At 41.7% G+C, this 70,803-nt stretch overlaps 1 protein-coding gene across 1 annotated transcript; it reads right to left on the bottom strand.

The window, feature by feature from the left end:
• Window positions 1-24,052: 24,052 nt before the first annotated feature.
• Window positions 24,053-68,862, bottom strand: Psma8 (proteasome 20S subunit alpha 8). The gene is made up of 7 exons (XM_051163970.1): window positions 68,761-68,862; window positions 57,462-57,588; window positions 49,180-49,304; window positions 44,175-44,297; window positions 28,239-28,358; window positions 27,964-28,026; window positions 24,053-24,148 (listed from the first exon to the last, which is right to left on the bottom strand). Exons 1-7 carry the CDS (start codon window positions 68,860-68,862, stop codon window positions 24,053-24,055), a joined length of 756 nt encoding a protein of 251 aa, XP_051019927.1.
• Window positions 68,863-70,803: the final 1,941 nt, after the last annotated feature.

Genomic DNA, 70,803 nt, shown 5'->3' with positions numbered 1-70,803 from the left:
CTCTCGCAACAAAGCACTCTTACAACATGATGTTTTGTCATTTTCCTTCTGAAAGGAATAGGGGCTAGACATTTCTCAAAGGCTTAATTGCATAGTTCACTTTCTTTTAAAAATTTTTTATGAGATGGGTTTTTACTATATAACCCTGGGTGGCCTAAAATTCAAAATCATCTTTTCCTCAATTTCCCAAGTGCTAGAATTATAGGTGAATTTCACCATGCCAAGCTATTGCTTCCATTTTTATGGCTCCATTACGGGTTTAATAGTCTTTTTAAAAGATTTATTTCTTTTATGAGTGCTCTATCTGCATATACACCTGCATGCCAGAGAGGGCATCAGGTCACATTATAAATGGTTGGAGAGGATTCCAAGATGGCGGCACCGATCACACACTGCATCTGATTAGCAGGAAATCCAGGACTGCACAGAGACCTAAAGACCAAACTGAGAACTACAACACACAAGTGGTGCAGATTCTCAGATGAGAAGGATCCAAATTGTGTGGGGCACAGGTGGGTCCAACCCCTGGCCACCCAGATAACCCTCGGAAAAATCCCTGGGAACAGCCCACATTAGCCACTATCTTGGGAAGGGCTGTAGGAAATCCCTGCGGCTTCGAGCCCTCACTGCCAGATACTGCTTGGGGATCCTGGACAGAAAAACTGTGGGATATACTTGCAGCTCCGGGATACTCCCCACCCCACCCCACCCCTGTCTGCCGCTTACTGGATCCGGATAGGGAACCACCAAGCAGAGCTTAGTCCCAGCACAGAACACAATCCACATTAGCTGCCTCCCGAGAAAAGAGTGGTGGGCACCCAAGTACCTTTGAGCCCTGAGCTATCTCAGTCCCCGCCAGTGCCCCCAGCTGCTTGCTGGCCTAGACTGGCTGGGTCACAGAGCAGATAAATACAGCCCTGCCATCCCAAGACAACCTGTGGAACTTCTGAACAGCTTGGAGATCCGATCTCTTACAACACCCCCAACTGCTTACTAGCTGAATCCAGGCTCTGGCCATGGTCCGGTCTGCATTAGCCACCATCCTACAAACAACTTCAGGCCTTGGTCTGTATGCGCACACCCGCCTGAAGCATACCACTCAGACACAGCTAAGACACAAGGCAAGCCCACAGAACAGAGAACTGCTTGGGCCACATTACTCACTAGCTGCAATCCTGCTAGCACCTTCTGGCCCTGATCTCACCCCGCCCACCTACAGCCTATTGGCTAGATCCACCTAGGGGACAGAGTAGAGACTTGTGCAGGCCACACCCAGCATTAGCTGATGTTTCCTGAGAAGCTCGGAGCTCTAGTCTCTCTCAGTTGGCCTTACCCAAATGGGGCACAGAGAACAAACTAGAACGCAGCAGATAGACAGAGCCCTGCCATCTCAAAAAGGACTGTACAGTACCTGAGCAACTTTGGGCTTAGAAATATACCAGCTACCTCCTCCTCTGCTCGACCCAACTGGAATACAGTCAAGGAACCTACTGTCCAACATCCTAAGGAAGCCTCAGGGGAGCTCTAGCAAACAAACTTTGGCGCCTCATTGGAGGAACCCCTATGACTGCTAACACAGAGACAACAAGATGACTGGAGGACAGTGCAGGAAGGCTAGCAACAAAACTGAGAGCCATATAACAACACAGGAAACCAGTGATCCTAACACAGCAAGCCCTGGAGATATGAACAGCCACGAAATGCAAGGAGAAGACTTTAAATCTGAGATGATAAAAATGATAGAAGCCTTGAAAGAGGAAAATAAATCACTCAAAGAAACACAGGAAAATACACTCAATCAGATGAAGGAATTGAATAAGTCCTATAAAGAACTAAAGGAAAATACATCAAAAGAGATCAAAGAGATGAAGGAATTGAATAAATCCTATAAAGAATTACAGGAAAATTCAATCAAACACGAGAAAGAAATGAATAAGACTATTCAATACCTAAAGACAGAATTAGAAGCAACAAAGAAAACATCAACTGAGGCAATCTTAGAGTTGAAAACATAAGGAAGAGAACAGGAACCACAGACATAAACCACACCAACTGAGTACAAGAGATGGAAGAGAGAATCTCAAGTGTGGAAGATACGATCAAAGATATCACTACATTAGCAAAGAAAATGTTAAAACTAAAAAGTTCTTCAGCTGGGCTTGGTGGCATACACCATTAATCCCAGCACTTGGGAGGCAGAGGCAAGCGGATTGCTGTGAGTTTGAGGCCAGCCTGGTCTACAAAGCAAGTCTAGGACAGCCAAGGCTACACAGAGAAACCCTGTCTTGAAAACTCCCCCAAACAAACAAAACAAAAAAAACAAAAACAAAAACAAAACCTAAAAAGTTCCTGACACAAAACACCCAAGAAATCTAGGACACTATAACAAGGCCAAATCTAAGAATAATAGGAATAGAAGAAGGAGAAGATTCCAACCTCCAAGGCCCAGAAAACATTTTCACCAAAATCATAGAAGAAAACTTCCCCACCTAAAGAAAGAAATGCCCATTAACATACAAGAAGCCTTTTTGACCAGAAAAGAATATCCTTCCACCACGTAATAATCAAAACATTACATGTACAGAACAAAGAAAGAATACTAAAAGCTGCAAGAGAAAAAATGTCAAGTTAAAGACAAACTCATCAGAATTATACCTGACTTCTCAACATAGACTATGAAAGCTAGAAGGGCCTGGACAGAAGTCATGTAAACATTAAGAGACCACAGATGCCAACCCAGACTACTATACCCAGCAAAACTTTCAATCACCATAGATAGTGAAAACAAGATACACCATGACAAAATCAAGTTTAATCAGTACCTAACCACAAACCCTGCCATACAGATAGCAATAAAGAAAAATTCCAACCCAAGAAGGCTAACTAGGGCTGGAGAGATGGCTCAGAGGTTTAGAGTGCTGCCTGTTCTTCCAAAGGTCCTGAGTTCAATTCCCAGAAACCATATGATGGCTCACAACCATCTACAATGATGGAAATCCATCAATGTAATTCATAATATCAAGAAACTGAAAGAAAAAAAAAACCACATGATCATCTTCTTAGATGCAGAAAAAGCATTCGACAAAATACAACACCTATTCATGTTAAAAGTTCAGGAGAAAGCAGGGATACAAGGCACATACCTAAACATAATAAAGGCAATATACAAGAAGCCTATATCCAAGATAAACCCTGAAACCAGGGACAAGACAGGTTGTCCACTCTTTCCGTATCTCTTCAATATAGTACTTAAAGTCCTAGCTAGGGCAATAAGACAACTAAAGGAGATCAAGGGGATACAAATTGGAAAAGAAGAAGTCAAACTACCACTATTTGCAGATGATATGCAGATACATAAGTGACCTGAAAAATTCTATCAAGGAACTCCTACAGCTAATAAATACCTTCAGCAAAGTGGCTGGATACAAAATCAACTAAAAAAAAAAATCAGTAGACCTCCTGTATACAAGTGACAAAGAGGCTGAGAAAGAAGTTAGGGAAACAACACAATAGCCACAAATAATATAAAGTATCTTGGTGTAACTCTAGCCAAGAAAGTGAAAGATTTGTATGAAAAAAACTTCAAATCTCTGAAGAAAGAATTTGAAGAAGATTTCAGAAGATGGAAAGATCTCCCATGCTCATGGATTGGGAGAATCAACATAGTAAAAATGGTCATCTTACCAAAAGCAATCTACAGATTCAGTGCAATTCCCATCAAAATACCCACACAATTCTTTGCCAACCTTGAAAGATCAATTCTCAATTTCATATGGAAAAAGAGAAAACCAAGAATAGCTAAAACGATCCTGTACAATAAGAGATCTTCTGGAGGAATCTCCATCCCAGAGCTCAAGCTAGACTATAGAGCAAAAGTAATAGAAACAGATGGTACTGGAGTAGAAATAAGCTGGTTGATCAATGGAACCAAATTGGAGACCTAGAAATAAACCCACATACCTATGGACACTTGATTTTTGACAAAGAAGCCAAATTCATACAATGGAAAAAAGATGGCATCTTCAACAAATGGTGCTGGTCTAACTGGATGGTTACATGTAGAAAATGAAAATAGACCCATATCTATCACCCTGAACAAAACTGAAGTCCAAATGGATTAAAGACCTCAACATAAAACCAGACACACTTCTAACAAGAAGAAAAAGTGGGGAAGACCCTTGAGCTCATCAGCACAGGAGACAACTTCTTGAACAGAACACCAACAGTTCAGGCCCTAACATCAGCCATCAATAAATGGGACCTCATGAGGCTGAGAAGCTTCTGTAAGGCAGGAGACACTGTCAAGAGAACAAAGCGACAGTTTACAGACTGGGAAAACATCTTCCCAAACCCGATATCAAAGGGCTAATATCCAAAAAATATAAAGAACTCAAGAAATTAAACACCACCAAACCAAATAATTCAATTTAAAAATGGGGTACAAAACTAAACAGAGAATTCTTTACAGAGGAATACCAACTGACCAAGAAACACTTAAAGAAATGCTCAACATCCCTTGTTATCAGGGAAATGCTACTCAAAATGACTCTGAAATTCCATCTTATACCTGTCCAAATGGCTGGGATCAAAAACCCAGGTAGCAGCACATGCTGGCAAGGATGTGGAGAAATGGGAACGCTTCTTCACTGCTGGTGGGAGTGCAAACTTGTACAATTACTTTGGAAATCCATCTGGTGCTTTTTCTGGAAATTAGGAATAACTCTATCTCAAGACCCAGCCGTACCACTCCTGGGAATATATCCAAATGATGCTCCACCATACAACACGGACATTTGCTCAACAATGTTCATAGCAGCTTTATTTGTAATAGTCAGAATCTGGAAACAACCTAGATGTCCCTCAATCGAAGAATGGATAAAGAAACTGTGGTACATCTACACAATGGAATACTATTAAGCTATTAAAAGGAAAATTTGAAATTTGCAGTCAAATGGATGGAACTGGCAAAGATCATCCTGAGTGAGGTAACTCAGACCCAGAAGGACTGGCATGGTATATATTCACTCATAATCAGACATTAGCCACATAATACAGGCTAACTACACTACAACACAGAGTCAGAAACATCAACTAAGGATCATGTATGATATGGACCTAGACCCATTGCTTGGATGTAGTAGCACAGCCTCTTTGTGGATCCCACTGTGAAGATTATGAACTACTTCAGACACGCACTCTGGTCACTGACCTTTGATCACGTCCCCCTGACAAGATGGCCTTACCAGGCTACAGAGGAAGAGGTTACAGATAATACAGATGAGACTTGATAGGATGAGGTCAGATATTAGGGGAAAAGTGCTCCCCTATCTGAGTACTAAGGGAGGGAGGGAGACGGGATGAGGGAGGGAGCTACAATCAGGATGTGAAGAATTTAAACTGCAGAACAAGCAGGTAACTTATATTGCTACCATATGGGACTAGCTCTGACTGGCTGAAATGTGAATGTCTGGGCATAGACAGTGATCCTTGTTGACTACAGAACCCCTATGAAATACTATTAGATACCATTCTTTATATGGCATGAATAAAGATTTACAGGTGTCTTCCTTTCCTGTTCATACAAAGAACAGAAATCTAGCCTTAATTATTTTGTGCATCACATACACCTTATACACTTATAATTTTAGGCTTGTATAATGCTTGTGAGAAATTATATGCTTTCAGAACAAATGAATCAGACAGTGACATTACATCAGACCTGCAGGATGCATTCCCTACAGCATACTGTATGTTGACATCTTGTTTGGAGAAAGGGGTTGAAAAGAAAGAAGGGGGAATATAGAAATATATATGAAAGATAGAACAAAAAGTAGATTAGTGAATCTACTCCTCAACTTAATGCCTCAGTTGTCACTCACACGGTATTTTTAATTCAGTGGTATAGAATTTTGTATATAGATGCAAAATAAGTCTAATTATAGATACAGTGGTATAGAATTCAAATATAAGATTATTCTTCACAGACATTATATATATTTCTACTCTAACATGGGTTATTGTACCCATATAACTCAATTATAACACGAGGGTCACTTTCAATGCTTTGAAAGTGCTATAGCAAGCTGTTTATGAGAAAAAAGTTATACAAATTAAATGTTAGTAGATTAAATCGTGGTCATGTCAATTGCTAGTCTTTTATCACAAGAATATACATGTTAGGTGCAGCAGATAGATATGACTCTAAAGAAAGATAAGGTCTTCAAAACCCCAGAGACATGCAGAATATGACATTTAAATGTTTTTTATTACTTTAAAGATTCATTGACAATGAGACAGGTTAACTCCTGGCAACCCCCAGCCTACCTCAAAGAGGACGATGAGCATCAAAGAATCTCCTTATTGAGACGATTTCAAATGTGGCTAACTAGCCACTGGGCAAATGTTCTCATTTCTACCACAGACAGAATTCTGCCTGAAAAAAAGGGCAAGCTTGGATGCAGGCAGAGTCAATGGCTAAACTCTGCCAAGACAGGGTAAGCAAGTCCTCAAAAGTTCCTGCCTCACAAATATGTCTGTCAGCTATATTGGGCCAGAAGGGTGAAGAAGATGCTCCAATGTTATAGAGAATTTTTGGTGACTATTCAGGTAGAAAACTGTCTCTGTCATCTTTTCATTTGGAAAGCTACTGACCTGCACTCCCGGCATACTCAGGTAATCAAGTTTATTCCTTCTCAAGTCTCTGAGGGAGTTGAAGAACAGGTAGCTTAGTTTTACAATGAAGCTTAGTTGTTTAGGGGTTAAAGATGTTTTTAGGTCTAAATAGGTATTCTAAGTTGATAATAACGATATGTGATGGAGATTGATTTACACTCAGAAATTTAGATGCATCAAGATAGGAAAGATGTCTTCTTCAAGGCTATCAACTACAAATAGCCAGAACACTAAGAATGTAACTTTTATATAACTTCTGATTGTGTCATAGTTCTTCTTGTTATAGGTAATCTATTGTATATATGTGTAATACTATAAATGTATATATAAGACTAAAATAAATAGCTACTTAAAAAAATAAATGGCTGTGAGCAGCCATATGGTTGCTGGAATTGAACTCAGGACCTCTGGAAAGGTAGCCAGTGCTCTTAATTGCTGAGCCAGTTCTCCAGCCTGGTTTAATAGTCTTAATAACATAAGCTTTTTCAGTGTTTAAAAAGCAATCTCTTTTTAAGATTTATTTCTATGCTGGGCGGTGGTGACACACACCTTTAATCCTAGGCAGATCTCTGTAAATTCGAGGCCAGCCTAATCTACAAAGTGAGTCCAGAACAGCCAGGGCCCGATTATACAGAGAAACAACAAAGATTTATTTCTATTTATGTATATTGAATCTGTCTATGTATATATATGACATGTGTGTGCATATGCCTGCAAGGCCAGAAGAAGACACTGAATTCCCTGGAGCTGGAATTCCATGCCATTGTGAGCTGTCTGATGTGGGTGAGGAAATGGCACTTGGGTCTTCTAGAAGACCAGCATGCACTCTGACCTTTTTAGCCATCAATGCAGCCACAAATAATACCTCTTAAAGGAACAGGAATTGCCAAGCATATGGTACATGCATTTAATCACAACACTCAAGAGGCAGAGGCAGGCAGATCTCTGAATTTAAACAACAAACAAAGAATAAACAGAAACAATTAAAAAAATATTTCCTTTTTTATTCGTTTGTCTGTTTTTCCAAACAGAGTTTTTCTTTGTAACCTTCACTGTCCTAAACTTGCTTTGTAGGCCAGGCTGGCCTCGAACTCACAGAGATCCACCTGCCTCTGCCTCCTGAGTGCTGGGATTACAGTTGTGAGTCACCTCTCCAGGTTAACTGGAGATTTCTAACTGGAGTCATTCTCCATGCTAGTTTCAGCTTTCTGATATTACTACAGTAAATCCATAATAGTTGTACATTCAAAACCTAACACCAGATTTTTGTTAAATATATGCATTTTAAATGACAGTTAAAATGTATAGTGTCTCCAGTCTGTTCTTAGCCGGAGACGCTTTAGTGGACTTCTGAAGCTGGCAAATGCACAGCCTGCCGCAGTAATGCTAAGAAGGATCTCATTGCAAATATTTTTGTACTTCTCTAACCTGAGAAAACAAGTTTTTGGTTTTTTTTCTTTTTCAACAAATTTGTTTTATTTTTATTTCTGTGCATTGGTGTTTTGCCTTCATGTATGACTGTGTGAGGCTATCAGGTCCCCTAGAATTGGAGTTACAGACAATAGTGAGCCACCACGTGGCACTAAGTGGTGATGGATGGAGTGCTGGAGTCCAGAAGCCCAGAGCTTCCTGTGGCTGTAACTCTGCACTATCACTCAGCGCCCTCTATTGACAAGGAGGAACATTTCACCAACTAACACAGGAGACCACGTTCTCAAGTCTTGGCCCAGCTCCTTTATCACAGAAGAGGACACGGGGAAGGTGTCTTGTAGTAAAGCCCAGAGCTTCATAACTAGCACATGTGTTATCAGAACCTTATACCTCAAGTTCTTTTAGTCAAAATATTTTTCAAAGACTAATGAGAACAGCATTGTTTCATATTTGTTGGAAACATCTTTAATGACCTGCATAACAAGAGCTGGATCTTTGCCTCTGCATTTGTTCTGTTTCAATGTTATTTTGGTTTGAATACATGAAGAAAATCTGGCCATTAGCAGATATGTAGTGGGAAAAGAAAAGGGTATTTCAAGAGACTTTTCATATTATGGTGGACAACCAAAACTTGGCAAGTAGTATTTTTTAAAGATTGTGTGTGTGTGTATGTGTGTGTGTGTAATGAGTGCTCTATCTGCATGTATACGTGCAGGCCAGATGAGGGCATCAGATCACATTATAAATGGTTATGAGTCACCATGTGGTTGCTGGGATTTGAACTCAGAACCTCTGGTAGAGCAGACAGTGCTCTTAACCTCTGAGCCATCTCTCCAGCCCGGCAAGTAGTATTTTCAAAAAGATGAGTGGTGATTTGGAAATTGAAATATTTATCATATTTTTTTTGAAACAGGGTTTCTCTGTGTAGGCTTGGCTGTCCCGGACTCACTTTGTCGACCAGGCTGGCCTTGAACTCACAGCAATCCGCATGCCTCTGCCTCCCGAGGGCTGGGATTAAAGGCGTGCGCCACCACGCCTGGCCCTAGCATATTTTTATATTCTGATACATTACAGTTCTTTGGTTACATCTCTTTGTTGATTCTTTTGAGCCTCATCATATGGTTTTGTAGTTGCTGACTTCCTGGCTCAGGCCCCAGAGTGCTGAAACAGCAGGCATGCTATGTTACTGAGTTCATTCTTTTTGTTTGTTTTTTTGAGACACGGTTTCTCTATGTTACCTTGGTTGTCCTGGACTCTCTTTGTAGACCAGGCTGGCCCCGAACTCATATCGATCCACTTGCCTCTGCCTCCCAAGTGCTCCCAAGGATTAAAGGTGTGTGCCACCATGCCCGGCTACTGAGTCTATTTTTATTCCTGCTTGATTTCATTTTGTAAAGTATATTGGGAAAATATTGGTTCACTATCAAAGCACGTATAGCAGTCCCCTTTTGCCCAAGGTCTCTTTTCAGAGGCTTTAATTACTCAACTATAATTCAAAGAAATTACATGGAAAGTTCCAGAAATAATTCATAAGTGTTAACATGTAAGCTAGCATGAGGAAGTCTCATTCTTCGTGCTCTCCTACCTAGGATGTGAATCACCACCTTGCCTACTGGGTGTCCACACTGGGTATTCTACCTGCCCATGAGTCCCTTAGCCATCTCGGTTACCAGATGAAGTGTTGCATGTTCCCCTGTTCAGATAATCTCAATGTTGTAGCCTAGGGTACTCCAGAAGGCTGTGCCACTACCTCCACTTCAACTAATTACACATTTAATCATTTCATCATAAGGGAGGTGAATATAGTGGGGTTATAAGTGGGGATCAGTTGCTTTACTCTTTTTACTGCTGTGACTGCTTGACAGAAGCAACTTGAAGGAGTAAGGAGTGTTTTAGTTCAGTTTCAGTGGTCATAACTCATCATTGTGGAAAAGGCTAAATGGCGCTCAAGGTGCCATGTGCAGCTGATAACTATCCCTCACATATTGTTGGCCAGTAAAGAAAGCAGACTAGAACTAAGGCATGTGCAACCAATCCTGAGTGGCCTACTTCCACCCGAGCGGCCCTTGCATCCCAAAGGTTGTACAACTTCAAATACAGTGGCACAATCCAGAGGCCAAACATAGGAACCTGTGTGGTAAAGTTCACATTTCAACCATAATGTAACAGAATAAGGTACCTGAGAGGCCACATTTCATACCTTCTATTATATTGTACTGTTGTAATTGTTCTATTTTAATACTTATTATTGTTGATCTCCTAGTGTGCCTAACTCAAAATTAAGCTTTATCATCAATATAATAAATACACATTAGTCAGGGTTCTCTAAAGGAACAGAAGAGGGGAGAGAGAGAGAGAGAGAGAGAGAGAGAGAGAGAGAGAGAGAGAGAGAGAGAGAGAGAGTGTGTGTGTGTGTGTGTGTGTGTGTGTGTGTTAGTTATCAGAGAGTGGCTCATAACCTGTGGTCTGTTAGTCCAACAATTGCTGTCTCTCTTGATGGAAAGTCCAAGGACCTAGTAGCTGCTCAGTCCAGGAGACTGGATGTCCCAGGATTCCCAGTATGTGCTGGAACCCCTGGGAATTCCTAGGCAGCTGCTTTTCTTTAGGCTAAATTGGAATCATGAAGAAGCAGGCTCTAATGCTAATGAAGAAATACCTAAATAGCAGGACAGATGAACTTGCCAGAGAGAGTTGTTTACTGGAAAAACTTGTTTCTCATTGTGCTGTGGCACAGCCCTAGCACACACCTCTAATCCAAGAGCTTTCTGCTTGAGTATTGTAAACAGGACTAAATAAAGTCAACCATAGGTCAAGAAGCAGAGCAAGCAACCAGTTGGCAGGAAGTGAACTTAAGGAAAAAAAGAGTAAGAGGAAGTCAGGATGGATAGAAAGACCCACAGGAAGTAAAATGGAGGAACACTCAGTTTTGAGGGTTTTTTGATACGGCATTGAGAAGGAGCATTCCTTTTTTCCTTTTGGGCCACCGGCTGAGGAAGGTCAGATGGGTGCTGACTGTGCCTTTCTGAACTAGCAGGTTTTCACCCCAGCACCTGGGTCCTAAGTCTTTATTGGTAAAACTGAGCACCTGAGATTTGGGGTTTTGTTTTGTTTTTAGAGACAGGGTTTCTCTGTGTAGCCTTGGGTATCCTGAAACTCATGCTGTAGCTCAGGCTGGCCTCAACCTCATAGAGATTCATCTGCCTCTGCCTCCCTGAGTGCTGGGATTATAGGCATGTGCAATTAAAACAACAGGAGCAGCAGCAGCAACAACAACAACAACAACAACACACACACACACACACACTCACTCACTCACACACACATATATATTCAAGAGATAACACATGCAAAAAAATTAATTTACCAATGTTTTAGTCCAGACTACATTTATGACAAAATGAAACAAGCTAAAACCATCCATAGCAAAGCTCCAGACCCTGGGCTGGCATTACTGCCTTTTGGACTTTCACAAGAGTCTTTTATACATGTTTTTCTTGTTTCACATGAGATGGAACATTACATTCCACTGAGAGCTGGCCAAGATAAAAAGACTTCAAGACGACCTTGAAAAATAAAGCTATCAGTACAGACAAGAAAACAGAAGAGTGAGAAAACACGCAAAAGCTCCCCCACTGAATGTTTGCGTATTAACCCTGTATTTGTTCCCTGAAGACCCAGAGAGATGGCAAATAGCGACATTTGCCTGGAGGATTGGGTGGCAGGAGATGGGAGAGCTAAAGGCTGGACAAAACTTGCCATTAGACCAAGTAGAAGCAGGCTAGAGTCTGAGCTTTTCAAGATGCCTTCTTAGCCATTCCGGCTGTCAAAACTCCTGGGGGACACCCAAGTGAATCTTTCTTTGAATTGAAGCTGGCATATGAACACAGCATAGTCATCAAAATTCAAGAACCATAGCTGAACTAGGCGGCCTTGAATGGTCCCAGTGGCTAGTGCGGTATGGGAACCTTTAGCCCCAGCACTTGGGAGGCAGACACAGGTGGTGGATCACTCTAAGTTCGAGGCCAACCTGGTCTACAAAGCGAGTGCAGGACAGCCAAGGCTACACAGAGAAACCCTGTCTTGAAAAACCACAAAATAAAATAAAATGAGGCAGAACTAACAATTCTAGTGGGCAGTACAGTCAGTAAGCATACACAAACATATCTTTACAAACACATTAGTTGGGTACTATTGGGCTGGGGGGATGCAAGTACTGTCCTATCCGTGGTGACCCTATGTGTAAAGTGATAATGTGCAGCAACTAGCAAGTGGTGAGCATAGGGATACATATTGTATACCTATCACTGTGACAGGATATCTGACAGGTAACTTAAGGGAATGGGCTTATTTTGGCTCATGGTTTTAGAGGGTTCAGCTATACATGGTTACTTGACATCATATTTCTCAGACTGCTGTGAGGTAGAACATCATGGTGGCAAAAGGTTGTATGGAGAACAGTTCACCTCACATCAGACGTATCAGACAGGAAGTGTAAAGAAAGGGACAAAGGAAGGGATGAGACACTCTCAGTGACCCATCCTCAATGACATGATTCCCTTACTACATTCCCTTTCAGTACGTTTCTAGAATTCTCCAAGAGTCCTGTCAGTTGACGGCCATGACAAAGGCTGTGACAGGCATTTCACATTATTAGAACAGTTCCACAGCTCTGAGGCTAAGAGTTTGCTTAGTGTACACAAGTCAGGGAAGCTGTAGCTTTGGAAGAAGAGAGGGAGGGAGAATGGCGAGAGATGAAACAAAGATAGGTGTATGAGTGAGTTAGGCAGGATCTCAGTGCCTGTCAGACTCCTGGGCTCCACCCGAGACCTGCGGTCAGTACACTGAAACAACATCTCCAAAGCTAGGTGTGGTGGCATGGTGGCGCACACCTTTAATCCCAGCACCAGGGAGGCAGAGGCAGGTGGATCTCTGTGAGTTCTAGCCCAGCCTGGTCTACAAAGTGAGTCCGAGACAGTCAGGGCAGTTATACAGAGAAACTCTGCCTCGAAAAACCTTAAAAAAAAAAAAAAAGAAAAAGAAAAAGAAAAACAAAGCTAAGACTCTGGTTGGACACAGTGTGCAGTTTGAATCCAGAATTCCTGGCTGAGCTTGGTGGACAGTTCAGGCCCTGAGTCAATAACTGACCAAGGCACACACTTTGGGCCAAAAGCCCCTAGCTGAGCTTGGTGCGCAGTCCCAGCCCCCCAAAATTCTGATGGACCCTGTGTGCATTTTGTGTCCAGAATCTCTAGCTGAGCTCGGCAGATAGTTTAGGCCCTGAGAATCTAGCTGAGCTCGGCGCGTGGTTCGGGCTCAGTGTCCCTGGCTGGACTTGGCAGGGAACCCAGAAGGCTGTGGATACCTTGGCCTGACCCAACGCTCATTCAGAGACCCAGAACGATTGCAGGACCCACAGCACAGGGGAGCTGAGGATCACTGGCTGTGAGAGACCAAAATGACAGGGCTACCCTCCTGCCATCCACACCAGTGAAGTATCAGAGCTTCCAGCCTATGGAAATCGTGAGAAAACAAGTGAATCTATCATCAGACTCCCTCCATCCAACTCTGGAAGCTACCCAACAAAAACAAAGACACCAAGATGTCTAAAGGACAGTGTAAAAGCATACACAAAACCCCCCAAACTAACATGGCGTCTCCAGTTTCCAGCTATCCCAAAGAAAACAACCCAGAGAATTCAAATACAACGGAAATACAAGAAAATGACCTCAAATCCTTAGTAATGACGATATTAATGGAGGAAACAAATAAAATTTGTAATCAAATGCAGGAGGACACAGCCAAACAGGTGAGAGACATAAAAGAAGCACATAGAGGGGAACTGGAAAAATTTCAGGAAAATGCAAACAACCAGATGAAAGAAAGAAGTAAAATGGTTCAAGTTTTGAAGACCTATAAAGAGGCAATGGAAGAAAATCAGGAATATACAAACAATCAGATGAAAGAAATCAAAAAATCAGTTCAAGATCTGAAGATGAAAATGGATTCAATAATAAACACAGAGACAGAAGAAAAACGAGAACGTGAGACTTCAGAGAAGAAGGCGAGCAACACAGAGGTGAGCTTTTCTAACAGAATCCAAGAGAAGGAAGAACAAATCTCAGGTCTAGAAGATACAATCACAGATCTTGAAGCAACCATTAAGGAAAATGTGAAATCTGAAAAAGTCCTGACACAAAACATCCAAGAAATTAAGGACACCATGAAAAGAAGAAATCTGAGGATGATAGGCATTGAAGAAAGAGAAGATATCAGTCTCCAAGGCCCAGAAACTCATAGAAGAAAATTTCCCCAATCTAAAGAAAGAGATGCCTATAAACATACAAGAGGCCTACAGAACACCAAATAGAACTGACCAGAAAAGAAAAACTGCCCATCATATAATAATCAAAACACAAAACATACAGAACAAAGAAAAAATATTAAAAGCTGCAAGGGAAAAGGGCCAAATAACATTTAATGGCAAACCTATCAGAATTACACCCGACTTCTCAGCAGAGGCCATAAAAGCCAGAAGGGCCTGGACAGAGATCCTGCAAACCCTAAGAGACCACAGATGCCAGGCCAGACTACTTTACCCAGCAAAACTATCAATAACCATTGATGGAGAAAACAAAATACTCCATGACAAAAACAAATTCAAACAGTACCTATCCACATATCCAGCTTTACAGAAGGTACTAGAAGGAAAACTCCATCCCAAAGGGTCAAGCTACAACCAAAACTACTCAGGAAATAGATAACTATACCATGGCAAAAACACAACTACACAAATGCTCGACTGGAATCAACATCAAAATTAAGACTCTTAACAGTCACTGGTCATTAATATCTCTCAACATCAATGGTCTCAATTCTCCAATAAAAAGACATAGACTAACTGAATGGGTGCATAAACAAGACCCAACATTCTTCTGCATTCAAGAAACACATCTCATCCATAATGATAGGCATTACTTCAGGGTAAAAGGTTGGAAAAATATTCCAAGCAAATGGTCACAAGAAGCAAGCAGGCGTAGCCATTTTGGTATCGAACAAAATAGACTTTCAGCCAAAATTAATCAAAAGGGATGAGGAAGGACACTTCTTACTCATCAAAGGTAAAGTCAACCAAGATGATATCACAATTCTGAACATCTATGCTCCCAATACAAGGGCACCCACATTTGTAAAAGATCTCCTAAAAAAGCTTAAACCACACATCGATCCCCACACAATAGTGGGGGACTTCAACACCCCACTCTCACTGGGATAAGTCATTGAAACAGAAACTAAACCGAGAAATAACATCATTAACCAATGCCATGGGTCAAATGGATCTAACAGATATCATAGAACCTTTCACCCAAACAAGAAAGAATACACCTTCTTCTCTGCACCCCATGGAACCTTCCCCAAAATTGATCACATCGTAGGTCACAAAGCAAGCCTCAACAGATACAGAGGATTGAAATAATACCTTGTATCCTATCAGATCACCATGCTCTTAGGCTGCAATTCAACAAAAACAGAAATAACAAAAAGCCTACACGTACATGGAAACTAAACAACTCTCTGCTAAATGACACCTGGGTCAGGGAAGAAATAAAGAAAGAAATCAAGGAGTTTCTGAAATTCAATGAAAATGAAGGAACAACATACCCAAATTTGTGGGATACATTGAAAGCAGTGCTAAGAGGAAAATTCATAGCACTAAGTGCCTTTAAAAAGAAATTGGAGACATCGCACATAAGCATCTTAACGACACAACTGGAAGCCCCAGAAAAAAAAGGAGCAAAAACACCCAAGAGGAGTAGACGTCTGGAAATAATCAAACTCAGGGCTGAAATTAACAAATGAGAAACTAAGAAAATAGTCCAAAGAATCAACAAACCCAAGAGTTGGTTCTTTGAGAAAATCAACAAGATAGACAGACCGTTAGCCAAACTAACTAAAAGGCAGAGAGACAGTATTGAAATCAACAAAATCAGAAATGAAAAGGGAGACATAACAACAGACACAGAAGAAATACAAAGAATCATAAGATCCTATTTTGAAGGCATATATGCCACAAAATTTTAAAATCTAAGGGAAATGGACGATTTTCTTGATCAATTTCATTTGCCAAAGTTGAGTAAAGAACAGATAAACAAGCTAAATAGTCCCATTTCCCCTACAGAAATCGAAGCAATCATTGATAGTCTCCCAACCAAAAAAAGCCCAGGGCCAGATGGTTTCAGCACAGAATTCTACCAGACCTTCAAGGGCGAGCTAATACCGATACTCTTCAAGCTACTCCAAAAGATAGAAATGGATGGAATATTACCAAATTCATTCTATGAGGCCATAGTCTCATTGATACCTAAACCTCACAAAGACTCAACAAAGAAAGAGAATTTCAGACCAATTTCTCTTATGAACATCGATGCAAAATTCTAAATAAAATGCTTGCAAAACGAATACAAGAACACATCAAAGATATCATTCATCATGACCAAGTAGGCTTCATTCCAGGCATGCAGGGATGGTTTAATGTAATCCACCATATAAACAAACTGAAAATAAAAAACTACATGATCATCTCTTTAGATGCAGAGAAGGCATTTGATAAAATCCAACACCCATTCATGTTTAAAGTTTTAGAGAGATTAGGGTTACAAGGCACTTTCCTCAACATAATAAAGGCTATATACAGCAAGCCAATAGCCAAAATCAAAGTAAATGGTGAGATACTCAAGGAAATTCCTCTAAAATCGGGAACAAAGCAAGGCTGCCCACTCTCTCCATATCTCTTCAATATAGTACTCGAAGTTCTAGCCAGAGCAATAAGACAACAAAAGGAGATCAAGGGTATCCAAATGGGAAAGGAGGAAGTCAAATTATCCCTATTTGCAGATGATATGATAGTGTACATAAGTGACCCTCAAAATTCCACCAGAGAACTCCTACAGCTGATAAACACCTTCAGCAAATTAGCTGGATACAAAATTAACTCAAAAAAGTCTGTAGCCTTCCTATACACAAATGACAAGCTTGCAGAGGAAGAAATTAGGAAAGCCACACCCTTCACATTAGCCACAAGCAATATAAAATATCTAGGAGTCACTCTAACTAAGCAAGTGAAGGACTTGTTTGAAAAAAATTTCAAAACTCTGAAGAAAGAGATTGAAGATGACCTGAGAAGATGGAATGATCTTCCTTGCTCATGGATCGGGAGAATTAACATAGTAAAAATGGCCATCCTACCAAAAGCAATCTACAGATTCAATGCAATCCCTATCAAAATACCTACACAATTTTTTAAAGACATTGAAAGTTCAATTCTGAACTTCATATGGAAAAACAAAAAACCCAGAATAGCTAAAACAATCTTGTACAATAAAAGGTGCTCCAGAGGAATCTCCATACCTGATCTCAAACTGTACTATAAGGCAATAGTAATTAAAACAGCTTGGTACTGGCACAGCAACAGGCTGGTTGATCAGAGGAATCAAATCGAAGACCCAGATATGAATCCACACATGTATGGTCACTTGATTTTCGACAAAGAAGCCAAATCCATTCAATGGAAAAAGGATAGCATCTTCAACAAATGGTGCTGGTCTAACTGGAGGTCTATGTGTAAAAAAATGCAACTGGACCCATATTTGTCACCTTGCACAAAATTCAAATCCAAGTGGATTAAAGATCTCAACATAAAACCAGAGACACTAAGTCACTTAGAAGAAAAAGTGGGAAAGAGCCTGGGACATATTGGCATAGGAGACAACTTCCTGAACAGAACACCAACAGCCCAGGCCTTAATGTTAACAATTAATAACTGGGACCTCATGAGGCTGAGAAGCTTCTATAAGGCTGGAAACACTGTCAAGAGAACAAAGCGACAGCCTACAGACTGGGAAAAGATCTTCACCAACCCTACATCTGACAAAGGTCTAATATCCAAAATATATAAAGAACTCAAGAAGCTAAGCACCACCAAACCAAATAACCCAATTGAGAAATGGGGCTTGGAACTAAACAGAGAATTCTCCACAGAGGAATATCAAATGGCTGAGAAACACTTAAAGAAATGATCAACCTCCTTAGTCATCACGGAAATGCAAATCAAAACAACTCTGAGATTCCATCTTACACCCATCAGAATGGCTAAGATCAAAAACTCAAGCGACACCACATGCTGGTGAGGATGTGGGGAGAGAGGAACACTCCTTCATTGCTGGTGGGAATGCAAACTAGTACAGCCACTTTGGAAATCTATCTGATGCTATCTCAGAAAAATGGGAATAGGGCTTCCTCAAGACCCAGCTATTCCACTCCTTGGAATATACCTAGAAGATGCTCCAGCACACAACAAGAAAATTTGCTCAACCATGTTCATAGCAGCCTTATTCATAATAGCCAGATCATGGAAACAGCCTAAGTGTCCCCCAGTAGAAGAATGGATAAAGAAACTGTGGTACATATACACTATGGAATACTACTCAGCTATTAAAAACAAGGAATTCCCGAAATTTGTGGATAAATGGATTGAGCTAGAAATTATCATAATGAGTGAGTTAACCCAGAAGCAGAAAGACTTAAATGGTATATACTCACTTATATCTGCATACTAGCCCAAGGGGCATGTCCCACGAAAGCCTTACCAGGAAACTGGGACAGAGGGGAGGACATCCTATTGGGACTCTAGATGAGAGAAGCATGGGAGAATGGCAAAGTAGAAGGATCCAGAGGGTCCTAGAAACCTACAAGTAGAACATTATGATAGGAAGACTTGGGCCCAGGGGTCCCGCTCAAACTAAGGCACCAGCCAAGGACAATACAGGCGGTAAACTTTAAACCCCTACCCAGATCTAATCTATGGTCAGAACAGTCTCCACATTTGAGTGGAGAGTGGGATATGACTTTCTCATGTACTCTGGTGCCTCACATTTGACCATGTCCCCTGGGGGGTGGGGGGGGGAGACATGGTGGCACTCAGAGGAAGGACAGCAGGTTACCGAGAAGAGTACCCTATGAGCATATACAGGGGGAGGTAATCCCCCACAGGAACAGTCATAGGGGAGGTGAATAAGGGGAAAAGGGGAGGGAGGGAAGAATGGGAGGACACAAGGGATGGGATAACCATTGAGATGTAACAAGAATAAATTAATAATAAAAATTTTTAAACAAAGAAAAGAAAAAAATAGAAAAGAAACAACATCCCTAGACATTTGTGTGTAGCTTACACCATAAAAAGCAGGAGATTATGTACATTTGCCTTAGCATTTTAAACGTCTTTGCTTAAGATGGAATATAGTTTTTCTTGCTCTACCTTTGGTGTACATCACTAGGTTCACACCATGCCTTCACAGTTGCTTCTGTTTTGAGGAAAGTTTTCAGTATATTGCGCAGGCAGGTATGCCCTACACTAGCAATTCTCTTGCCTCAGTCTCCCAAGTACTTGGGATAACAGGTGTGTGTGTGTGTGTGTGTGTGTGTGTGTGTGACTACCATTCACAGCTTAGAAAGGATCTTTGCATTTCTGCGAAGACATTTCTGGGGTTTGGGGAGTTATGGCACTGAATATGTAGAGAGGTTTGGCCCATGATCTAGCCATATGGCCTTTCAATCTGAGTACAAATCTTTAACAACAACATTTTATATTTTTCAGTGTGTAAATCCTTTACTATGCTGGGCAGTAGATTCATCCCTAAGCATTTCTGCTTTGTGATGCTATCAGAAATGGACTTGTTTGAATTTTCTTTTGGATTATTTATTGGTAGTGTAAGTACACACAACTCTTTTTGTATGTAAATTCTGTGATGAACCATACATTAATGCTGTAACTGGTAAATATCACCTGTGGACTGGAAAGGTTTTCCTGCCTTCTTTCTGTCCCCTCCTACCTTAATTTCCAACACTGTGGGGACTAAAAGTAGGCATCCTTCATCTTTAGGTTTTCAGTCTTCCACCATCATTATGTTACCTCTGACGCTTTAGCATGTTTAAGAAGTTTCCTTACCTCAATTTATTGTCTTTAATCACAACTGATAGCTTACTGAAGATAGACACAGGAAAATTGGAAGCTTTTGAGACAAGGGAAGAAAAAAAAAAATAAAATGAAAACAGTTGTGGTTCCTAGATGTTTGCTTCAAGGACTACGTCTGTCAGCAATAGGTTTGTTATTAAGAAATAAACTTCTACTTCATGGCTTCTTTGTCTTAATACGTAATAAGAAAAAGGGAATTCTTTCAAATGTATCAAAATCTGTTATAAATCAATGAGATCAAAAGCCAAAACCGTATCAAAAATTAAGCAAACAATACAATAAAAAAATTTTAAACTTTAAAAACATGCATTGTCCACATATTAGAAAGTCAAATCAAAATTGGACTTCTTGGCAAAGAAGTCTGAGGCTATACTGAGTCAGTTTTGGTCCAACAGTGAAGCAAAGCCTCAGGACGCAGAAAAGCACCACCTGTGGGGAGCAGAGCTCACAGGCATGAGATGATGGAGAGGCTGTGGCCCCAGGGTCTGGTGTGGGAACTGCAGGGACAATGTTGGCTCATTCTCAATAAGCAAACTAGATGTGAATGGAGAATAAGAGAACCCACAAGAACATAGATCCTTCCGCTCTTGGCAACCTGGACACTGTGACCTGTAAGAAAGGCACACGCCTTTAATCCCAGCACTCAGGAGGCAGAGGCAGGCGGACTGCTGTGAGTTCGAGGTCAGCCTGCTCTACAAAGTGAGTCCAGGACAGTCAAGGCTACACAAAGAAACCCTGTTTCGAAACCACCCCCCCCAAAAAAAATTGATATTCTTGCACTTGAAGAAACATAGGTGACGATGGTTCAGCTGCTGGAGAATCTGAAGGAAAAGAACAGGAAGTCTTGGATAAAGCTGAGGCGCCATGGCTGTTTCCACAGCAACTAAGTAGGTGAGCTTATTGTTTGGGAGCTGCTCCCATACCCTATACACCACACTGATTTACCACCCTTGCCTTCCCAATCATGTGCAGATTTCCCTTATAGTCATCCCTAATTTGGAGCCATACAGGAAAGGGGAAATAGTGAGTCCCATTTCCAATTGGTCAGAGACAGGACCAGCACAACTACAACGGGAAGCGTGCAAGGCATTCTGTTACCAAAGGACAGATTTATGTAGTTGCAATTCCAATTCTACTGATATAGTCTTTTAAAAATTCTTCTACTTATGTGAAACATATAGCTTTCATTGCAATATTTGCAATAGTAAATGTAAAAATACGAAAAACTGGCATCTAAAGAAAACTGGTCAATTAATGTTTTACTTACATGTTTCTGGAAAAGCAAGCTAGAAGGCAGTATTTCATAAGATACTATTTGCGTTAAGATATTGTATTATTTGTCTCCCCGATGTAACAAAATCCCTGGCAAAAGCTAGTCATGAAAGGGATTTTTTTTCCTCCCAGTTCAAGTGTGCACTATGGTGTGGTGAGGAAGCCATGACAGCAGAATGCTGAAGTGGCTGGCCACATTGTCCTTACCATCCAGGCAGGATGCAGAGATGATTGAGCTCGTCTCAGGTTTCCATTGTATTCAGCCTGGGTTCCCAGCCATGGAGTGGTGCACATATGTTTGCAGGAGTCTTCCAAATTCACCTAATTTGGGTACTCCTACAGGACTGCCCAGACAGTTGCCGCTTTGATGAGTCTACATCCTGTGAAGTTGACAATCCGAACCATTTCAAGTCCATCTCTTGCCAATGCGCACCCAAACTTAATGCTTTTAACACGTAACCTGTTACCTTTGCACCCATAGGCTTGTAGCCATCTCATACTGCAAAACGCGTTTACTCCAGCTTCCACAGTCTCCACGTTCTTTGTCAGTCTGTGCTGGCTAGTTTTATGTCAACTTGATACAATCTAAAGTCTTCTGAGAGGAGGGACCCACAATTAAGAAAACGGTGAGCAGTGATACGGAGTGTAATCTAAATAAACCCTTTCCTCACCAGCTTGCTTTTTGACCATGGTGTTTTGCTGCAGCAATGGAAACCCTACCTAAGGCACAGTTCCAGAGCTGTTCTAAGGCGTAAGTGCAGATTCCCTTGTAAGATTCATGATCTCTTAACTGTGACACCCTGTACAATAAAAACCAAGTTACATAGCTCCAACAAAAGCGTATTCCAACAAGGCTCCACTCCCTACAACTCCACAACCTTCCAGGGGAACTAAGTGTTCACACGGGGTACTGGGAGTCCTCCATGCTGATACAGAGCTGTAGTGCATCCTCCCTTCCTCCTGTCAACAATTGCAAACTTATGAGTAAGTGGTAATTTCTCACTTAGAACTTTGTTGTTTTTATCTCCTCCTTTTGTTCATTAAGACATAAAATGTTTCGTTTCCCTTTTAAAAGACCTGGTATTGTATGCTACATTTATTATAGTTTTGTTTTGTTTTTTTACTTCAAAGCCATTAGCAACCTAGCCTTTGTTAAATTTACAGATGTAAAGGGAATAGACTTTTAGCACTCATAAATTTATAAAAATGAGTTCAACTATTTGGCATTATGTTCTCTTCTGGGCATGAATAAGACGGTGTCCATTTCCATATTTGCACATGCCCACTGAGATGAGCAGAATATGAAGGTCATTTTCAATTACTGTACTTTCAGCTTCCTTAGGACCACATAGTTTTACATAAAAATGTTGTCTCCCACTCCTGGAAGTTTGCCTGTTTTGACTTAGGAATCCATGTTGCATGTGCATATACATATACATATGTGTGTGTATGTATACATGTATGTATAAATTTTTCAATAACTGTGGGATTTTTCATTATGTGCCATAGAAATGAACAAATTGGATTTTATTTATTTATTTATTTGGTATTTTTGCCTGCATGTGTGACTGCACACCAGAAGACAGCACCATATCTCATTGTAGATAGTTACGAGCCACCATGTGGTTGCTGGGAATTGAACTCAGGACCTCTGAAGAAGAACCAGTGCCCTTAACCTCTGAGCCAACTTTCCAATCCATAAATTGAGTTTGTGACAAGTAATTACATAGGGTGATTAGTTTACCATTCCTCCCAGTGCTCAGCCCTTTAAAGGAATCAGTCTGTACATTAATAACTTTACATTTATTAAGTCATACCACAGGCAAGCCGTCAGAAAAGGAGTATGATCTGGCGCCTAGCCTTAAGGCTCCTATAGAGCCTCTAATTACAAGAGAAGACAGACACAAAGAGTTTCACAACACCGATCCCAAATGAAAATTGTTGTGGCTTTGATGCTTGTCTTCCACTATATAGTAATAGGGACAAAACCTAAGCCTACTGGGCATGGGGTACCACACCTGCAAGTGGAGACAGGAAATCAGGAGGTCAAGGTCATCCTCTGACTACAAAGGGTATTTGAGGCCAGCGTGGGCCACACGAGACTCTATCTTAAAAACGAAAAACTAACAAACTGAGCTTATCTTGTCCCTACATTCTTAGCAACTATCACACTGTTTAACTTGTCATCCTCCTGCCTCAGCCTCCCAAGTCAGCACATATGGATTGTGTCATATTATTGCAACTTCCCCAACACATTGATGTTCTTACTGTCATCAAAGAGTGCAACTCGGTATTGTGCACAGTTTATTCTGAGACAACTGGGTTCGCAACTAACAGTAAAGAAGATAAAGACTTAAAAAAAGTCACTAACTTTTATCATCTTTTTTTTCCCCCTAGAATTTGCTTGTATGAAGAAAAGCATTGTACTGGGCAAGTTCCACAGTACAGTCTTCAGGCTTGTGTGGAACTGAGGAATTAAAAGAAAATCTTCCCATTAACCTATATTTGGAGACAACTGAAAACCTGACATTCTTGAAGATGAACACAGATAACCTCAATGGTTGGTTCCAATTCACTTATTTCTTCCAAAACCCTAGGAAGGAATTCTAATCAGCACAAAACTTGAGCTTCCAGTTCTCATCTTAAGAGTTAGGTTGATGACTTCTTTGATTTTTTCTTCTCTGCTTCCTCCTTTTCTTTTTCTATTTCAGTTACCTGCAACTCAATTTCTTTGGCACTAAACATCTGAAAAAAGAAAACATCAACAAGTTTTTCATTTATACAAATACTTGAATATTTTCTATCAGTATTGTATAACTTCAGGAAATACAAAATGATGTGCGTGTACTAATGCGGTTAATTTCAGGTGTGTGGCATCTGGTATCATTATTGCAGGGCAGGGCGTGACACTTCCTTAGACACCCTACACATGCACTGTTTACTCTGCAACACCTAAGTGCAAGGCTTGTTTGTGAGTAAATAACTTCGTTGACCCTCCTCTTTGTAAGCATAAGGCTATTGTGCAAATTCAAATGCTAGTTTCTGTACCCCCCCCCCCCCATATTTGGTTGCAATCCTTGTTCTGAGAATCTCCTGTCTCAATGTTGTACAAATTCTGCTCCTCAATTGTACCCTGGTATGCCAATAAAGCAGCTTACAGCCAGTTGCTGAGCAGGGAGAAAGTAGGGCTGGACTTCCTGCCAGCCAGTGGAGGAGGAGTTAGAGGAGGAAGTAGGGGACTGAGCCATGAGAGAGGCCCAGGAGCCATCAGGAGAAGGACCTGGAGCAGGAAAGCCGCAAAGTGCAGGTATCTCTGAGATGTATGCTGGGAGGAAACCAGATTAGCTTAGAGGGTTAATAATACAGTAATAACAGCTCAGGTATTGTGTTGTGAAGCTTATTATTAAACCAATATAAAAAAGTCTAAGTTATTTGTGTGATATCTGAGTTAAGAGAGAAATTGAGAAACAAACAGTTTTATAAAAATAACCTTAGCACCGCTCTTCCATTCTACCACGTGCTTCTCTTACAGACTTCAGCTACTGAGATGGTTAGAGTACGGATTTCTCCACAGGCTCAGGTATTTTCGGCATTTGGTGACAAGCTGTTACTCTTTTGGAAACCAGCCTTAAGTTTTATAGACTGGTGCCTCTACTTCCAGTTCTAAGAGTATTTGTGAGGAGATGAGGCAGGAGTTCTAGCCTAGATTATTGGGGGCAGACAGCATGAGCACATGCACATGTGTGTACACACCTGTGAGGATACTACGAGAAGACAGTCCTTACACGAAGCTGACTGTACTGGCACTCAATCTTGGAGTTTCAGGGCTGAGAGAAATATTTATGGTTTAAGCCAGCCAGTTTATGATAATTCTGTTAAGGCCTCCGTAACTAAGACACACTTACAATGATGTTATAGTCTCCGATTCAGGGGTAAGCAGTATGTTGTGGAACACAGCATGCACCAGGCAAGGAGACCTGAGCATGACACGCCTGGTCCTTCATAATGGAGTCAAAGGGATAATGAGCTGGCTCGCTGCGATGAGAGGAGAGTCTGAGACATGGTCCCCTAGAGCTGCTCAGCTCACTGTTCCAGCTCCTGACTAAGCAGTCTCTTGCCCCCCCCCCCAGTTGGCAGTTACTCCCTCCTTCCAGCGTGGCCTAGAGTTCTAGAGCATGCCTATCATCCTTAACCTTCATGCAGCTCCAAGGTTTCTTTCAATTTTGCTTTACTAAACCTTATTTTCTGAATTCCACCTTTAAAAACTGTTGGCATTACTCATAAGAAACATCTGTGCTTCTTTTTCCATCTTGGTCATACATTTTTTTCCTTCTGTTTATTATTCTCCCACCCCCACTGTCTTTTTGATTTTCATTTTTGTGTGGGTGTTGCTGCTTTTCCTAGACATTATAGAAACCTGCTTACATGGGCCTAGAACCAAACCCTGGTATTTTCTACCTAAGTATAAGAGCACACACAGACATCGTTTATCTTTTCTTTTTGTTTAATGATACTCACTGAAATGGGTGCCATTCACTGAGAATCTACTGAGTAGCACACTAACATTTCATTTACTAGTAGCTGTTTTGGGTGGTGGTGTTTGTTTTTGTTTGAGTCAGCATCTAACTATGTAGACTTACTTGGCCTGGAACTTACTATGTAAATTAAGCTGGCCTTGAACTCACAAAGCTCTGCCTGCCTCTGCCTTCTGAGTGCTGGCATTAAAACCATGCCTACCCACACTCCTTAGAAGGATAATGCCTTGCTATGTAGCCACCCATGGCTTGCCTAGAGCTTGTGACCCATTGCTTTGGTCTCCCTAGCTAGTATGACAGGTAGGTATCATCACGGTAGGCTACCCAGCAATGCTTGGATGGAATAATTCCTAGCCTCATTTGTATACAAGAAAACTGGAAACTAATGGTGGGGACTGTTTGCTCCAGGTCATCCTATGAAACAAATTAGCCTGCTAGAGTGTGGACTCAGGTCAGTACACATAAAAATTTTAAAGAAGGTCTACTAAGTCCGAAGTTCTCTCCTCACTATGCAGCCTATGCTGAAATGTTATATGAAACTGTGCTGTAACTTAGCCTCCAGCCAATGTGCCCTGCTACCATTCATCAAGAATGGTACCCAGCAGGTACGCAGGTGTCATAGCTAAAGAAACCATCCTAATTTTTGTGGCTTCAGAGCCCGCTGTTGTTGGTGTATCTGCCCCTAAAGTCTTGTCAGACAGGTGAAAACTGAGCCCACTACCCATCTCCATAGCCTGAGTTCACACCTGTTGTTTCTGTGGGGCTATGCAGGGGGCTACTCCAAGGTCTGTCCCCATTCTTTTTTTTTTTTTAATTAAAAAATTATTTTATATGCATTGGAGATTTGCCTGCATATATGTCTATGTGAGAGTGTCAGATCTTGTCAAACAACCTACTTCTTTAGCTATGTCACCTGCGTACCTGCTGGGGTAGACATACACACAAGCTGAGCATATATTCTTGATGAATGGTAGCAGGGCACATTGGCTGGAGGCTAAGTTACAGCATATGTAACTAAGTTACAGTTGCCATGTGGGTGCTGGAATTTGAACCCTGGTCCTCTAGAAGAGTAGCCAATGCCCTTAACCACTGAGCCATCTCTCCAGCCCCGCGCCCCCCAATTCCTCTTATTTATTGAAACTTTGCTGCTGCCCTATCCTTTTGTCCGATCTGTTGGGAAAGTAGTAAAACAAACCTCCATTGTTCTACTGTACTGACTATGGCACAATTTTTTTTTTCTGAAAATACTTTCCTTACCCGAAAAGAAAACATATATAAAACCAATCTTCTAAGCATATTTTAGTACAGCTCCCCATGTTTTGAGAGGTTCTGTACATTCTATATAGAGAACTATTGGTAAGCTAGACTGCTGACAATTCTACCTCAGGGACAACAGGAAACCACATAACAAATGCTCTTTAGCCACTGAGTCCTCTGGCATAATGACCTGACAAGTTGTTCTGAGTCTAACTCAGTAGCTGAAGAAAGTCATACAAACAATGTTAGGACTGTTACCAAGAAACATGAAAAGGCTATGATACTAGATTAGCATTCAAATGTGAAAGAGGCTCAAGGCATCTTCAAGTGAAATGTAGGGACAACAGATGAAAAAACCAGCACACAGGTCGGAGGTGTGCAGCTCAGCGGCACAGCATTCACAGTGCACAAGGCCTTGGGTTAGATCCTCAGAAGGAGGAACTGCCCTGATCAGAAAGAGTGGGCATTCTTCATGTAGTGGAGGTAACCAGAGTTACTGTTCTCGGGGTGGGCAGACTACAGGGTCCCTACTTACAGGCACGAATGCCATGGGCAGTCTGTAAGACACTCTCATCACCTACAAGTCATCACAAAGCAGGGCTGAACACCTGCTTGCGAGAAGCTCTAAGATTAGCAACTCTCAGCCTAGCCAGCAGTCGCTGTGGTGCGATGGAGGCATCATGCTTGCAGTGGCCATTCCCAGGGACCAACAGCATTTTAACGCCTACCAAACTGCTCGGGATGTTTCTACTGTGGTCAGTAACTTACCTTCAGTGGTTCATCTCTTCTTATTACAGCCAGTTCGATGTTCTTTCCGCCAGACTGGACAACCTAGTGTAGAGCAAGGATACATAAGGACTTCTTCCCCTGGCTCGGGTACAGCTCAGTGGTAGAGTGTGTGCCTGCTATGTGTGTGTGGCCCTGGGTTTGATTCTTCAACACGACAAACAAACAATCTACCTCTGAAAATTGTGTGTTTAATGGACAAAATGATAAAGAAACCAAAAGCAGATTCTCAGAACACATCTTATAAGGTCACTCACTTCGAGCAAAGCTTTTATTGCTAGTTTGATAGCTTCATTGTCATTCGAAATAGCATCTTCTGTATAATTCTTTTCTAGAAATTCCCGGACAGTTTTAGCACTCCGGCCTATTGCATTTGCCTAGGAAAATTAAAATAGAATTGTCAATACAAGTGGGTTTGTTACCATATATGTTCAGGTCTTTTGGGTTTACTCCAGTGTTGAATAATAGAATCACAAACTGAAGGCTTGACCACCATTTCAGGGGCTCATTGGTTATTATGTGATTAATCCATAATGGTGACAGCACTTCAAGTTTACCAATGCTTTGCCCTAGATGGTGTTTTCTATTGCTTTTTGGGTTTTGTTTTATTTTGTTTATCAAGACAGGGTTTCTCAAAAACCCGTGTTTTCCTGGTTGTCCTGGAACTCACTTTGTAGATCACGATAGCCTTGAACTCACAGAGATCACTTGCCTCTGCCTCCCAAGTACTGGGATTAAAGATATGTGCCAGGGTTAGGCTTAGGGCTAGGGTTAGGGTTGGGGTTAGGGTTGTGGTTGTGGTTGTGGTTGTGGTTGGGCTCAGGGGCCACCAAGCCCAGCTTGTTTTCTTTTACCTTAATGGTAAATTCCCAAGTTCTTTCTAACTTGACAAGACTGAATAAGTTCAAACTCCAAAGACTAGGGCAGGAAAGCTGGTGTAAGTTTACAATAGGGAGTAAAAGGGAGAGAGGAGAGGAAAGCAGGAGAGGGGAAAAGGATGGAGACGAGATATTAACCACTGATACTCATCATTAGAAAGCTGAGGCAAGATGGCTTGAGTTTGAGCCTATCCTAGGCTACATGCACAAGGTGATCTCAGCTGCACAGTGAGACCCTGCCTCAGAAAATAAAAACAAAATCATCAGTGAAAATGTAAAACAAAAACAAAACAAAACAAAAAACAACCAAATTATATGACTAGAATTGAGCAATGTTTTCTTAGACCTTAGGTTTCGCAATCTCTTAACTATACATTATCTTCTATGACTCTATAAACAAAAAGGGGGTTTCAGTTCATCCACTATTTTAGTTCTTCTTTATAAGTCTTCATCAAATGAAGGAAAGAGGCAAATTAGTTTCCCTGAATGCATGGCTACAGGTAGCACATAGGTAGCATTTCTTTTACAGGTGTGTGCCATCGCACACAGCTAGGACCAAATATGCACTAGAGAGCTTATTGTTGCCCACAGAAGCCAAAAGACCTGTCACCTGATCTGAGTGCGGGGAACTGAACTCAGATCCTCTGTGAGGCAGGATGCACTCTTACCATCGAAAATGAAAACTTCCGCCTGGCATGATTACGGAGCCTAATTTGCTTCTGACTTTTGTGTTAACTGGCTGCTTCCCAGAGGAGAAGCATAGCGTGGTTTATCAGAAAGATCCCCCAGGCCCTGAAAGTCTCACACGCTCATCTCACAGGGACTCACTATGCCACACACTGGCCTCTGAAATGAAGTAACACTCCGTAACATTCCTCACTCATTTTTTTCATGCATCAAAAGCTATATGTTGATGCTACATGTGGGCCACACTGCCAATTGTGGCTGCCAACTTGAGATGAACTCGAAACTGACGTGCAGCAGTTTTTGTATACTGAGGCCTTTTCCTGCCTCAAGTCGGAAGCTTAGCTGAGGGCACTGTTCACTAAGTGTGTTAATCTCTATAACAATCACAACCTCTGTGTCACCACACGCCCTCATACAACACTAAGCTTTCTAGTGCTCTTTTTTATCCAAACTCTATATTTTGAACTTCTTTCTGCACAAGCGAAATCAGTCATAATCATGGCACAGATTCAATGTTTTGCAGTATTCAAATTTCCTCCACCGAAGAAATTAGTCCAATACATTTTAATTTAGCCTCAAGCAAGTTCTGAGGACATAGGCAGAAGGCAGTCAGATTCTTTGCAAATTATCACAAGAATGGTTTTATATTAGTTATTTTTAGTTGCAGCGATTATATACCAGGACCAAAAGCAACCTATAAAACAGAGTTAATCTGGGACTTTCAGAGAGTCACAGTCTGTCAGGGAGGGAAGTACAGCAGCAAACAACAGACATGACAGCAGAAGCAGGAAGCTAAGAGCTCACATCTCAACCGCATACACAATGCGGAGTGGGATGAAGCTACAAAAATCTCAAAGCCCAGTAGGAGTCTGGTGGTGCCATTCAGAAATGGCTCTTCAAAAGCGGAACGAAAAGAAGAACAAGTCATCAGCCTTGGACCTCAAGTGGATGAAGGGGAGATTTTATTTGATGTCTGTCACATCTTTGCATCCTTCGAAGATACCTTTGTCCTGTTACCAATCGATCTTTCTAGCAAGGAAAGCATCTGCTGAGTGACCGGTGGAATGAAGGTGAAGGTTGACCAAGATGAGTCCTCTCCATATGTATAGCCATGATGGCTTCCCAGGATGTGGCCCAGAGATGAAAGGAGCTGGGCATCACTGCCCTGCACATCAAATTCCAGGCCACAGGAGTAAACAGGACCAAGACTCCTGAGCCCAGTCAGCCCTCAGAGAGCTTGCTTGCTCAGACATGAAGATTGGGCAGATTGATGATGTCATTCCCATCCCCTCTGACAGCCCTCGAAGGAAGGGAGGTTATCCTGGTCACCGTCGTGTGAACAGGACTTCTCAAGTTATTTTCTGTTAATGAATTGCTTTGTGTAAGCTAAAAAAATAAAAAATTCTCAAAGCCCACCCCCAGTGACATACTTTCTCCAGTGAGGCCACACCTCCTAACCCTCCAAAGACATGTGGGGACATGACAGTCATCCCTAACATGATGGCACTGACTGCTCTATCTCAGTCAATGAGTGACACTTCTCCCACAGTGCTCAGACCTGTGTAATAATACACACAACTCCTCCATGGTGGCTAAAGAAACGTAATATACCCTAGGCATCCCTTAAGGGCCTTTGGCCTTTGACTCTGGAATGCCTATGAGGTCTTAGCAGCCTGCTGGTAAAGTAAGAACAGGATACTGGTGTTCCTACTGTGTACTTGTTTTTTGCTTTTGAAAACTTGCTTATCACTGGGTCTGTGATGACGTGGTCTTTTTATTATTACACAATGGTAAAGAGAAACACCTGAGGGAAGGAAAGCAATTCTTTTGCCCAGCTGTGGACCCATAGATACCTGGAGTGCACACTTTGATGCCCATCTGTACAAGGCCTTCCTCTGGCCCCCTCAGCAGGGCATGCTGTCTGGCTCTAGGGATGCCATCCTTCTGTAGTAACGAGAATACATTCACTTAACATATACTGAATTGAGTCTAAGGCTCTGGTCTCTCCCAGTGGATTCAAAGGCTACAACAAGCCATCAACTGAGAATCAAGTGTTCAAAGAGCCAAGCCAATGGGGAGAATTCATTCAAACCAACACATTTTACTCCCTGACCACCACAGGCTCAAGGCCACATCATAATGCAAAATGTACTTATAAGGTCCAACTTCAAAAGTCCTCATAGCCTTTAATAATCCCAATGGTACTGAAAACTCCAAAGTCTCTTCTTGAGTCAAATTCTTAATTTTAACCCCTTATACAATTAAAAAAGCAATATACTATATACTTCCAAGATGCAATAGCACAGAATATACATTTCTGTTCCAAAGCAGAAATTTGGTATAGTGATAAAATGTAGGCTCAAAACAAGAGGAGAACCCAGCAAGGCCAAACACCAAATCCTGTAGCTTCATTTCTAGTGCCTGGGACTTTAGTTTCAAAGGACTTATATGGCTCATCCCCTCCATCTTCGCTCCCTGCACCTCTCCCTTCCCCTCTCTCTCTTTCTCATTCTCTCACTGTCTATCTCTCTCTCTCTCAGGCTAGTTATGCTCCTCGCATGCAGCTCTCCTTGGCGTGTGTCCCATATCTCTGACATCTCCAACATCTTGGGGTCTCTATTAAGGGACAGCTGACTCCATTTTTCTTTTCTTGTTAAATATATTAGAATTTGATTTATTTATGTATTGTTTATGTTTCTCTCTCTCTAATCACATTCTCAGCTATAGGTCAACTTATTTTTTTGATTGGTTCTTCCTCTATAATCTTGTGGTGGTTCATGTAGAGGAATTTTAATCCAGCAACATGGCTACTTTGGCAAGGAACCACATCCAAAGAGCTTTTAGGTCTGTGTTGTCTGGCTGGAATGACATATCTTTACTCCTTCTGGCTGGGATATAGACACACCCTTAGTACACACCTTCCCAAACAATGAAGTGACATCTGATTGAGGGGCAAAGTGATGAATCAGAGAAAGATTTGACAGAATGAGTCAGAGATAAGATATGCCCAATCCCCACAAGAACAGACAGGAAAGAGAAGCTACTTAAGGACATACAGTCGAGTGGAGACAGTAGAGAAAGAGTAGAGAAGACATTCCAGTAGAGAAAGAAGTAGAGTTGAGTACGGTAGAGAGTTCAGCAGAGAAGGCAGTGCAGGAGAACTGAGCACAGAACACTAGTGAACAGGAAGTTCAATCACTTGAGTGCAGTGGAGGTGAGTTGAGGTCTATAAAATTTGAAATATGTAGAACAGAAAACAAGATAAGCCAAGTGTTTTCAATAATGACGAGTCAGATGTTTCTATTAATTAACTTTAGAAGCTCTCCAGGTCTGACAAGATGAGTCAGCAAGGGTTTATGAAAGTGTTTGTGGCATAAATCTGAAGACCTGAGTTCTATCTCCATGGCCCACATAAAATTGGAAGAAATCCACCTCCTGTGTCCTGTGAGCACCGTGGCATGCATGGGGTCACACATGCATACGCACACATACACAATAACAACGGCCCGCAGAGGTGGCTCAGCAGCTAAGAGCTCTTGTTGGCCTTGCAGAAAATCCAGGTTCACGTGACAGAACCTGTTTGGTGGCTCACAAGCATCATAACTCCAGTTCTAGAGGATCTGAAACCTTCTTCTGGCCTCTACACAAACCAGGCGTGCATGTGGTGCACATAAATACATAGAGACAAAGCATTCACACACATAAAGAGATAAATAAATTTTAAATGTAAGAAATCTTTTCACACAAGGTTTTTTCTTTTTCTTTCTTTCTTTTCTTTTCTTTTTTTTTTTTTTTTTGGTGGGGGCCGTTTCGAGACAGGGTTTCTCTGTGTAACCTTGGCTGTCTTGGAACTCACTATGTAGACCAGGCTGGCCTTGAACTAAGAGATCTGCCTGTCTCTGCCTCCTAAAGGCTGCCAAGCTTTTAAAGTAATTCCCATAGACAGTCAAGAGTTTAGAGAGGGAAGATGTAAGATGAAGTAGCTCTAAATTAAGAGACTAGTTATAGAGTTAACCACACTTAAGATATCTATAGTGCTTTTTAGAAGACCTGAAAGTATTTCAATAATGAAACAATAACTTTCTTTAGAGAAACGCCTCCACCAAATACTTGGAACTCATTATACCCTTTAATATAAAAGAAAAACATTTGGAGGAATTATAATCTTAAAGATATAACATAGTATCTTATTTCTCAACTTTAAGCATTATGGCCAATGTTGAGAACAACACAGCATGTCCCCAAATCATAGTACTATTGGTGCTGGGGCCTTAGTCTATGAAAACGAGTTTTCTACAAGGTGGTATAGGATAATCTTTTCATTAAAAACTACTGCACCCATACTAACGTTGATTATATTCACTCATTCTAGGCTTTACCAGTATTCATTGTCAGCTAATTTTAATGTTGTTTTTTTTTTTTTTTTTTTTTTTTTTTTTTGAGACAGGGTTTCTCTGTGTAGCCTTGGCCATCCTGGACTCACTTTGTAGACCAGGCTGGCCTCGAATTCACAGCGATCCGCCTGCCTCTGCCTCCCAAGTGCTGGGATTAAAGGCGTGCGCCACCACGCCCGGCTCTTCATTTTAATGTTTTAAAATGCAAACCTTAAAAAAAAAATAGTAAGCAAAAAATATTTGAATATAAAGTCTGAGTGGTAATGAGAAGAACGTACTAAAAATTTATAAGCTATAACATAAAGGAAACAGATTTTTATAAGACTATATCATTTTTTAGGTACATATTTAGGTATCTGTACTTCAGAACTGCTCTAGTCACATATTTAAATTTTATAATTGTTATAAAATATTATTTTAAGAATCAGTGAAACAAGACTACAGAAAAAGAAATTCTGAGTTAATAGCCTCAAAGCCATATTTTCATCATAAAACACATGATTAGAGTTTACCATAAAACAAATCTTGAATGCTCAGGACACAAGCTTTCTCTAGTACATTTTTGTGCAATAGAGGAAATAACTGGAAAAAATACTTTTGAAAATAAGAATTGATAAGGTTTCAAAAGTTCAAGAGAATACTTCCAGCTTGGTGGTGGTGGCGCACGCCTTTAATCCCAGCACTCGGGAAGCAGAGGTAGGCAGATCGCTGTGAGTTCAAGGCAAGCCTGGTCTACCAAGTGAGTCCAGGACAGCCAAGGCTACACAGAGAAGCCCTGTGTTGAAAAACAACAAAACAAAACAAAACAAAACAAAAATATAGAGAGAATACTTCCAGCGGAGATTCAAGTAGCACTGTTAGATGCCTTCCTTCTTTATTCATTAACTATAGTTAACGCCCCTCTGCTATGTAAGGGTCTAGCCACTTACACTAGGATTCCAGTAACATAAGACATAGACAACAATCCCTGACCTTAAAGCTCGTGGTCATGGGGAGACAGACTATCAACAAGGAACTACTATGTAAATGCTGGTAGAAAACCGAAAATAAACCACGAAGAGAGGACACTAGGAATGGGCTGTAGTAGCAGGAAGGTTGACAAAGGACGGCAGCCATGTACACATATTTAAGAACAAAGCTCAAAGTAGAGAAAAAAATGTGGGAAAACACACAAGACAAAAATCTCTGAGGAAGACACATGCTGGCACAGAAGACCAGAAGACCCCAGAATGGCTGAGGCAAAGCAAGTGTGGGGTGGACAGCTAAGCAGACCCAGATAGATAAGGCTTTGATAAGAGGCTGGATAAGAGCTTTGGAATCTGTAGGGAGTTGCAGGGATTCAAGAGGAGATTTTGTACAGATCTGATGTATCTTTTTTTCTTTCTTTCTTTCTTTCTTTCTTTTTTTTTTTTTCATTTTGTTTTGCGAGACAGGGTTTCTCTGTGTAGCCTTGGCTGTCCTAGACTCACTTTATAGACCAGGCTGGCCTCGAACTCATAGCAATCGCCCACTTCCGCCTCCCGAGTGCAGGGATTAAAGGTGTGCGCCACCAGGCCGGGCTGTAGCTTTTAACAGAATCATCCTGTTGACAATGAGACCATGTGGCTAATAAGCAAAGCTAAACCATTTGCCATCAGGCCTCCTTTCTTGATTCTTTTTTTTAAACAAAAGTTTAAAGATTGTATTATTTATGTACATGAGTGCTCTATTTGCATGTACATCTGCATGCCAAAAGAAGGCATTAGAACCTGTTATAGATGGTTGCGAGCCACCATGTGGTTGCTGGAAATTGAACTCAGGACTCTGGAAGAGTGGTCAGTGATCTTAACTGCTGAACCATCTCTCCAGCTCCCAGGCCTCCTTTCTTAACTTTCCTTATTCCTGCTAGAGATCAGCAGTTTACACTCCTAAGTATCACCCAGCATGCCAAGGCACTTGTGCATGCGCTGTATGTGTTGGGAGTCACCGAATCTTGTTGAAAGAGAATACCCAGGAGTCCTGTGAGGGCCAATCTTGTCAACCTGACGGGGTGAACAAGCCTGGAGGAGACACTTGTAGGGCACACTCCGCTGTGAGCGTGAGGGCATTTCCAGACACAACTAGATCATGAGCCTCTGACATGGCGAATGATTTCTTCCATTAATGACTTTAAATCTGAGCAGACCACTAGGGTGTGGTAGGGCTGCGCAAGGCGGAGCCTGGCTGGGAAAGGTGGGTTACAGGCTGTCTTTGGGAATGTATCTCCCCTGCCCCGTCCTGTTAGGGCTCCGCTCTGCATCCTGGCTGCCAGACCTGCACAGGTCCATTTTCTTTAATCCTGTAAGGTTGGAGGACAAAGACAATCCTTGCACATATTCTGTTCCTTGTGTCACTTGTGCTGCAGTAAGTGTTTCTGACTCAGGGACATAGCAGCAAGCTAATTTACACAGCATGTAAATATTATGGTATAAAATCAAGCCCAAAGCCAATAATTAAAAACAGAGGCTCTTCCCGAGCTGGCCTGAACTCTCTATGCATCTCAGGTCAGGCTCAAATCTTTGATTCTCTTGACTCAGCTCACAGACTGCCATGATCAGTTTTAACGTTGAATAGTCAACAATCATTGGCAGTTTTGAATGAATCTTTTATACTGTGCCTTGGTCACCTGGAAAATATGAGCTCACTGAATTATACAGATATTCTAAATGTTGACTTATCTCATTTCTAAAATACCAAAATATTTATGCTCCTTCATTTTATCAATAGTTTCATTAACCCCCGCCGCCCCCCCAAAAAAAACACTGAGAAAGTGTCAGGAACATTGTGATAAAAACATTTTCCAAATTTTGATTTATACCTTGAGCTGTATCATTAGCAACAAATACTATCTGATATTTTCTGCATAAAGCAGGCTCAGTCTGTTCAATCCTGACCCCATCCTGCCAAGTTCCACATCTGAATAAACACTATTGTTGTCTGTTGTTCTATCAAACACAAATCAAGTTCCATTAAGTATGAGCTGTTTTGACTTGCAAGTGAAAGAATAGCCTAGTTGTTTTTCTGAGAGCAAACCTCACTACACTTGCAGATGTGCTGTGCGCACATCACGCAACATGCTAAAGTGCTATGCATGTAATTACCAGCATCAAAGATGACGTAGTGCAAGTTGAATTTGCTCATTAACTCGCTGCAAATTCATGGTGGTGCGGAGTACTGAGTACCATTCCGGCTTGGTGCTAAGGCACCAGCAGCTTTACCACAGGCAATGAGGACACCTGTCCACATACAAAAACGGAACTGTTGTCTTGGTGTTATGAGTTTTTCCTCATGGGTCACAGAGGTACAACTAGCCTCAGATCTACCATGGGATGGAAGGGGGAGGACACACAGTGATCTGGGTCAGTCACATGAGTACTGACCTAGCATTTTAAAAAAGTTTTTTAAAATTAATTTATTCTTGTTACATCTCAATGGTAATCCCATCCCTTGTATCCTCCCATTCCTCCCTCCCTCCCACTTTCCCCTTACTCCCCTCCCCTATGACTGTGCCTGAGGGGGATTACCTCCCCCTGTATACCTAGCATTTTTTAAATTGGGTTCCATATGTTCAATCTTTCCCTTTTATAGAAATTCTGAGGAAGTACTGAGAATATCAAAGGGGTAGGAATGGGAAACTAACCCTCAGAGATTTCTCCAAATATTGGTAGGGCCTCAACCTGCAATCAGGCAGTCTAGTTAGCCAGCTAGTGATTCAAGGCTCATTGGCTCACCTGTCCACCTCTCAATCAGCCAGGGCTGCAGGACATTTGATCCCACTTGAACCCCATGAGTGCCAACTGTAAGAACCTGTTTCTTTATTGGTGTGGCTCAGCCCTAGCACACACCTTTAATCCAAGAGCTTTCTGTACACAGGGTTTAATAAAGTTAACTCTAGGTCAAGAGATGGCGCAAGTAACCAGCTGACAGGGATTAAGTAGAAAAGGACTTTGAGAGAAATATTTAAAACAGCACTAAGAGGAAGAAGAAGGAGCTTTTTGGCTTTTAGCTTTTGGGTTTTGGGCTTTTTCCTCCTGGGCTGCGAGGCGAACTAGCAAGCTTGTGGCTTTTGAGGCTTTTATCTCTGAGCATCTGATTTTTAGCTTTGGCTTTTTCCTTCTGGGACGTGAACTGAGTAATATTGGCTTTTTCCTTACAGGGTGTTGGCTGAGTAGGAGATGAACTGTGTGCTTTCTCTGCTTCTCTGAGCTAGTAACTTTTCACCTCTGCATCTGGCTCCTAAGTCTTCATTGGTAAAATCAAGTGCTTGAGATTTTTCTGTTTTTAAACAACAAGCCAGAGGGACAATGAGGTTCCCGTTGCAATCTTAGCCAGCTGTTCTTTACATCTGTGGAACTGGTTCTCTCTGTTCACTTGCTCACATTTGCAAAATGCCACAGTTTTCACTGCACAGAATGAAACCCCACTCCGCAGTTTAATTCACATGCTGATAGACAAGGTATCATTAATACTTCTGGATTGATATGATACAGCAATGCCCAGCTATTAGACTGAGTCAGCTTGCAGGCTTGAAGAGACTCAACTATGGAACCCATCTGTTCTTAGAGCAGGATGCAGTCACACAATTACTTACCAATTCACTTTGGATTGGTGGCTGTGATATTGTCTCCTCCCACCTGAACTACAAAATTAGTTGTAAACTGGCCAAGCTCCTTCGTCACCCCGATTTAAAGGTCTCCCTCGTATAGGTCAGCCAGCTCCTTACATGTAACACCCCTGCTGGTGTCGTGAAACCACAAAGTGCAGGCCACACATCCTAGACCCAGAGGCAGTTCCATCCATGCAACCATGACTTGCCACTGCTCCAGACACCATGACTGAACTCTTAGCAGCTCCAGGGCTTCCTGATTCCTCTGCTACCCTGTGCATGGCTTCTGTGTCACAACCCCTCCAGTGGAGCCTGTGTGACAAATACTACACAGGCCTGAGGCTACAACCCCTGAAAGGGGGAGAGTCTCCTGGACTGGGGCTGATGTTTCTGCCAGGAGAAAAACTGCAGTTCTTTTCTCTCATTGTGCTGAAGGTTTTTCTTTCTAACTCTATTTCACTCCCAAATCAGGACTTCTCAGGCATAAGCACGGTCGCTAGGAGACGACCCTGACTCGGGACTGTAGCCAGGCACTGTCCAGGTCTGGAGTAGCTCTGTTTCACTTCCACTTATTAAAAGGAACATGACTAGAAATTAATCATTAGTTAATAAGTTATGCTATGGTCTACAAAGAAATGGAGTATTTCAAAAGACTCCAGGCAGTGGCACTTAGATATCAGAAGAGGGAACTAAAGAAAAGGAAAAAACTGTCCTGGCAGACAGGTGCTGGGCACAAGTTTTCTTAGGGAGAGAACGTTGACCCTGGACAAAGGGAGCACAGGCTTATTGATACCAAGCCAGTAACTTAGAACTGATGACGTCTTTGCTGTGTGTTCTGTACCCTGCACTGTTATATTCAAAGTTGTAATTCAAAATATGACAACACAATGACTTCGCATTCTGTACCTGCACTGTGTATGTGTGATTGCTCACGGACTTCCTTGAATCTGCTCTGTGGGAAAATGTAACCACAAGCCCTTTTGAAATGTATGTTTAAAAACTTAGACTGCTTGGCTGCAAAATATACTCAGATGCAGACTCGATCTTGAGTTTTGTCTCTGTTTGGCAACTGCCTTATCTTCTGTTCACAGACGCTTCAAGAACTCCTGTTCCCAAGGACCTATCCCCGCCTGAGCTGGTCCGTGCACTTCTGTATAAGGTGTTGGAGGTGGCTTTGTGCGCTGTGTACTCAGATGCTGATTTCTGTGCCCAGAGATTTGGTTGTAGCCCAGATTTGAGCATTGTCATTACTACAGAAGAATCTCCTGTCTCAATATTGTATAAAAATTTTTCTCCAGCATCGTTGATTGGTTAATAAAGAGCTGAACAGCCAATAGCTGAGCAGGAGAGGAAAGTTGAGGTGGGACTTCTGATTCCAGTTAGGGGGTCCCATGTGGCGGGGAGAAAGTGAGAAATAGGGTGGAAGAGAAAGTTGCTATGAAGAGGTGAAGGTAGCCATGAGATGCACTGTGAGGACAAAGATGGAACAGGAGTGGCCAGGGCGAGACTAGATGGCAGATAAAAGGGCACAGGCTGGAAAATAGTTCAAACCAGCAGAGAGAGAGATTAAAATAGATGAGTATCTGCCAAGCTACAGTGCTTTGAAGCTTATTAATAAATGGAATAGGTCTCTCTGTCATTATTTGGGAGTTAGAACTGGAGTAGGAAAAAACATACTATAAATTTTACAATGAGAACTGTGGTTGTTATTAATAAAGAAAATCCCAAACATTCAATTTTACCAATGGAGACTCAAGAGCCAGATGCAGGAGTGAACCCTACTAGCTCAGAGAGGCAGAGAAAGACCCCAGCTGACCTTCCTAATCAGCTCACATTTCAGAAGGGGAAAAGTGCCTTCATCTTCATGTGTCTTAAATACCCTTCACTCACGTCTCTCCTATCTGCTTAGTCCCTGTCAGCTGGTTGCTTGCTCCGCCTCTTGACCTAGGGTTAACTTTATTTAATCCTATTTACAGAAAGCTCTTGGATTAAAGGTGTGTGCTAGGGTTGAGCAACACCACGACTTGTTTATAATAAACAGAAAGCTCTAGGACCAAAGACTGAGCCATACCACAATTAGAAACAGGTTTTTCCAGCTCACAATATGGGAGTTCACAATGAGATCAAACACCCTGCAACAGGTGGCACTAACGGAGGCCACAGACCCCTGCATGGCCAGCTGTTGCCAGGTGAAAATTCCCAGTGGACACTGAAAGCAAGAACTGGCAGGGGACATGGAACTGGCCAGCCAAATTGGTGATGTACAGGCAGACAAAGAACAGACTTTCCAGCAGAGAAGGACACACCCAGAAGGACTCATACCAAATGTAGATTTCATATCCATTCTACACATCCTGGTCCTCTACCTAGATTATCAAGCTTCTGTCTGAAGACTCTAGGGTTTGCTTGCTAACCATGGAAGGTGTGGTAGGTTTTGTACGCTATTACTTCAGATATGATATTGTAGCTCACGCTTTTGGGATACCTTTTCACTCACAGTGAGTCTTTTATCATCCTGTATTTCTGGAGTTTTATAGATACCAGCTAAGGCACTACTAGGTACAATAGATATGAAGAGACCTTCTGAGGTAAAGAAATCTACCTCAAACACAGGATTCCAGGGAGAGCCCAAGGTCTCATTGGGTCAGGCCTGAGATCAGACATGGTCACTGTCTGGATACCAAAGCTCATCAGCTAGGGAAGATGTAAAAAAAAAAAAAAAATACTGTACCCATGACAGCATTAAGCCAGGGACATCTATGAAAACCAGTTACCTCCTGGACCAGAGGTATGCAGATCATATTTTGAGATACAGTATAAATTTATTCTTTACATATGATTTGGCTAATAACTTAAGACTTCTACACCCAGCAACCACTAAATAGGTAATATTTGATACACATCTACTTTTATCATAGCATGTCATCCAGATAGTCTTCCATAATCCATCTAACATCCCACCACATGCCTTTCTCTAACATCTAGAGTGTAACAGTTTTGTTCTAGGCCCTTCTATCTCCAGTGTCTAGAACAAGTCTTGGCAAATAGAACTTTTGTTCTTCTTGTTGTTGAAGGAAGAAAGCTCATAGTATTGCAAACCTGGGCTTGTGAAGAGTCTCCTTGCACCTATATTCCCATGTAGCTACTGTTGTATTTATACGAACCTCTTCATAGTCATTTTTATAAAAACTATTGCTACTTCCTTCCTCATCACCTATTTTTTGAGTGAGGGTGGGGGAGAGATTTCAAAACTTATGAACATATAATGAACAGTTAATAATATATTCTTGATCTTTATACAAGAACTATAACAATGAGATACATATTGCGTTTTTCTCTACTTACACACCCCCCCCATACACTTCCAGTGTTATAAATACCACGTTTTACTTCTATGTAACTGAACATCTAACACATTAAGAATATTTCTAATTTTTTAACATTCATTTATGTGTTGTGTAGGAATGAGTATGTGGGGTGGGGTGGATGTCAGAGGACAACTTGAAGGAGTTGGTTTTCTTCCGTCAGGTGCGTCTTGGGAATGTAACTCAGGTCATGAGACTTGGCAGCAAGCATCTTTACCTTCTGAGCCATTTTAACAGCCCTAGGAAGTCTTATTTGACTATATTATACCTACCACACCCAGAAAAACATCACAATATTATCTAACATAAGTCCACATATAAGTATCTCTGTCCCTCCAAAATGTCCTTTGAGTCTATTTTCCCATCCAGATTATTGTCAACAGTTATGGTTCACATTTGTCCTTTTTGATTCCATGGAATGAGAAATGTCTCCTTATGTCTATTCCATCTTTCAATAGCATGAGCACACTCACATTCTGAATGTATCTGATTGTTCCTTATGAGACTCAGGTTAAACTCCGTGGTATGGATACCTCAAAAACAGCCCCTCCCACTGCATCAGTCAGGAGGCACATCTGTCACTTTAGCCACTGTGATGGCTACTTTTGTCAACTTGATTACATCTAGAGTGAACTAAATCCCAAGTGGCTGGGTACACCTGTAAGGGATTTTTCTCTTTGTTTGTTCATTTGTTCGTGTGTTTGTTTCTCTTTTGTTTTTCGAGAAAGAGTGTCTCTGCATAGTCCTGGCTGTCCTGGAACTCACTCTGTAGACCTCTAACGGTGTGTGCGACCATCACCCAGCAAGGGATTTTTCTTAATTAAATTACGTGAAGTAGGAAGAGCCACTTTAATCTGGGACACACCTTTTGCTCGCAGTCTGTGCAAAGGACATGGAAGAAGGAAGCTCTTGCTCTGCTGCTTGCTTGCATGTGCATCCCACGCTGGCCTCGAGCTTACTACATAGCTGAGAAGGGGCCAGAACTTCCCATCTTCCTGCGATCCTCTTCTGAGGCCAGGGTAAGTGCTGTGGGGAACCACACCCAGGGCTCCTTGCGCACGAGGCAAATACTCTGCCATGTGAGTCGCACCCTCAGCTATCAGTCAAACTCTTTGCTTAATCCAGATAATAAAGTATTGTTTACCCCATCAATTTCTTTGGCTTTTAGTACTTGTAAAATAAGCACAATGTGAAATTACTTAGAGCCTGAATACTTAACTTTAATAATTGAGTTAAAATCACTTATGCTATATTCTGCAGTTGTAGTCTTACTCTTACACAGGGTAGTTTATGAAAATACACTGCGGAAACTTGGCCTGCATTTCACTTGAGCACACTACTGAGGAAGGTGGAAGTGCTCTGAAACAAGAGTAACTTATGCAGAAGAGCAATTCCACTTTTCACATAAAGATTATTGCTATATATCAACACACAGTATGTATCTGAGTTTATGGCTATCCTGCTCAAGGACATGGAGAAATGGCTCAGGAGTTAAGAGCTCAGCAACATCGTGACTCACAACAGTTCCAGAGGATCTGACTCCTTTTTCTGGCTTCTGAGAGCACTGAGCTCTCAGAAATATATATAAATAAATGTGTAGTTTTTAAAAGAATAGTTAACAAATTAAATATTTCACTATAGAAACCAGACTCAAAAAGACAAATATTCCACTGTCTTCCCACAAAGACATGAAAATGGGATTGCTAAGTAGAAAGGTAAGAAACAGGGAGGGTAAAGAAGAGCAAACATCAATGGAGTCTAATGACAAGCATGAATGAAAATGTTAATTGAACTCAAATTTCGATGTGATTTTCATTCATCTGTTTGGAGTTTGTTTTATTTCTTTTCTGAGACAAGATATCACTCAGGTTAACCTGAAACTCACTGTGTAACCGTGGCTGCCGTTGAACTCCTACCAATTCTCTGGCCCCAGCTTCCTAAAAGCTGGGATCACAGGCGTGCACCACCGTGGCTGGGATCACAGGTGTGCACCACCGTGGCTGGGATCACAGGCGTGCACCACCGTGGCTGGCTTAACCCAAGGCCTTTGGCTATCCCAAGCCATCATTCCTGAAGAGCTAAATGACTGCAACCTAAAGTCTGTGTCACCATCAATACTTTAATGCAATATAATTTTGTCATGTACCTGAAAGCAATAAAGCATTCGCATGTATTACAATTTTTGCAATACATTAATGCATTTAACTGTCAACTTCTATGAAAAATGAATAAACTCATTACTCACTTTCCACGCATGGTAAGTACCAGAGGGATCTGTCTGATACAGTCTTGGGATACCATCATCATCAAAGCCTACAATTAAGGCTGAAATACCAAAAGGTCTTCGTCCATTGCTCTGGGTATATTTCTAAAAAATAAAATTTATTTTTACTGTAACACTGTCTTAATTACTACTCGATTGCTGTGAAGAGATACTAAAGGACCCACCTCCAGTGCCTTCATGGAATGGGACAGCTGCCGAGGCCTTTGCTCTAGCTGCCTGGCACCCTGTCTCTTGAGAGTCCCCCTAATTGTGGGAAAGGCCAAGTGGCCTTCCTCAGGCAAGAGAAAGAGACAGACCTGCTGCTTCACCTTGAGCTATGTGAACATGCCACTGCCACAAAATGATCATTCCCAGAATAGGCCCTTTCCTCAGGAAGGGGCCTGTCATTTCAAGGAATGGCTGAACGTTTACTTCGAAGAACAGTTGAACAGTTACCTAATCCTCTCCTGAACACCTGGTTGTGGCTTTTTACTTGAAAAGAAAAGTGGGGGAGAGGACCCCTCAGTCTTAGACCTAGGGGAGTGGAATAGGGTGAAAGAGGGAGGGAGGGAGGAACGGGAGGATACAAGTGATGGGATAACAATTTAGATGTAATCTGAATAAATTAATTAAATTTAAAAAATGAAAAACAAAAGAAGAAACTAAGGTTCTGCCTTCGGGGCCACAGCAGCTCCTGAGCCTGTTTCAGTCTTGGCTTCCTATTAGTCAGTTCCTCCATGTTGAATAAAGTCACTTTTTGGTCTACCTAGACTTTGATGGTTCTCTCCTTATTTGCATGTCCCTCAGACCCAGCAATACCATGCAAAGGCAAGTACTATACAAGAAGGCAGTTAATTGCAGGCTTGCTTACACTTTCAGAGGCTCAGTCCATTAGCACTGTGGCGGGGAGCATGGCGGCAGACAGGGGTGCTGCTCCAGAAGTAGATAAGAGCTACATCCTGATCCGAGGTGGGGGGTAGAGGGGTAGACAAACAGAGAGACAGACAGACAGACAGAGAGCTAGTGTGGGCTTTTGAAACTTCAAATCCCACCCCCTGGTGACACACCTACTCCAACAAGGCCACACCTCCTAATTGGTATAATCCTTTCAAATAGTGCCAGTCCTTGGTGACTAAGCATTCCAATATATGAGCCTATGGTGCCAGTCTTACTCAAAGCACCATCATATCAAATACAATTTTAGTAACTAAAGCATTGGCATCAAAATTATCTACTCTTCTGATTTTTTAAAGATAATTTTCAGAGAGGGGTGTGGTGGCACACACCTGAAATCCCCGCACTCAGGAGGGAGCTGCAGGCAAGATCACTGTGAGTTCGAGGCCAGCCTGGTCTACAAAGTGAGTTCAGGACAGCCAAGGCTACACAGAGAAACCCTGTCTCAAAAAGCGAAAAATTGTTCTCAGTACTTTTAATTATATACATGTGTGTGTGTGTTCATATGGGTATGTTGTACATGTGAGTGCAGGGTCACAAGTTGTCATGAGCTGCTAGTACCTGCACTCCCGCTCTCTGGAAGAGCAGTAAGAGCTCTTAACCCTGAGCCACATCAAGTACATTTCATTTTTCAGCCCACTCAGTATGCACGTGTGGTAGTTTGAATAAAAATGGCCTCCATAGGCTCATATTTGAATGCTTAGTTATCAGGGAATGGCACTAGCTGAGAACATTTAGAAGGTGTCACCTTGTTAAAGGAAATGTGTCACTGGGGTGGGCCCTGGGGAATTCAAATGCTTAATCCAGGCTCTGTGTCTCTCTCTTCATCTCCTGCTGCCTGCTCATCTGGATGCAGAACTCTCAGCTACCTCTCCAGCACCGTGTCTGCCTGCATGCTGCCGTGCTTCCCATGATGATGACAACGGACTAAACCTCGGAAACTATAAGGCAGGCCCAGGTAGATGTTTTTATTTTATAAGAGTTGTGATGGTCATGGAGTCTCTTCATAGCAATCCAAGCACGACCAAGGCAGTAAGTATGCAATCTCTCTGAGCCAGCAGAGGATGGGGCATTTGTTTTGCTTGTCAGGAAAGCTGAGGTAATAAGCTGCTCTTTCGAAGCACACCCTTGTTTACCCTGAGGGACACTGTGTTACTGTCGGAGGCTACTCCTCCTTGATAACACTGCTGCCCAATGCTCTCTCTTCACTGTGCTCTGTCATCTCCTTCAGTTCCCAGAAAAGGGATCTTTTGTTTCTCTTGAAGAAAAGCATATGTTTTCCCTACAGACAATGTAACACTGAAGCCAATTATATTTCTTATTACTGTTGTGACTGGGAACTTCCTGGATTTGTGCTCCAAGGAGTGACATTCGCACTGAGACGGATCATATGAAGAGGCAGCGCTGACAGACCTAAGGATGGAATACATAGGTAACTTTACTTAACGCTGGCTGGGTGTAGCTCTGTACAATTCAGTGGTTTGAGACCGCTTTTTACTGGCTTTCAGTCTTACCTACATATGGGATCTATTTTCTTATTTTTTCAAGCTTATTATATTTCATGTCTTATAAGCAAAGTTTGAGTTTGAGTGCAAACAACTAATCTATGAACATAAATATCTTCTCTTAAAATGGTGGTTTTGCTTAATCCCTCTACACTGTCTCATGTTCCGATGGCACCAAAGTATGAAGCAGATGCGTTTGCATATCATCTTAGAAGAAAGACCTTTTTGTTTCACTTGTTCGATCTTTTCATTTTAGCTAAAAGGCAATATAAACAAGCTAAATATGTAAGGTGCACGTGAGGTATCTCTGGCCCGGAGTCCCAGGCCTCTCCAGTGATAATCTTATTGTCACAGATTTAGAACTGTCTTCCTAGTCACAAGGCATGGTCTCTCCAGCAGCGACCTTAAAAACCACTCTTAAGAACCTTGTACACATGCTGGTCTGTGTCTTGCTACTTGATATATTCCTTTTTAAAACCAGGAAAATCGAAACAAAATACAGAAGTAACAATACAAAATTTTTGGAATTTCTTCTAAAATGAAGTAACAAATTTTTAAAATCCAAAACAGAGTGATTTAATATGTTATTCATCTCAAAACTTTTGTGTTTGGATTTACAAAAAAGTCTATAAAAAATCCCCATGTAGCACCAGGGTATCTCTCCTGCCAGGGCAGGTAAAGGTGCAAGCCAGCAAAGTGGGCAGCATCCAAACACTCGTGCTCATGTACAGAAATGCAAGAAAAACAAACTGAATAGTTTCTTAAAGGCATAAGAGGGAGAAAAGCCAGGGTTCAATCTTAAAATTATAGCTTTTGCATATTACTCGTAACAAACTGCTTGTTAACCGAGGGATAGCTGAAGCAAATATGGAATGCACATAACACCACAGTGTGCTGACCACAAAGAAAACCAAATTATGCCTTTTGTAGAACAGCAAATGGAACTGGAAACAATTATATTAAGTGAATTATACCAGAGACAAAATTATATATTCATTCTCTCTCCTCTCTCTTTCTCCCCGCCTTGTTCCTGTATTTTATATAGACACATAAAATCATATGTGTACAAATGACATGACAGTACAGAGGAACAGAAGGGATTGGCAGGAGGAGAGGTGAGAAGAGGAAGGGCAGGGGAGACCACAGACTTGGGAGAATTTGCTCAACATACAAGTATACTTACATGGACATCTTTAAATTCAGAAACAAATCTGAGAGAGGAAGTAGGCCTGGTGAGACGGCTCAGTGGGTAAAGGTGCTTGCTGCCAAGCCTGACCTGAGTTTTGTCACCAGGACCAACTCCTGCAGACTGTCCTCCATGTGTACTGGGACACGTCACTACACCCAGAAAAGTGTTATTAAATAAATAAATATATATTTATTTATTTTAGGGCATTGGAGAGATGGCTCAAAAGTTAAGAGGCCTGCCTGCTCTTCCAAAGGTCCTAAGTTCAATTCCCAGCAACCACAAGGTGGCTCACAGCCATCTATAATCACATCTGGTGCCCTCTTCTGGCATTTCGGTGTAATGCAGACAGAGCACTGCATACTTAATAAATAAATCTTTTAAAAAACTTTTTAAAAAATTTTAAAGTAAACATAAATTGACACAAATCTGTACAGCAGGCACCCTGTTTAAGGAGGTTAGGTGATAAACAACAAACCCCAATGTTTCTGTTGAAGGACAGTTTGCACAAGTAGAAATAAAACGGTTGAACCAACATGGGAAAATTCAACCTTAGTAACTGTGAAACACAAATTAAATAACTACTATATTACACAACACTCATTTACAAAAAGAAAAAAGAAAAATGAAAAACTCAGCATTGATGAGTCCTCTGGGATAGCTGGCTGCAGAATAAAAATGGGTTCAATCTTTCTAGACAGCAGTTTGGCACATATAATAAGAGCCTTAAAATCAATTGTAATCGCCAATCTAGTAACCCCTTATTTAACACCTAACTTAATAATACAATTTTAAAAAGAAAAATAAGCCATGAGCAAAGCAGAATAATGTTGTTGGGGTAGCAGAGAGAAGGAGAATAAGAAAGAGACTCAAGTGACGCCCATTTTCAAATTACCATCAGAGACGGCTACAGCTTCTAACACTACAGCTGGCAGAGGGGGAGAGTCCGTGCCACATACGCGGTGCACACACGGCAAGTGAAAACCAGCCCGTAGGCCACTGCTGCTCTTGGCATTCAACGACACATCTCTGATTAGATGTCTTTTGGTTTGCAGGTAAAACAATGGATATTATTTTGGAAAACTTTAAGGAATGACATTTTTATTGTGTCTCCACAAGTGTGGAAATTTCCCTTGAACTCTGATCTTCTCTATAGCTGATTTTTATTGCTGGTGATTAATGCACCCCACTTCACTGAATAAGTGCCTGAGTAATTCTGAGAACAAATACGGAACTTAGCACATTCAGTAGACTAGATGCTTGGTGCTCCTGCAGTGCTTCCAGACGGGACCAACGACAGCGGAGGCGAGAACGCTGAAGCGCGGTGTTGAGAGTCGCTCACCTGCTTTAACGTTGCTATGAAGCGGGTTATGTACTCCACAGTGACCGGGTCCTCCACCGTAAGCTTATGGCTCTGGCATTCCACCCGGGCCCTGCTGATGACCACTCTAGCATCAGCTGTGAGACCTGTAAGAACAGTCAGAACTTAAAAGTCTATACATTTTTTCAAAATATATTTTCCCTGTCAAAAGGTTTTATTTTCAATTCTTTCTTATAGCATCCTTTCTCCTGTAGCCATCTCTTCATGAAGAAACTAGAAAAGTCCATGTGCCTTAACAGTGATTCATTTCCTCTCCAAGACTTAATTTCATATGTTCCTGTTTCAGTTGTAGAGGAAATAGCAAATGGTTTGGTTTAAACACTATTAGTAAGCTGGATTTTTCCCCTTATGAGAGCAAGAATAATACTCTATCCTGAAGCATATAAGCATTGTTTTCAAAATGTGATAAAACTGTGATATACCAATTCTCAAATTTTTTTGTCAAAATGAAAACTTTGAAAGCCAAAGCTCTTAAGACAGGCAGACCTCTGACTAGCTTCTGAACTATCCAAATGACTCATGCTTCATGCTCAGGTCTAAGGAGACAGAGGCACTGTTGCTGACGTCAGAGACAGACTAGGACATGTAGCTGATGCAACAGTTTGAGTGCTCGCACCAACTAAGGACTGCACGGCAGGCGCTGCCCGAGAGCTTGGATTAAAGGCATGTGTGACTACAACGTGTGTGTGTGTGTGTGTGTGTGTGTGTGTGTGTGTGTGTGTGTGTGTAAATGCAGCTGCCTGAAGAGGAAGAGGAGGGCATTAGATTTGCCAGAGCTGGACTTATAAGCAGTTATGAGCTGGCTTGGGCTCAGTTTCTGGGAACAAACTCAAGCCTCTGCGAAAGTATTACACACTCTTAATGGCTGGACCATCTCTCCAGACCTCTTTCACCACTCTCCTAATACTTACTAGATTGTACTCAAAGCCAAACTCCCTCAAAACATCACGGAAACGGGCACGTCTCACATAGCCATTGATCTGTAGTCACCACACGCATTTACCTTCCCCACCATGTCAACTCCTGTTGCTATATACACTTGGATCAGCTTTGCTCCTTCAAAACAGGAGCATAGGCAGAAAGCAGAGCTGTCTGAATATGCCCCTGGTTCAAATCACCCTGACACAGGTGGAGTGTGATTAAAGGAAGAGAAACTAAGTCTCTGTGCAGAAGTTACCTCAAAGCAAGGATGAGCAAGAGATGGACGAGCTTACCCCTGCGTTCAAGTTCTATGGAGCTAGAAAAGTTCAGATAAGCTCCTTGAGAATACATCCTCTCCCCACTGTGACCATGACCCACAACTAGGGAAACACAAGCATCCCACTACTTAGAGTGGGGGCTGGGGAGATGGCCAAATCAGCTTTGACTTTGGTGTTAGGGTCACACCAAATCCTTGCACTAGATTTAACACTTGTGACACCTCTGCTTTGTTTTCACAAGTTTCACCAGGACTGTGTGACTTCTCTCGTGGTTGTGGTGTCTGCCTCCTGGAGCTCCGGCAGCTGGGCTGAGGCAGACTCCTTCCTACTCCCCTGCGCCCTTCACTGCTTGTGGCTCTCTAGCACCCCTGATTCCTGGTGGTCTTCCTTTCTCTTTTGTGGAGGAAATCATTTAAACTCCTACTATTTTCACTCCTGGGGTCACACAGAGACAGCTTCTAACCTGCCATCTCACTCCAGATACCATTTCAACTCAGCGTGTCTAACAATTCTTTGTAGACTCTGTAGGGCATTTGTGATTATGTTACCTGAGATCAGAGATTACTTTCGTTTCTCCCTTTACAGTTGGGATCTGTTTTCTTTCTTTTCCTTGACTAATTACTCTGGATTGAACACACATCACTATATTGAACAGCAGTGACAAAGCAGCTGTCCTTGTCTGTTCCTGACTGCAGAGGTCAACTTTCAATTGTTCCTCAATGAACCAATGCAGCAGCTTTGAGTTTTTTCACATATAGCTTAATTTGTTGTGTTTCTTTTTAACCTAGAAGAGTACTGAACGACACAAACGCATTCTGTGTGTGATTGACGTCATCAGTTAGTTCTCTGGTCAGTGCTCACTCCTGGGAGTGTGGGAGGGGTCACATCGTCAGACACCTGGGAGTGTGGGAGGGGTCACATTGTCAGACATCTGGGAGGTCTGTGTCTTATGAGCGACCAGGTAATCTGTGTGCTTCAAGGAATGTTGTCGGCACATAAGCACACAAATATTCTCTTAAATCCTTTATATTTCTGTGAAAGTAGAACAATGACTCCTCCTTTCATTTCTCATTTTAATCAAGAAAACAATAGTGTTACTTAGTCAATATACCTAGTTTCTTAATTTTCTTCACCTTTTCAAAATCACTTTTTGTCTTTGTTGTCTATTCTCTTTCTGTTCTGTTTGTCTCAGGTGAGATGGTGGCTTTGAACTTCTTCTGTTCCATGCTTTCAGGGCAGAGTTGCTGCTGACAAAAATATTCCTTAAGAGCTGGGTGTGGTTGCACACACCTTTAATGCCAGCACTCAGGGAGGCAGAGTCAGGTGGATTGCTGTTTGAGGCCAGCCTGACCTATAAATTGAGTCTAGGACAGGCAAAGCTAAAAAGAGAAATCCTATCTTAAAAAACCAAAACCAAAAAAAGAAAATAAAAGGGGGGAAAAAAAGAAAGAAAAAGAAAGGATATCTTAAGTGTTTACTTCACTTTCCTCTTAGCACTCTTTTTTAACTACAGTCCATAAATTTTGATGCCATTGGTGCTCAATTTTATTTCTCTCAAGATATTTACTAATTTCACCTAAGGTGGCTATTTGTTTACTTTTATTCATGGCAATTTAGAAATACATAGTTTAGTTGATATACATTTGTACATTTTACATTTGCCTTCAGCTATTGATTTATTTCATTCCTTTTTAAGCAGAAACGATGTTAAATACAATTTCAGTCTTTTAGATTTGTCAAGAATTGTTTTGTGACAATTACAAGGCATAGTAGGATAAAGGCTCTTCTTGGTTTTTTTTTTTTTTTTTTTAGGGAGGAGGGGGAGAGAGAGGAGAGAGGGGGAGGGGAGGGGAAGAGAGGGGGGAGAGAGAGAAGAGAGAGGAAAGAGAAGAGAGAGAGAGGAAGAAAAGAGAGGGGGGAGAGAGAGGGAGAGCAGGAGAGAGAGAAAGAGAGAGGAGAGAGGGAGAGAGAGGAGAGAGGGAGAGAGAGAGCGAGAGAGAGAGAGAGAGAGAGAGAGAGAGAGAGAGAGAGAGAGAGAGAGAGAGCGCAAAGGCTCTTCTTTGTGAAATGAGTAATTTAAGTGTCAATATAAAATCCCCATTTAAAAACCACAATTAAAAACTAAGCAAAAGGGGCTGGAGAGATAGCTCAGTGGCTAAGAGCACCATCTGCTCTTCCAAAGGACCCAGGTTCAATTCCCAGCACCCCCATGGCAGTTGGGAACTGTCTGTAGTTTCAGTTCCAACCAATGCACATAAAATAAAGTTAAAGAAATCATTTTTAAAAACTAAGGAAAAAGCGAAAGAAAGAAAGAAAGAAAGAAAGAAAGAAAGCAAGCAGAGATGAGCCATGTTGTGGGGAGCTGAGGACGCCTTGGGTGAGTGTGTGAGAGAAGACGGAATGTGGAGCGAATGTGTACTGGTTGCATGGCTGTCAAGGATCAATGCTTCAGACCCACAGGAACTGGCAAAACCTTTCTCCAAGGTCAGGCTCAGAGTGATGGTCATGCTTCTCTGGTCCAAGTACAAATGCTGGCAGTGCATGCAAGTGGGAGTGCTCAGGAACAACTGGCCAGTGTGCCCAAAGCCTCACAGCTGCAGCTTCTTCCAGATACGTACAGCTTGGGAGTACTCCCCAGTAGACCCCTCCTCCCAAGGCCAGATCGCTCCTCCCCTGTGCCGGACATAATAGATGTGCAGAAGATCCAGCCTGTTGCAAAAGTTAGCATGGCTCTGTCTCAGCACACTGCCCACCTGGCCCCAGCTTTTCTATACATGTGTCCATCAGTCTGTCCTTTCTTCATTACCTCACTAATTTTAGTCAGGTTAAGGTACCATGCCATGCATAATGCAGCAACATGTCTTATTCAATGTAGAAAGGTAAGTATTCATGAGAAAATATGGTGCTCAGTATTAATTAGCCTTGAGAAAATAGAAGCTTAATCCAAAGTCAGAAATCACTGCACATTTAAGAGAATGATCAATAAAATTGGAACAAAATCAAGTGCTACGATGTGTGCAGAAAAAACAAATCACTCATCTAGTGACAGTGGGAATGTAAAACAATACAGCCACATTTACAATCTGGCAGTGTTATAACACTAAAGATGTACTGCCATACAGGCCAGCAAATGCACTGTATCTATCCCAGAGAAATTAAACCGCACACTCCCCAAAGCACCTACCCCAGGATGGTCACACTTTATCTGTAAAAAGCAAAAACTGGAAGGCCTAAAGGTGAGCAGATAACCTGTTAACAACAGCGGCACAGCCATACCATGCAACACCACCCAACAACAAAAGGGAAGCGTCCTGTCCCCCCACCCCCCACCCCAGCACCCCTCCCCCACCCCCACCCCCATCCCCAGGCACTTCCAACCACCAGGGGCAGCAGCAGAGGAGTTACAGTGAATGAACAAGGAGCATCAGAAAAGGTTCCACAAATAAGATGCAAAATGACAAAATTATAGAAATTATAGACAACTAGCTAACAGGATAGAGGACTAGCATGAGTTACCTGGTAGTAATAGAGGAATTGTGCCTTGAATATGATGGGAACATCATGAATCTACACATGGGGTAAATATGACCAAGCTACTGAAAGTATCTGGTCCAGAGAAAGGAGACCTCTATACCTACAAGCCTTGTACACAAATGGCCCAAATACCGTTCCATTGCCAAGCTGTTAACAAGAGTGATGCGTTCATACACCACACCCCCACTGGACATCACATGCACATGTAAAGGAATGTATAGAAGGCTGCTGAAATCTCAGCAGTTTTGTACTGATATACGCCAAGGGTCTTCAAGATGGTATCAGTGAGGGAAACCGAGAAAATGCAAAAGACTTCTCTGTGTTTCTTCAAACCTCTTTGTGACTCTTTATTTATAAAACTTATTAATAGCCAGATCATGGAAACAGCCTAAGTGTCCCTCAGTAGAAGAATGGATAAAGAAACTGTGGTACATTTACACTATGGAATACTACTCAGCTATTAAAAACAAGGAATTCCCCAAATTTGTGGATAAATGGATTGAGCTAGAAATGATCATAATGAGTGAGTTAACCCAGAAGCAGAAAGACTCAAATGGTATATACTCACTTATATCTGCATACTAGCCCAAGGGGCATGTCCCACGAAAGCCTTCACTTACCAGGAAACTGGGACAGAGGGGAGGGCATCCTATTGGGTCTCTAAATGAGAGAAGCATGGGAGAATAGCAAAGTAGAAGGATCCAGAGGGTCCTAGAAACCTACAAGAAGAACATTATGGTAGGCAGATTTGGGCCCAGGGGTCCTGCTCAAACTAAGGCACCAGCCAAGGACAATACAGGAGGTAAACTTCAAACCCCTACTCAGATCTAGCCAATGGTCAGAACAGTCTCCACAGTTGAGTGGAGAGTGGGGTATGACTTTCACACGTACTCTGGTGCCCCATATTTGATCACGTCCCCTGGATGAGGAGACCTGGTGGCACTCAGAGGAAGGATAGCAGGCTAGCAAGAAGAGACTTGATACCCTATGAGCATATACAGGGGGAGGAAGTCCCCCTCAGTCACAGTCATAGGGGAGTAAGGGGAAAATGGGAGGGAGGAATAGGAGGATACAAGGGATGGGATAACGATTGAGATGTAATAAGAATAAATTAATAAAATAAAATTTTAAAATTGAAAAAAAAAAACTTATAAAATACTCCAGGACAGGAAATGGTTCAGCTGCAAAGTACCTGTAGCCTAAGCACCAGGATCTGAGTTAGCTCCCCTGCACCCATAAAGAAGCCAGGCACAGGTTGCCATCTCTGTACCCCAGTGCTAGAGGAAGCAGAGCCCAGCTGCGCCCCAGAGCCTGGCTGTCCTGGAACTCACTAGGTATACCAGGCTATCCCGGAACACAGAGATGTCCCTGCTTCCTGGTGCTGGTAAAACATATGGTAGAAAAGCAACAAAGGAAGATATTTAACATCAATATCCAGCTTCCACATGCATGCAAAGACATGTGCATGTACAACATAGGCATGGCCACACACAGCTATATGTATACCCCACCGTCACCCACACCCACACACAGTTTCTGGGCTGAGGGTAGCTCAATGGTCAAGTGTTGGCCTGGCCTAGGGCTTCTTGAAACTTTCTCCCTTTTTACCAGGGAAACTTTTACATGACCCAGATGTACAGATATATAAAACAAGTACATAAACCAAACATTTTCTGACAGTAAGTTCTTGGTATAAATATGTATATCATTAAAAGGAAGCAAATTTGCATACTACTGAGATAGCTTTTTTGTTTGTTTTCACACAATTAAATTCTGGCTAAATAATTGATACAGTCAGCCACTGAGGGACTTCAGCCTTTTTCCTAGTTGATCAATACTTTGATTTTATAGTCCTCAATGCTGAGAATGCAACTTCACATAAATAATAGAACAAAATGACAGATATATATATATATATAAATTTGAGACAGGGTTTCTCTGTGTAGCTTGGCTGCCCTGGACTCACTTTGTAGACCAGGCTGGCCTCGAACTCACAGTGATCCACCTGCTTCTGCCTCCCGATTGCTGGGATTAAAGGCATGCATTACCACGCCTGGCTCAACAGACATATATTTAAATTTCAGAAATAACTGGAAATTCTGTAGTATCTTAGTATTCTATTGCTAGAAAGAGACACCATGACCATGGCAACTCTTGTAAAAGAGTATTTACACTGGGGGCTTGCTTACAGGTTCAGAGGTCTGGTCACTTGTCATCATGAAGTCTAGCAGCATGTAGGCAGACAGGTGCTGGAGCAGTAGCTGAGAGTTTAGATCACAGGCAGCAGGAAGAGAGAGGCCCCCGAGGCCACCCCCAGTGACACATTTCTTCCAACAAAGCCATACCTCCTAAACCTCAGGTAGTACCACTCGCTGATGACCAAGCATTCAACTATATGAGCCAATTGGGGCTATTCTTACCTAAACTACCAAATGTACTAAACCAAATACATTGAATGGTTTTTTGTTTTTAAGGAACTCAAGTCAACATTTCAAACAATGTTTAATATAATTTTTATTTTATATCTTATATATATATATTTGTATATATAATTAAAAAATATATTTTAATATAATTCAAAGGTACACTGATTTGATATATTTTGAGGAATGATAGTAAACAATATTGTCTTTGTTTCCCATAAAGAAGCCACAATACAACCACAGAGGAAGATGCTTTGCATATAGGTGAAAAGCACTGCAACTCTTAATATACATGCATATACATGTATGTGTGTGCGCGCGCTTGTGTGTGTGTGAGCTCAGATGCTTCAAGGATAAATGGTGGCATGCACAGTGCAAAATACACATGTTCACATGTGGTGTGTTCACAGCCAAGTCTGCAGAATTGCTCCATGCATCAAAGCTGAGCACTTCCAACGGCAGCTAATTATATGTTAAATTTTGAATTTTGGGTTGTGCATTCTGAAACCTTTTAGTATTGTCACTTTTTCCCAACCTCACTTTTAGTTGGGTTACAACCCACAGTTTAAGAAGTTGAGACTTAGCATGGCTGTAGTGCAGCACACACAGGTCTATCCTTCCCTTCACGCCTCTCAAACTGGGGTGGGAGAGATGGCTCACTAATTAAGAGAGCAGCCTCCTCCTGCACAGCTCCAAGGTCAGTTACCTGCATCCACGGCCAGGCAGCTCACAGCTCCAGCTGCAGGGTACCTGACACCCTCTTCTGGCCTCTGCAGGCACCTGCACTGGCCACACACGTACACATACACTATACACATAAATAAATAGAATCTTTTAAATTCTATCAATGATAAGTTCTATAAACTTTAACATTGATGCTTTATCACCAAAGATCATTGTTTTTTAAAAAATCATTTCATAGAGCTGTGGCCTTTTAAATATATAGGTGACAATTTGTATTTAAGAAGAAATAGGGCATGACTACATATGATGTGTAAATGAAATAAAACTATGACAATGGGACAATTGTGTCACCCCACTCTACCACAGTAAAATACCATATATACCACTGGGAATCTGTCCATACCTGCAAAAGCCATGCAGACATGGTCATCAAGGGCACAAATCTTCCTTACAGTTCTTTCATCTTGAAGCTTGGCCACTGACTTTTTTTCTACTCCAAGCACAACTATATTAGTTCCTCGAATTCCAACCTGCAAAGACATTTTTAAAAAGTAAATTTATAGTTAAAACTGGCTAATTATTCTAACACATGACATAAAGGATTTCTCTTAAACAATTAATAAAACAAAAAACGTGTCATCTAGGAAATGGGATGTGCAGGTACTGGCTGACTGGATGCTTAGTCCCCAGCTTCAAGGCCAGTAGGACAAATAGGTAGAAATTACAAAGAAAATGTAATCAGTGGTCCATGAAAATGATACTTAACTATATAACAACTTTAGGGAGAATGAAAGAAGATGCTGGTAATCCAAGTATATTCCTTTTTGTGGAAGAAGCAATGTGGGTAAAGTAGGCTAGAAGGCTGGGGCCGGGGGATGACTCTTTGGGTGAGAACGTCGCTATGTGAGAATGAAGACACCACCACATAAAATGCCCAGCGTTGTCTATGAGTGGCTAACACCCCTGGTGGACTGCTGCCGTGCTGGCCAGCCTAGGTGAAATGGCGAGTGTCTAATTCAGATGACAACACTTGGAATTCAGATTTCTCCCAGGACCACTTGGTTGCTGGGGTTTGGACTCAGGGTGTCAGGCTTGACAGCAAGCACCTATTGCCCTCTATTTCTAGTCTCTTTAGGGCTTTTATTGCAAAAAGATAGATTTTTGTCAAAAGCCTTTTCTGTATCTGTCAAAAAATAATCATGTGATTTTTGTGCTTGAGTCCATTTTTTTTCCTTTTTTGCTCACTTTGTATTTATTCTTTGAGGACTGTATTTTGAACATATTCTCCATACCTCATCCCATTCTGTGAATTGAGTGAGGAAGGCTCCTCAAAGGCCTGGGTATTTGAACACCAACTCTCCAGTGGGTAGCGCTCTCTGGAGAGGGTTAGAAGGGGCACCCTTGCTGGGGAAGCACGTCACTGGAGGTCAGCTTTGAGAGTTTGTAGCCTGGCTCCACGTCTAGTCCATCTTCCCTGATTCATGCTTATGGTTTGAAGATCTGTACTCTCGGCATCCTGATCCCATGCCTGCCGTTTGCTGGTTTTCCCCCTACTTTGATGGACTCTTACTTTTCTGGAACTGTAAGCTAAAATAAACACTTTCTTCCACAACTTGCCTTGGACATAGTATTTTATAAGTCAACAGAAAAGTAAATAATATACTCTGTTTCTTCACTAAAAAAAACAAAACAAAACTGAGGCAAAGTCTCATGGTGTCCATGCTGGATCGTAGCTGAGGATGATCTTAGCTTTAATCTTCTTGTTTGTGTCTTTCTGCTGGGGTATTCAGACCACTAATATTGACTTATTATTGAAATGTGCTAATTCCAGAGTCATATTTTCTCAATGTTTTGTGTGTTTTCTTATTCTTTATTTGCTTTTGTTGTATTCTTGTATGGTTTAGTCTTTCCTTTAGCCTCATAGATATATTTCATTTTTAAGTAAAAAGGATTCCGTCAAGAGCCCCATTTGGAGCTAGTATAACAGTCATAAATTCCTTTAGCCTTTTTTTTTTCTTCCTTCTTTATTCACGACCAATAGCTGTACTGCATATTGTAGTCTGGGTTGGTAACTTATCTTTCAGAACTTGAAATATATCATTCTAAGAACTCATGGTCTTTAAAGTTTCTGTTGAAAATTTTGGTATTATGATAGGTTTGCTTTTGTACGTGACTTGGTATTTCCCTCTTGCAGTCTCCAAATACCCTTTTTTCTTTTGTATATTGATTTGATTATAATATGAAGTGGGGGGTTTGTCTCATCTTTTTAGTGTCCCATGTGTTGTGGTTTGAATGAAAATGGCACATAGGCACATAGGGAGTGGCATTATTTGAAAGGATTAGGCCATGCTGTTGGATTGGTGTGGCTTTGTCGGAGGAAGTGTGTTCCTGAGGGTGGGTTCTGAGGTTTCAGAAGCTCAAGCCAAGCCCAGCGGCTGCGCATGTGTGTTCTCTCTCTCTCTCTCTCTCTCTCTCTCTCTCTCTCTCTCTCTCTCTCTCTCTCTCTCTTCCTGCTGATCAAGATATAGAGCTCTCAGCTCCCTCTCCAGCACCATGTCTGCTTGCACGCTGCCATGCTTCCCACCATGACAATGATGGACTAAACCTCTGAACCTCTAAGGCAGCCCCAGTTAAGAGTTGCTGTGCTCACAGTGTCTCTTCACAGAAACCCTACGACAGACGCTGCTACCAGGGACAGGGGTATTGCTATGATAGGTCTGAGCATGCTTTTGCCTGGAGAAATATGGAACATTTTGGGACTTTGGAATAGAAAAGTGATTGGACATGTTGTTTGTTTGTTTTGTTTTGTTTGTTTTGAGACAGAGTTTCTCTGTGTAATAGCCCTGGTTGTCCTCTGGGTTCCAATGCCATCTATTAGCTTCTAAGAGCACTGAACACAGACATACATAAGCAAAGTACCCATACACTTAAAAATAAATTATTTAAAAATATGGTGGGTGCTACGAACTAAACCCAGATTCTCTGCAAGAGCAGTCAAGTTGTACTCTGATCACACCACACAAGTGCCACAGTACACATGCACATGTGAGTGCACATACACCAAGTAAACAAATAAATAACTGTACTCACATGTACAAACACACACTTAGATACACAAAATAAACACATAATTAAAAATAAAATATTTTAAAATGTAAAAAAAATCTTAAGCCCCAATACAAATTATCTAAACAATATTAAAAATGAATGTATTAACATTAAAGTACTTTTCAAGTGGTCAAAAATATGTTTAGAAGCCGGGTGGTGGTGGCCCACGCCTTTAATCCCAGCACTAGGGAGGCAGAGAGGCAAGCAGATCTCTGTGAATTCAAGGCCAGGCTGGTCTACAAAGAGAGTCCAGGTCAGCCAGGGCTCTCAGAGAAACCTTGTCTCAACAAAACAAAACAAAATGAACAAACAAACAAAATATATGTTTAGAGCATGGTACACATGCCTTTAATCCCAGTACTCAGAGCAAGTCCAGGACAGGCAAGGCTACACAAAGAAATCCCTGTCTCAAAAAAACCAAAAAAAAAAAAAAAAAAAGTTAGGAAAAAATTTGTAACTTTTTTTTGGCTAAAAAACAAAAAATTAAAATAAATAAAACTGGATGTGGTGACACATTCCTAGAACCTCAGCACTTGAGAGGTAGAAGACACAAGGTCAGATGTTCAAGGTCATGCTTGGCTACATAATGAACTAGAAGTCGGTCTGGGTTATATGATACTGTCTCAAAAAACTAAAAAGTACCAAAAAAAAAAAAAAAAAAAAAAAAGACAAATATTTAAGTTAGCTAAAAATTTTTAAAAAAGCAAGAACGATAAAATTGATAGCAATATCAAGAGTTTAAAAAAGAAGAGAATTCTAAGAAAAAAGTAAAAGAAATTTATAGAAATGTAAAAAAAAGCAAGTAAAAAATTTAACTATCATAAACTGGGCATGGTGGTGTACACCTTTAATCCTAGCACTCTGGAAGCAAAGTCAGGCAGATCTCGGCTGAGGCCAGCCTGGTCTACAGAGTGAGTTACAAAGACAGTCAGGGCTGCACAGAGAAATTCTGTCTTGAAAAACAAAAAGCAAAAGAAAACAAATATAACTATAAACTAATACATTTTATAAATAAGAATATTGTGGGTGTGGTGACACATGCTTGTAATCCCAGCACTCAGGGACAGAAACCCTGTCTTGAAAAACAAACAAACAAACAAACAAACAAGATAAAGATTTTAATTGCTTATGTTGACACAAGGAAAGACAAAAACACTCATCCTCACAATAAACATGGGATAGTATAATTTATGCTATAAAACATATAAAAAGATGAAGAAGATACAAGCATCAGCGTGGGAGAAAGTGTTTGCAAACCACATCTGGAAATGGACTAGTACCTAGGACATATAAAGAATGTTCAAATTTAACAGTTAAAAAAATGATACATTTCACCAACGATGACACACCAATGGCAAATAAAGCGAATGCTTTGATATTAATGCTGAATGTAATTGGTTAGTTAAGACCGCTGTGGCTCTCCTCTTCCCTGGGGGATGATGGCCACCAGCCCTCTGAGGCAGGAGCAGCAGAAGACAAGCTGCAGGGCCCGGAAGGCCGGAAGCTCCGTGGAGATCAAACACTCTGGGAGCCACTTCAACTTTACTCAGGGAGAACAAAGGCTGTACAGTCCTTGGGGAGTGGGTGGGGGGGGGGGCGGGTTCCAGGACAGGTGTTCATAATTGGTTGGGACCAGGCAGCTTGTTTTGCATTTGGCAGCACAATCCTATCATATGCACAGGAACATGGTACTTCATTATGCTATAGGGGCAGAGAGGGGAAGCCAGCGGGGAGCTGTGTCAAGGGCCATATTTCTAATGTGGTTAGGGGTGTCATTGTCTAAAGACATTCTCCAGACAGAGAGCCGGAGGCCCTGCCTAACACTGAGCTCAGAGTGGCTACACAGACCGAGAGGACCGCACCCTCAAACACCAGGGTTCTTCCAACAGATCACAGTGAAATATTGCTACACACTTACCAGCAAAAACAGTAAAGCCACCAAATGCTGGCTAGAATACAGAGAAATTGAATTGCCTATATATACATTGCTAGTCCGAATGTAAAATGACATAGCTATTCTGTGAAACCATCTGGAATCTTCCTAGACTCACCCATGTGATTACCTTATAAGCCAGAAATCACATACTTGGGGATTTATATCAGAAAAACAAAAATCGACACTCACACAAAGATGAGTAAGAATACCCAGAATGCCCTCCCTCACAGCACCTGCAGAGCCGACATGGGACAAGTGCTCATCAGCAGGAGAGCTGTGCAGTGGGCTCTCAAGCAGGGACACTAGTAGTAAAACAGCAACACATGGAAAGCAAGGATGGCTCTCAAGCTGCACACTGCACGACACCATTTATGTAACCCTTTCCTGCTTTGGAGCGTCTTCCTGTGTAGCTTCCTGTTCCTCCTGTGCCGGCCCCTCGAGCAGTAACACGACACTATGTCCCTGCCGAAGCATTAGAGAGTGAGCACAGCTGGGTCACTATCTAGTAAGTAAGAAAGACAAGACTAGACTGTGCATTAGGGGCGGGGGCAGGGACTAAGACAGTGGTTACATGAGGCATCTTTGTGAAACTGGAAGTGTTCAGTTCCATAACTGTGCAAGTGTGAATATACAGGAGCAATAAAATTTCATATAAACTTATATACATAGTGGCACCAATCTACGATCCCAGCACTAGGAAGGCAGAGGCAAGATAATCGTAATTTCAAGGTCATCTTCAGCTACATAGAAAGTTCAAGGGCAGTTTGGGATACCTGAGCCTGTGCCTGGAGATGGGGGTGGGTGGGGCGGAGCAGGACAATGATGATGATGACGATGAAGAGCTCTACTGCTAGAGGACACAGCTTAGTGACTGGGAGCAGGTATACTCTCTCAGTTTGACCCACAGTTAACACACTACACACGCATGCGCAGACATACATACACACACGCCCCACCATCACCACCACCACCAAACCCAGCCACTCCATTGTACAGAGGGGGAAGTTGATGTAAAGATGAAAAGGGTGTGGGATGTGCTTCACTGGTAGAGCATGCCCTGGACTGAAGGAAAAAAGAAAAAAATGATAAAATGTTTGTAACTGTTGAAAATGGGCAATGAGCATACAGAATATTGTATGACTACTTTTATATTTTGTACATTGAAAATATTACAAGAGAAAAATTTGAAAATACACTTACATAAACCTCAAATTTATCTATAGGTTTTTCCGTGCCAATATATTAAAGTTCTCTTAAGTAAAATCTTAAAAGATGACTCCACTTAATCCCAAATTTTTGCTTTTCATACTTCTAAAAGCCCAGTGTTATCTCCAGAACCCTAGTTACTATTCCTGCTCCCTGCCCACTGGAGTCTCAGCAAGGAGGTTCCACAGAATTCAAGGCTCAGCTCCAGGTATTCTCTCTGGCTACCACCTGCAGAACCAACATCAGGAAGCTGAGGCAGAAGGATGCTACAAGTTTGAGACCAGACTAGGCCACAGACTCCTTTCAAACAGAAGTATTTGTTTAACCCAACTTTCAACAGAAGTTTTAAGAATAGGAAAGAATATACTTCAAAATTGCTATGATCTCCAGCCAAGAGCAATCTTGTCAGCTTTAAATATGTATACTGGTTGGGGGCTGGAGAGATGGCTCAGAGGTTAAGAGCACTATATGTTCTTCCAAAGGTCCTGAGTTCAATTCCCAGCAACCACATGGTGGCTCACAACCATCTATAATGTGATCTGATGCCCTCTTCTGGCCTGCAGGGGTACAAGCAGGCAGAGCACTGTATATGTAATAAATAAATAAATCTTTAAAAAAAAATAAATATGTATACTGGTTGTATACTAGATTTTGTTTCTTGACACAAGGCCTGGCTCTATAGCCTAGGCTGGCCTCGAACTCACAATCCTCCCACTCACTGTCACCATCCTTTGCACTGTTATTTGAACAGCTCCTCTGAGTTCTCCTGCAACACAGGTCTCTGTGTGGGGCCAAGCACAGCATGGCAAATGGGCTCCACTAGACGAGCCGCAGAAAGCAAGAGAGGGCAAGCAAAGATGAGCAAGAGGACTCATCTCTACGTTAGTTAATGTCCAGCGTGGCATTCCATCCCTTTTATTTTACTCATTAGAAGTAAGCCATTACATCCTTCATCCAAGACGCCATCACGCACAGCATGAGCACTAGAAGGTGAGAAACAGAGGCAATTTCAGAATGACCTCAATCTCACCAAGTCGGCTATAGTCTCACTCAAAAATCCATGTTCACACTCTTCAAGAAAACTGCAGCTGAGCTCAGAAATGGAGGCACCACCTTACATTTCCCTGGCCATCACCAAAGAGACAATCATGAACCGTTTCTCTGGCATCTGCTTTTATTTCCATTTTTGTTCCAACCCTAGCAAACACTAGCGACGGCCTTTTTTCCCTCGCAACAGCTTTTATTGATACTATTATCGCAGACATGCAACTGGTCTTTAAGATGCTAGTTATGATTTCATGCAATCCCTATGCTCACATGTAGCCAGAGAACTCTGGAAAGGATGCAGGAAGGAAGAGAGGGAGGGAGAGAGGAAGGAACAGAGGAAGGGATGTGTCTCCTTACCCTTCTCTTTACTTCCTAATTTGTATAGATAGGAGCAGTTTCTCACTAAGCGAACTAGGACAGCAGAAACCCAGGACAACAGGATCCAAGAACTGTAACATTTGCCCTGCGCATAACATCTGCCCTTTGTTCTGAAGCAGACAGGCATCATCTCCATGGAAACAAACCTTCACCAGCATCTTGAGCCTCATATCCCATCACCTGCCCAAGGGAAGAAAAGTTCCCACTGTCACTAGGTGGATTTGCAGGCCTGAGTCCCACAGCCAAGAGCAGAGTGGATACGTATGGTCTGTTTTGAGAAGAAAAAAGCAATAACCTATAAAGGTGACAACAGGCACACCAAAAGCCTTTCAGGGTCCTTCAAGAGCAAGCATATTCTCACTGTAATAGTGGAGTGTGTCTGTAATTCCAGCACTCGGGAGGCAGAGGCAGGCCAATTGCTGTGAGTTCGAGGCCAGCCTGGTTTACAAAGTGAGTCCAGGACAGCCAGGGCTACACAGAGAGACCCTGTCTCAAAAAAATCAACCCCCCAAAACAACTAACAAATAAAATATTCTTCCTTCTTTTGCTTTTCACCTCTCTCATCACTTGGCGACCTTCCATCTTTCTGGTGATTTCTTAAATACGCTTCCTAAGGAGGGTTTCTCTTACAATTGCAATTTCTGTAGCCGCTCACTGCGAATAACCTCTGTAATTAGACTCACTGGGGCCTTGTGAAGACTTTCTCCCTACACACGCAGGCTGGCCTGGAGCCCACGCCTGTCCAGCTTTTGCTTCCTGCGTGCTGGATTTACAGCCCTGTGCCACCCTTCCCACCTCGGACTGTTTTCTTAATCTTCTAAATTTATTTCTAGACAGTACGTTCTTGTAAACGGCGATTGAGTCTACCACTTTCACTCTGAAACCCTACAGTCCGGGTTACCATGTGTAAAAAGTCTTAAAAATGACATGCTGGAAGGACCAAGGACAAACCTGAATAAAAAAAAATCATAAATAATAATGGACATAATTTATTTGAATTATATCTTAACACTTATTATTCTTTCAACACATGTCAATCTTATGAATCAAGAGCTATTTTGATGTTTATTTTACTAATAAAAAAAAAAAAACCTACAGCTAGAGGCTGAAGACAGGCTAAGCAGACCAGAGCACTTACTGCTTTCATAGAGGACTCAGATTTGGTTCCCAGCACCCACATAAGGTAGCTTACAGCTGCCTATAACTATAATCCAGAGGACCTTGCGCCCTCTCCTGGCCTCTGAGGGTATCGCATGGTGCACATCGTCTTATCAAGGCACACACTCAAACACAGATATAAAACAAACAATCTTTAAAACTTAAAAAGAGGACAAAGAAAGAAAGAAACTGTAGGGTGAAGAGATGGCTCAGTTAAAAACACTGGTTGATGCTCTTGCCCAGGAACCATATAGTAGCTTACAAGTATCCAAAGCTCTCGGTCGATTAGGCTAGGCTGGCCGGCCAGTGAGCTCCAGAAACCCTGTTGCTTCCACTCTAATTACAAACATGTGCGAGGCAAAGTGGCGCACGCCTGTAATCCCAGCCCTCTGGGAGGCAGAGGCAGGCAGAGCTCTGTGAGTTCGAGGCCAGCCTGATCTACAAAGCGAGTCTAGGACAGCCAAGGCTACCCAGAGAAACCCTGTCTTGAAAAACCAACAACAACAACAAAAAACCCCATGTGGCACCACTCTGCCTTTTATCTGAACACAGGTTCTGAAGACTGACCTCCAGTCCCTGTGCTTGCGCAGCAACCATTTTACCACTGAGCCATTTCTCAGCCTCAGATGGAAATTCTTAAAGGACTAGGAGTGCTGCTCAGGAGGAGAGACATGCATAGGACGGGCATGGCCCTGGGGTGATTTCCACCAGAAAACACAAACCAACAGTGAAGAAAAATCAAACGCAGGCGGCTGTGATGCACGCCTTTAATCCCAGCACTAGGAGGCAGAGGCAGGGGAATCTCTTGATCTATGGAGGGAGTTTCAGGGCAGCCAGGGTTATACAGAGAAACCTTGTCTTGAAAAAAAGAGAAAGAAAAAAGCAAAAAGAAAATGTTTTTCCTTATTCCCTGTAGAGAGGCAGAAGCATTTATTAGTGAGATCAAGAATCTACCCCTTAACTGAAAAAGTAGATGGTGACTAAGAAAGACTGCGTGTCAGACTGCAGAGCTGAGATTTGATAAGCTAAAATAGTCCCAGCCCCAGGAAGAGTCTGGGGTCAGGGAAAGGATAAGACGAGGAGTGGGAATAAATCTTAACTTTTTACGATAATGCTGTGATTCACCCGTTCTCCTAAGACTATGGCACTTTTCCAAAATGCCGTTCAAACATATTTTGCCTTTATAGAAAAGGAAACGGAACCAACAAGAAGCCAGCCTTCTGACTCCATTTTGTGCTGTCAGATAATTACCAAGCAGGAGCAGCACCTGTGCTCTCCAATTATGGCCCATATGGTTTTTATATTACTAAGAGATATAATGTCTGCACAGTGGTCAAAACTGGTCAGCCAGGCTTGCTTGTAACTTATCATAGCTAGAGTTCATAGACATAATATTTAACAGCCTATTTTAATAAACAAATGCAGCATAACTTTATTCTGTGTAAAAGGTCATAGCACCCTCAAGGAAACACAATGAATAACTTCATAAAAAGATGCAAATTATAATTTCTGAATCCTGAGGTAAGAGTCTCATCCTTCCAATGTATCTTTAACAATGCCCACTATAGGTATTTTTATATCCTTACCCTTTTACAGCTCATTACAAAGGAACTATCAATCAGTTCTATAGCATTCTTAAAACAGTTTAAATGAGCCGATGTGGCTTCTTATTACACCCCCATCTTCTCACATTACTCCCTTTATTTTAGGCTCTAAAACTTGGGCATTATTTTCTAACCATATGCTACACACTATGCTGGGGACTATATAACTTTTTGTTTTTATCAAAATGGTACCCTTTTGGTTTAAACAACACCACACTTTGCTTAGACTTACAATTCTAACAAAGCTTAACTAGTGGGCTCAGTTAAGTGAAAAAATACTTTTAAATGATCTCCTCTGTAATTATTTTTGCCATTCTACATTTGATAGATTTATTAGATTTATAGTAACAGCGAATTGACTTCTTTCTATATCAAGTTGGCATAGAAATGCAAGTAGACACTTGTAGACTGAGATGTTCTGTGTATTTTCATAGCTAGTCTCAATTTCCAAAACACATAAACATACTCATGAAATTTGAGAGGTTTTTTTTTTTTTTTTTTTTTTTAATCATATCCCGTATTCATAGACTAGGGCGCAGAAGCCTGGGGCGTTAGATCTTTCAGTGTGGCACTTTTGTCCTTTAAATATTTCATAAATTACTATGATTATTGAATGCAGTTAAAATTTAGCCACAGTATAATAGCTACCCTGAGTATTTAAAAGTTTTAAGGAAATGTGAATTCGTAAGTCTAAAATAGGGTAGAATCTCATGAAATTTCCAGTATTACTTGAACACACACACACACACACACACACTGCAGTACAAAAGTGAGAATTCTTGGGGATGGGGACCTGTGAAACGTTGCCAACTTCTGAGGATGAAATTTGAGACAATTACTTTTAATGAAGCCATTTGGATTAGCATTTCTAACTGTGGGGTGGGGGCTGGCCGGGCTTCAATTTTTATCATTATTCAACAATAGCTTCGAGAATGAAAGAACTATTAAACTATTAACCTTACCATGGGTCAGTGGATTCCCGAGGGCCACGAGCGCTGTGATACAATGACCTTAGGTGTTTCATCAGTTACCTCAAACACGCACCATAATTTTACAATGGCTGTAACAGTTGTTAAACAACGGCAGGTGCTGAAGAGAAAAGGCTGAACTCTTCACCAGCCATACTTTGTAACCACCACCCACCGCCAACCTGAAGCCCAGTCTCTACTAAAGGAAGTAGTTCTCACAGCAGGGCCCGCGCTTTGGGGGCCAGGACTGGAGCAGCTGCAGCCTGGGGAGCAGCTGCAGCCTGGGGAGCAGCTTACCGCGGTGGAGCCTTTCTTCACTGCTTCCTGGGCATACTCCACTTGGAAAAGGTGTCCGTCCGGGGAGAAGACAGTGATTGCCCTGTCGTAGCGAGAAGCCATCACGAAGGCCTTTGAGGTTCTACCACTCCTCAGAAGCTGCCTCGGGTGAAGCTGAAGCCCACAGAGCTCCGCGAGCGAACGGCCGGAAGTGGTCACTCATGAACTCCAACCGCCTCCGGAAGTCCTGGAGGGTCTGAGGGCCTTTGGCTGTCTCCTGCTTGCCTGGCCTGAGGGATAGGAAAAATGGACCTACCTATGTGCTCGTCAACGAGGCCATCCTGGAGTACAGAGTAAGTTCCAGGGTAGCCAGGGCTACATGGAGAAACCTGTTCTTAGAACAAAACAGGTGAATTTTTGTGTTGGTGGTAGACTTTGAATCTAGCGTCTTACACACAATGGGACAGGTGTTCTATATCCTTGAGATACATTCCTAGCTCTTTAAATTTTGAGACAGTCTTACTTAGTTCCCCAGGTTGGCAAAAAAACAAAACAAAACAAAACACAATAACCAAAACATTTTCCCAAGTGTTATTGTTTCTTCCTCCTTTCCTCAGCTTTGTAAACAAAGTAGAACTTTTGGACAAATAAGACGTTGACTCAAGAAAACACTCCATCAAATTAATACTAATAGCAACAATTGAGATAATACTGTTTTAATTAAATAAAAAAAAATAAGAGCCCAAATATATGATTTAAATGTCTGAAATTGAGGAGAAACAAATGTTATATATAACTTGTTGCAACATCGCTGCTTATGATACAAGTCTTTTGTCCTCATCAGTAAGATGGGAATATTTAAAAACCTGCAGCAATGTGTTCTGAGGTTAAAATGTGCTTATAGGTGTAATAACTTAAAATGGCTCCAGATGGGCACTAGCAGGCAGGTACATTTAGCTATTATTACTTGCCATGTATTTTTTATTAGATACCATTTTCCATTGGGAAGAATCTTAAAGTTGATGAAATCGACCTTAACAAGGGGCAAGGGGGTGGGGGGGGAGGCGAGACTCATTTCTCTCCATCCAAAAGCCTAGATTTTAGTTGATATCTGAAAACTAATTGTATTCATCCCTTGCCCCCCTACAACCCTTTTCTTCCATATTAGCCACTGGTAAAAAATGTTTGATCTACTTCTTGGGGGAGGGGCATTCTTGACCAAAATTATTTTCTCTATGCATTTATTTCACAGGGTCATGACAAGCCAGCATTTGCTAGACAGTGTTTTTGATAAGTGTTTGATTTTTCTTAGTAAATACTCACTTTCCTTTTTAAAAATTTATTATACTCTTCCATGCACAGGAAGTCTCAAAATCAGGGAGAGAGGGCCTCTTTTCCCTAGTGCAGTATGAGGGCAATGGCTTACATATCTACGATACATTAGCAAAACCAGACTCAGACATCATTACAGCTCATAGAGCTTTGCAAAACACACTTAACTGCCCCACCACTACCCCGCTTCAACCACCTTTGACAAACATGAATCTGTGCTCTGTCTCTATCATTTTCTCTGAAAAAGTTTATACAGAGGAAGGTAAATGTTTTGTGATGTAAAAAAAAAAAAAAAAAAAAAAAGTTATATTATTTAATACAGTATTCTGCTTGCATGTGAGCCAGCAGGCCAGAAGAGGGCATCAGATCCTATTATAGATGGTTGCTGGGAATTGAACTCAGGACCTCCCTAAGAACAGTCAGTGCTCTTAACCTGTGAGCCATCTCTCCAGCTCTGTTTTGTGACTTTTTATTTTAAAGAATAAATACAGACTCACAGGAAGTTAGAGAACAATGTAGGGTGCTCCCTTATATCAGCCAGGTGGTATAACCTGTGCAATTACAGAACAATGCAAAAGCCAGGGGTTAACATCAGTATTCATGTGGCCGGGCCTAGTGGTGCATGCCTTTAATCCAGCACTTAGGAGGTAGAAGCAGGCGGATGCTGTGAGTTCGAAGACAGCCAGGGAAACCCTGTCTCAGAAAAACAGAAAAAGAAAAAGAAAAAAGCAA

Source organism: Acomys russatus, chromosome 20 (genome assembly GCF_903995435.1).
Source record: "Acomys russatus chromosome 20, mAcoRus1.1, whole genome shotgun sequence".
Lineage (NCBI taxonomy): Eukaryota > Metazoa > Chordata > Mammalia > Rodentia > Muridae > Acomys > Acomys russatus.
The sequence above is the reverse complement of the archived record's forward strand: the minus strand, read 5'-3'. Positions and strand labels throughout refer to the sequence as shown.

Coding starts and splice junctions, on each gene's coding strand:
- Psma8 (XM_051163970.1), bottom strand. CDS start 68,862: ATGGCTTCTCGCTACGACAGGGCAATCACTGTCTTCTCCCCGGACGGA. Junction 57,589..68,760: donor TGAAGAAAGGCTCCACCGCG/GTAAGCTGCTCC, acceptor ATGTCTTTGCAG/GTTGGAATTCGAGGAACTAA. Junction 28,027..28,238: donor CAATAAAAGCTTTGCTCGAA/GTGAGTGACCTT, acceptor GCTCTACACTAG/GTTGTCCAGTCTGGCGGAAA.